The sequence below is a fragment of the Protopterus annectens genome, chromosome 11.part0, assembly GCF_019279795.1.
Source record: "Protopterus annectens isolate FY-2018-M chromosome 11.part0, PAN1.0, whole genome shotgun sequence".
NCBI classification, from domain to species: Eukaryota; Metazoa; Chordata; order Ceratodontiformes; family Protopteridae; genus Protopterus; species Protopterus annectens.
The window spans coordinates 1,292,093,776-1,292,165,864 of NC_056745.1; positions in this window are offsets into that span (position 1 = coordinate 1,292,093,776).

The following is a 72,089-nucleotide window of genomic DNA, read 5'->3' on the forward strand; positions in this document are numbered from 1 at the left end:
TGCTAGCATTCCTTCAAAAACTGTTATAAAAAGTTAAATCTGAATCAGCACTGGCATCTTACAATCAATCCATGAAAAAACAGTTGACCATAATCTATTTTCAAGACATTTGATTGAGCCAGCTATCCATCATAGATGGAAAAATTATCATTTAACCAGTTGTAGAAATATGGATGAATGCCCCCACAACCACTGTAGAAAGAAGTATTCTAGCAATCAAAACTGAAAAAGCTGGAAAGATGACCATGTCACAAACAATAAAAGGTAGGATGACAGACTGCAAAATAGAGAGAATGGATGACCTATGCCATGGAGTTCTCCAGTGATGGATAGATGACCAAAAAGTTTACAACTGAAATGATATCTGAGATGATCTGCAAAGTGCTACCAATAGGTTATAACCATGAAAGATGAACACAGTACAGTTTATGCATATGTAATGATCATTTCAGTTTTTTGTCCCTTTACAAAAAAGTCTTCATATTACTGACATGGAATCCTTGGTAAAGGGCACTATTTAGATTTTATTTTTCTTGATAGATCTCAAAAGGTCACTGACTCAGCTTAAAAATGTTGCTCTAACCATTGGATATTAACTACGGCTCTGCTTAGCTACAACTCCCTTTCTCTGTAGACGTGAACTACCTCTGCTACATTCTAACTGAGGGAAAGAATGAAGCAGAATGTAAGACTTATTACTAAAACTAAAGACATTTATGAATAATGTTTTACATCATTAATAATAAATATGAAATAATATACAGGATGTCATGATTATGTTTTTTCCGAGCAAATGCCTTCACATAATATTAATGAATGTACCTATTCTGTTTACTGCATGATTGCTACATGCATGAAGTAATTAATTTGGAATTATTATAGAAGTATTACAATTATTGTATATGAAAACGCAAACATAGATAGATATATAGATATAGATACATATATTTAGATATAGTTAGATATTATTAGCTATAGATATATGTGTGTACGCACACCCAAGTGCACACATGCCCGTGGTTTCAAACACACACACACACACACACACACACACACACACACACACACACACACACACACACACACACACACACACACACACACACAGAGAGAGAGACACATGTACCAGCTCTACACAGAAGATATCTGATCTTCAAGACCTTTTCAATAGAAAATCATAGCTAGATTTTCAAAATGATATGATGTTCCTTAGTTCTGATATCCTACAATTGATATCAGAATTGTCTTTAAACCAGGTAATACTTATATATAAAGACATGTAACTCTCATGTGAAAAGCTAAGTAGTATATATATTAATATACTTTCTTTTGTAGTAACTGACCATTGATGGATGCCCTCAATCCAGTGTTGTTGTCTTTGAATTTTATTATATTTTTTAACATGCCCACAGTAAAACCCACATGCACCCTCTGCTTGTTCATGCTATGATGTAAGTTGCCAACCCCAAAACCTTCTTGTTAATACTAACAATTTAGTCCCCTAATTATTTTGTCAGCACGTTTCAGTAAATAAATATAAAACAATAAAGAATGCATACACTATACAAGGGTAAATAAATAAATATATACTTGGACAACATCAAGGGAAACCTCTCAGCAGCCACTGCATGGAGCAGTCCTCAGAACAGAGTGAAACAATCTCAGAAGGGTCCCCTCACAGATCAGCTACTGTTTTTAGAACATACCCATTTTATCTGATAATCAAGGACCTTCCTCAGTGGGTTTATGACTGAGAAGAATTCAAACCAGTATTACACTCTCCAGAAATACAGGAAGCCAGAAACAAATAAAATACAATAACTCAAAACACTGAATTATGAAACTTTGGGGTATCAGTGTTTGCTAAATTGCTGGAGTCATAGTTCAAGTGATAGTGCTTTGTAAAGGTGTATCCCAATGACATGGCTAGAACACTGGTGTCTCCTGTGCAGGCATTCCTGAAACTGGTATTGGAAGAAGATATACCTTAATTGAATGGCCTGCATCAGCAGCAATAGCATTTTCCACTGTGCATTTTATTGTGTGATGGCAAAAGGTACTGCACTTGGCAATCCATTTGAGTAAAGTTTTATTAGTAGCTGCCAACTTCTCTTGTCCCGAGTAAAGGAGACACACGTCTGTTACATCTTCCTAAATTTATGATCAGTCTGCTCTGAAAGTGCACAGCCAGAGTTCAAAGTGCTCGTTCTTTTCACGTTTTTGACCCAGAAGTACAACATAGATATTCAGGGACTGGCTTAAGCACAATTCTGAAATCACTTTTGGAAATAAATGTGGGTTTGATCTAAGAAACACCTGCTCATTTTGAAAGACCAACTATTATTCTCTATTGATAAAAGTTGAAGCATATTCTATATGCAGAAGTGATCATTGTCAAGAAAAAGAATCTTCCTAGGGATGGACTTCAGAAGTCACCAAGCATGCAAACTTTTAGAATATATGGAGAAACCTTTTAATCATGAAACTCAAGTGTGAAAGAAACTAGGGGGCTGCTGGTGGAATAGATGGATAAATCCCTGGCTACCTCCTTCCCTGGAAACCTGAGTTCAGTTATTTGCTTAGAAACTTAACAACAAGGCAGGGAGAATGGGCATACCTATCTTTGGTTGGCAGGACAAGCTGTATTTTTCTGTATAATGGAGGTCTGGAGTGAAGACCAAAGCTTAGGCAGATGATTATATGATTTATGGGAGGAATGGAGGGTCAAGGAAGCATGACTGTCCTATAGGCCCTGGGAAGATAGATTTAATCATTGTCACTTCCCATTACTTGCACCATCATAACATGTGGTCTGCATGCTGGGGGAGGGGCTAAAACCTTGCAAAAAGCTGGGTTAGTAGCACATATGATGCTGCTGGTCCTACATGGTTCACCTCACAGAACTCTAATCTTCCAATTCTCCTTCCCATCCTGCTGGTAGTCCCTAAACAGGATAGTACCTGCTGTAGCTCACTCTGCACATTCTTTTCTTCATGATAGACAGCTGGAGCTATAGGACACAGTGCCTGGCAACTGATAGTCAAAGCTGCAACACGGAACCAAAAATGTCTGAAGGAAACAAGGGCTTGTCAAATGGACACAGTGATATAGTAAGGTAAACAGAGTCATCAGCCTAGCTTTTACCATGTTCATTTATTTATTTAAAATGTTCTAACTATGAAATGCCTTACTGAATACAGTTACTGCATTTATGGCCAAAGCACATACAGATCTATGCATGTAGTAAATTAGACTCTAATTTATTTCATGAATAAATTTGTGAATTTTCTTACTGTTTCATCACTGTTAACAGTTGCTGTATGATATAAATGTTTGGGATAATCAAATATGGAATGCATATTACTGGACAAAGGTCAGCAAAATATAAAATTTGAGGCTTCAAGTTTAAAAGTTTGTTCTTGCCACTGACACAAATATTATTAAAACAGAACAAAATCCATCCCAGTAAAAACTAAAAGAAACGTTTAATTAAAGTTTAAAGCATAATTTTCCTTTTTCTTTAAACACAGCTAAGCCTTCATCCTGTGTTAATTCATTCAGACATTCATTTAGAATCAGCTGTATAGGATCTCCTGAGAGTTGAGCCTGTGGTGACAAACAGCGCCCTTAAAAAATGTAACTGACTGACATCCTAACAAACTGATGAAAATTTTCCCTGGTAGATTAACTCCAAAATCCAATATAAAGCTTATTTTTCTATAGTTACTCACGTCACAAGAGGCAATTGTCCATCTGGTGAGCACTGACCACACAGGCTGCATGCACACTGTACCTGCTTGACCCTGGAGATTTTAAGCAGCGTAGATGGAATTTTGAAGCCAGACCAAATCAGATAAAAGTTCTATGCAAGTTTAAACAGCTGATCTGCTGGAAGTACAGTCCTTCAATGATAATCATTCTAATTTTCAATAAACCAGTCATTCCACAGACTCAAAAAAAAAAATCTGAAGCTTTCTTTAATATGCAGTTCCAGTGCAACAGATATAATACATTTTAGTGATGTCATTGTTAAGGGTTGTTGACATCCAGGAGAATGCACTGCAGACAGAAAGCAGCCTTCTTTCTTAAATGTCTGTATTGTATGCATTTTCAGGCATTTCAGATGTGGTATACACAGTTTTCTTTTAATTTCAGAACCAACCAGCTAAATCTAGAATGTAAAACCTCTTCAGTTTTTGCACTACAAAAATGAGATATACCAGGCACATTGGCAACTATGAGTGAAATGGATTTATTGATGTTCAGATTTTTAAATAAACCTTTCATTAATAGTACTCTGCAAGGCAGCCTTGATTGTTGGAAACATTTCATGCTCCATTCTCTGATGTCATATTTTTTTTCATTAAATTAAAATAATTCAGGGAAAATGTACATGATAATATGCACCATGTGCATTGCTTCAGAACTGTCAGTTAAGCTATAAAAGTTTTGTAAAATAATGATTTACAACCATCCTTCATATTTAAGATCATGTGCAAAGACATTTCTTCCAATTGCTTTTTGATGTAATTGTGATCCCATCACTTAAATAAGACTTCCTGATTCTAAAATATGCAGTCTTTACAAACTTCTATTTGCATTTGCTGTATAATGAGTGCTTCTCCAATTTCTTCCTGATTATGTGCCCACTCGACCTACCTTCTGATGATGCAGTTGTGAGCAACAGTCACTTCCAGTGGGCAGCAATATTTTCTCTACTTGACAGCAGGATTCAGCATATAAAGTGGAACAGAATGCAACATAACCAATTGATCATACTATCAGCCAGTCATTCAGAAAATAAATCAATAAATTAATGCAGTTTTATTCAAGTATGCTAAAAATATATCTGCATGTGACCTTTAACAATGGTAAGACTGCATAATTTCTATCATGTAACACTTTTTTGCTCCCTCTCGACCCCACAAAGTAGGTCCATTACAGGGACCCAACTAGTTCCTTCATTTTTTTTTTTGGGGGGGGTGGCAGGAACCAGGTTTTTCCAGGTTAGCCAAGAGCCATATGGCCCATTTGTTCCATCATGGGGATCTCAGTCCTCCATGTAATTCCCTGGAAAATGTCAGGCAGTAAAGTACAAGACAGATTGCTAGCCTTGTGAACATCCTACCCACCTTCCTTGGGAACACTCCTATCCCTTAGCAGCTTTTCTGAACTCTGCCATTGATGGCTTTTTGTCACTGCATCAGTGTTTCTGATTATCTTCCTAGTAACTGTAAGCATTCTTTAATTGACATTTCAAACACTCCGTCATTGAAGCACTACATTTCTCTATTTTTCTACCATAAAGTTATAATTCCTTGGTAGACAAGCGGATACTACAGTGTAACATATTTGCAATTGCATTGCATGCCAAGCACTATACAGATTAATACAAGATATTAGCCTGGTTTGCTTAGATTTGGCTACCTTTGTAGATTGCACATGCCAATTATTACAGAAGTCAGAAATCAGGCATATATAGACTACACTTGCAACCAACTCCTCTGTGTTGAGTTATTGTAATGCTACGATGTTATGCTGTCCATGCTCTATCCCACTGAGAAGGAATTTTCACAGGATTACTTCAGGCAATTTTCTGCTTTCCTCACATTAACACACAACTACAAAAGCTTTCAAATGGCCATGAATCATTTGCACTGCAACTGAGCAGGAAGTTGTCTACCTCACAGTTCCATTGAGTTCAGAATTGATATTTATTCATTGCCTTATAGAGATTTGCATGTTTCCTCGTTTTCTCCATTCCTTTTTGGGCTCTCTGGAGGTACAGCTGTTTCCTTCCATCTCACCAGTCGACTGACTACACTAAATTGTACATATACAGCTTGTAGTTTCTATTACTAGTTTGCACTGGGTCCTGGAAGAAAAGGATTTGAGAAGGACTAGTTCACATAATTAAAAAAGTAATAGGAATATTAAAACAGATCTGATATAGTCCTTAAATTTAAACACTTTGAACTCTTTACTGATTGCAAGCATAAAGAAGATGGAAATAATTTAGAAGTTAAGAATAGTAAGGTACTCAGAAAATCATGCATGATGACAATGATATGTACTCATGTCTGATGACATTGATATGTAACCAAGAAATCTAAGGCATAAAAATCTAGTGCGTCATATGTCCTTTTGCACAGTGAAGAGACGTGCAGCTTTGTAGAAAGATGTGACTATGCACGCCACTAAATAAAGTGACTCACAAAGTACAAAATGGGCAACTGAAAAGTAAATTCTGCCTTCATAACATATCATCTGCATTGAATAGTGGTGGAGCACAGACAAGCTTCCCAGTAAGCCTTGTTCACAATTTGGAATAAGAGAACAAAGCTGTGTAGGAGATAGATGTAACTGCATACATGGCCAACGTTAGGTAAAATGGAGCAGTAGCCAAAATGGTCAGTGGTATCCTTGGTACACTCCAATTTTCTGAAGCTATATATTGGCACACCCCTGCCAGAACTTTCATTAGTAGTGATTTGTATACTTCAACCGGAATGTGTTTTATGTCATCAACTTATATTTTTGAATGTCTCACAAAACTGGTAGAAGTTTACTTATGTGAGGGGCAGTCAGACATACCTTTGCAGAGAACTTTACCTCTTGCACTCACTAAACTGACTTAACTAACATCTTTTTCTTTTCCCAGTTAGGGGTTGCCACAGCAGATCACCTGTTCACTCATGATTGGCAGTAGAATTTTATGGTGTTAAGTTGCCAGCCCGGCATCTAACCTTCCACAGAAGGCACACACACCCAGGGCAAGTTAGAGTATCCAATCCAGCTACAACATATCTTCAGGATGTGGGAGGAAACCAGAGCACCCAGAGAAAACCCACATGACCACAAGGAGGACATGCAGACTCCACACAGAAGGCACTCCAGCCAAGGATTGAACCCGAGAACCTCTTGCTGTGAGGTGGCAACACTGACCACTGCACCAGCACAGCCACTCTAAACTGACAAAACTAACTACAAAGTCAAAAAACTAAGGACTAACTTAATAGAACTTTTGCCAGTCTCCTGTTCAATGAGATGGCCTTGCTTGTCCTAGACTCATTACTGAAAGATACTTGGACACAAACACATAAACTAATACCCTCCTTCCCAGCCACCCTCATGAATTTTGAGTGTTTTGTTTTTTTGTTCTCGAGAACTATCACTCCCATAAAGTTTCCATGATAGGGCTAAGATCAAGTTCTGTCATCATTTGTCATCAAACTTCAATAGCAATGTTAGCAGTGTAGCACAGGTAGGTTTGAGCAACAGGTCACAAAAAAGGTGATTCCAGCAGGCAACAACTTAGATGAGACAAGCAGGCTATTGCATTGCAACAAATCAACAGTGGTTCTCCATATCTCTTTATTTATTCCTTCTATTTTTCATTCTCAAAGGTTATAATTGTCTTGAATGAATGTCACAAATAACTCAAGCATATGCACTATAAATGTTTATTTTTTAATAGCCTCTTACTCATGGAAGAAGGAGAAGGAAAACTGGCATTCATTTGATTTAAGGATAAACTACTGTCAGTTCCCTATCAAGGAGCAAATGTCAGCATGCACTTATCATCCAAGGTTAAGGGGAGTCACAGAGGCTGATGTTTGGAATAATCAAGTCTCCTTTGAGTACCTTCTGTGTGCTATCTCCAGGAGACTCAGCCGTAAGAAAAAAAAAATCACAACAGAAAATCAGCATTCAAATGTTATATATTATGAGGTACATCACTCATTTAACTACTGTAAACCTCTTATTTATAGGCAAATGGAAATTTATTACAGTATCCAATCACATTTTGAATCAGGAAGAATCTGGAATAAATTTTCAATGTAGAAGAAAATGTTTGTCACAATGGTAAAGTTTTCTCCTCATAGACACAATTACAGTGGTTGGTTCTGACCTTGGGCTATTGGCTAGTCTTAAAATGACACTTTATATCACTTAGCCTAGCATTCACCTGTGACCATATTCATATATTTTATATATTTATAATAATTTATTAACCTACAAAAGATACAGATACCCAGACCTCAGTCTTGTTTCACACAGATTTTCATGAGACAGTCCAAAAACAGCAGGAATAAAAAGTACCCAGTAAAATAATTGGGAAGGGCAAATAGTTTGCTACAGAAACTATGCTACCGGATTGTATCATTCCACAACCATTAACACACAGGAGCATGGCAGCAAAGCTTTACATAATATTCACAAGATTCTTTCCCTTAGACTCAGATCACATAACTGCAGAATGTATTTTCAGAAGGCTATACATGTTTTACACCACAGTATATATTTGCAGTAAATTATAGTCCTTCTGATTACCTCCAACATTACAGCTCTTTTCACTAAAAGAAATTACAAAAAATCAAAACATGCAGATGGTAATATAAACACTTACTGGTATTACCCAGCAAAGTACCAATAAACTCTATAACTATATGAAAGATTACAGCAGATTTCTCAAAATAATATGTCATAAACCTTTGTTACAGAATGAAGTGGACTGGAGATTCAGGACAAAAATACACACACATAATATATTTGTTTTTAATTCTTTTTAATTACTTTATTACATGCAAGTGTAAACTGGGGAAGCTTCAAAATTCCACTGGAAAAAACAGTTCCCTATTAAGAAGAAATACATGTCCACCTATTCAGGAAATTTTAGACCTATCAGCCTAACTAGCCTGATCTGCAAGGCCATGGAATGGATTATCATCAACCTCATTAACAAGGACATTAGCAACCTCCAAACACTCAATCCCACACAGTTTGGTTTTGTTAAGGGGAGGTCATGCCTGCTAAATTTGTTTGACTTCTTTGAGGCTGTCACCAAAGTCATGGACGAGAGGAAGATGATGCACACCGCCTACATTGACATGGCCAAAGACTTCTATACTATTCCCCACTCGGGTATAATAGATAAACTCTCTCATCTTGGCATCAGTTCATATCTTATCAGATGTGTAGCAAACTGGCTCACTGATAGAACCTGCATAGCCAAAACAGGGGAAGCCACCTCAAGTAGTAGACCTGTAATGAGCAGTTTACCCCAGGGATTGGTCTTGGGGCCTCTGTTGTTTGTAATATACTTTTCTGAGGTGCAAGACAAAATCAGTGGGCTATGGCTGACCAAGTTTGCATATGACTGCAAGCTGGGCACTGTCATCAATACCCCTAGTGATGTGAACATTCTGCAAGAGGGTCGCATCCAAACAAATGACTGGTGCCAGAAACTTGGCGTCAAACTGAATGCCAAAAAATGCATCATCATCCTCTTTGGGGAGAGTGATGTCCCCACAAATTATCACATTTATTATAACAAGGTCTTAAGCACTCAGTCAGTCATGAGTGACTTGGTCACCCAGGATGATAGCAAACTGACTTTTGACCATCATATTGCCTCCACTGTATGGAAAGCTTTCTACATAGCCCACCTCATTAGAGAGGGCATCTCCTCCAGGCACAAGTAGGTCATAACATCCCTGTATTCTTCCCTTATAAACCCATTATTGAGTACAATGCCCCTTTTAGTATGTACCTCACAAAGCACATGCAGCAGCTGGAGAGGCCACAAACGTTCCTCACCAGGAGAATCCAAGGCCTCAAACATCTACCCTACACAGATAGGCTAAAAGCCATGTCCTTCTACTCAGTCTCATACAGACTCCACAGAAGTGACCTGTGTCTGGCATACAAAGCAATCTCAGACCCTGCCTTGATGGGACTGCTGCATATCCACAAGTCAAGCTCCACTCAAGTAACCTGCATGCGCGACCTCAACCTGGTCTGTGACATCAATAGGACTTGTTGGCATGACAGATCTGTGTCCCACAGACTTTCTCTTCTGTGGAAAAAACTCCCTCTCCATTTCACGCAAAGTACCTCATTAACCCTTTTTAAGCACAACCTGGATAACTGGATGGGGAACAGAAAATACACCCCTAGGATTCCACCTGTGTCCTTGCTGGACAATGGTATTGGGTGCTCACTTTTCAGAACATGGGCTAAATTCTTGGCTAGGCTTGTAAGGGCCTCAGGGATAAAAGCCTAGTAACTTCCTAGGATTCTATGATCATCTCTTTGGAAACTAGGTATAATGCAGAATGTGACAAGAAAAGTGCTCTGAAAGACTACATTTACTACTTGAATATATCTGAGAAAAGTTTTATTCCTTTCAAAAGTTTGGAAATGACCAAAAAGGTCATATATATTTTCTGTTTTTTTATATTGTATACCATTGCAGAGTTTATGCATTGTATCTTGTTTATATATATATATATATATATATATATATATATATATATATATATATATATATATATATAAATCATAAATGCATGCAGCATTTGCAAGAAAATTAGTGAACATCACACCTGGATTCAAACCCACAACCCCCACATACCTGTTCTCACTGAAACACTGAAATATAGTTAAAATCCTCCATCAAAGCTGAATAAATACTCCCACTATGATATAAGATAAAAAGGAAAGGCCAAATAATTAACCTGCTTGGGAGTGGGTGGGTAGTTACCATGTTCCTTAATACCTTAAAAATAACAATACACTCCAACAAACCCCCAAACTTTAACCAGAAAAACTAATAACAACTAATCTTAAATTAAATCCACATAAGCCAATATATTTCATAGCAGAAAACATACCTTCAAATAGAAATAATGTTAATACTACTGAAATATTATTAACTGGATAACTAGCAATGTAAAGCATGGAACCTTTATTTTTGGTGATCTCAGCATAGACTGGTCTGATCAAGATACCAGCACATCTCACTTAAACATCGATCTGTTTAATTTAGCTTCAGTAATGAAATGTCTACCAAGATATGATAAAACATCTGGCAATGATAGCACCCTGGATTGTATTATAAACACTAATCGTAAAAAAATAAATCGGGTTAGAATACTCCATGATACATGGTGTGACCACCATCCGACTTACGTAATTGGCAACTTCATAAAAATCACCAAGGACTAGCACCTAAACTCTGTAAGAAAATGTACCAACTTCAATAAAAACACTCTCATTGACACTGTGAAACATTGCAACTGGAGCCCACTAAAAACACTCCCAGTAGATGATGCTGTGTCATGCTTTAATACCACTCTTCTACAAATTTTAAACCAACAGGTACCATGGCAAGATAAGCAAATCAAAGTGATAAATGGGCCCTGGCTAACATGCAGAACAAAACAATTAATGAAAACTAGGAGTAATGCTTGAAGTGAATGTCAGAAAGACAAAAACTAAAATGAAAACAATTAAACAAATTACTAGCTACTAAGAAATCTTACCAAATATGTTCTTTTAGACAAGAAGAACCATTATACACTAGCACAGGCAGTACACTCTGATAAGGCCTGATTTGATCTACTACAGTCTTCTAAAGTCAAGCACCAAACCCAATCCTAAACCTCTTCTCACTGAAGCTAATACCACCATAGCCTGCAGGTTCAATGAACACTTTATAGTTAATACCTCTCACTCCTGCCAGCAGAATGTAGATGTGCTTCCTCTCAACTATACTAGTAACTGGACAAATAATTTCTTATTTGAACCAGTCCCTAATACTGCAAAATATCATACATTAGGAGCAAATGGAATATGCTACACTGCCTTCATATTAATCAACAGATCCCTACAAGAATCTTATGTTCCCGAAGAATGGAAAATCTCTTACTTTATACCGATATATTAAGGAGGTAGGGCGACTGAACTTTCAAACTATCAACCTATTGTAGACTCTCTCTACTCTCTAAAGTACTGCAAAGATGCATCCATCATTAAACCATAAACGTTCTGCTAGACAAATCACTTACTTTTTCTATCACAACATGACTTCTGGCCCCATCTGAGTTCTGATGAAGTCCCGTATTTAGGGAAGAAAGGTCTTAACTTCTGTATTGTTTAATAAATTATTTAATACTACTTGTTCATGGCAGGTTTTTCAATAAGATTGTTTTTCCTTTTTGGTTTACTTTCATTTACTTGGTGGATACGTTAATGGGCATTTGATAGTGTACTTCACCATCTTCTCCTCAACAAGCTCTTACAACTACTAGGACTAAGCAGCACTGCCATTGGATAGTTTTCTAGGTACCTCAAGAACTGTACACAATCTGTCAAATCAAATAGCAAGACTCATACTTGCTCCCCAGTCAATTGCAACACTAGGATCCCTCTTATTTAATGTATTCAGAAATGAAATATGCACTAGGCAGACAAATATGCAGCAGCCATTCAGTATTCCGATGACTCAACATTTGTGGGCTCAGCCACATCACTAGACCAGAGCCAAACAATCTCCCAAAACTTGCTCTCCTCTATTAAGACCTGACTGGGCCCATCCCAACTACTCTCAAATCCTCCCCCTAAAAGTAAATGAATCACAATTACCTCCAGTAACCTCCCACCAAGTAGTACTGCACTGAATATAGTTCCATCTAACAATATAAAAAATATCAAGTTACTGGGCATCATCCCAGATTGATAAACTTAAATTTGACTAGTGCGTGCATCAGAGCTCTTGTCCAAAACTCTCACTGCAAATTAGGACTACATTACAGGGCCAGTCATTTTTCACTGAGGTAACTAACATCCCTCTTACCTCTTAGCCTGCTGTATGTATCTGCAGTTTTCATAATCTTCAGAGTATATGAACAGTGTTATAATAAAATAAGTACATTTGCATTCAGCCTCCCAAACTAAACACATCATTGTATTCTCTTGCAGAAGCTAAAAGGCTAGAGCTACCATACAACATATTATATGCACAGCTCACAATAGTAGATAAACTATTACACCATCCCTCAAATGGGTCTACTTCAGTTGAGCAAAAACCCTTTTCTCCGAACACCTATTTGTCGAGCCCTAATTGCCAAAAGCTTGCTCCATCAAACAGCCGTTTTAGTGATTTTTTTCCTAGTTGGTTTGGAGTCCTATTTTTTACTGAAGATTGTGTGCTGGCTGTTATGGGTTCATTCTTATATCCTCATAATAATTGCTGTTCCTAAGAACAATGATTTGTTCTCCCTTTCTATTTCAAGAAATATTTCCTCTTATGCACAATAGCTTTCATCCCATTCCTTGCATGCATCTGTTTTTCTGTTACATAATTTTCACTTCTTTCCTTTATTTCCTCATGTTTTCTTTAGCAATTTATTCTGTTAGTTCCTGTCTTTCCTAACACTAGGTTTTCTTTTCTATGATCCTTATTTATCATGTACCAAAACAGCAATGTATTTGTTAGTCTCCTAGACAATTTACCTCTCCACAATAGCTTTCTCTCTAATTTCTCTACTTCCTATTTCCCCTATCAAACACTGTAATTCCTCCCCTCTTTACTGACATCTTCATTGTCACCAATTCTAGCCCACACTGCCATATGATCAGGCAAATTGCCTGCCACATACTTCCTTTTAGTTACTTCATGTTCTCTGAAAATAAAACAATCTATTTTTGCCTTGAGACTCCCTCTCCTGTATGTACACTTTTTCTCTGTATACCCAATATCAATATCCCATGGCATATAACTCCCTCACCATATATATATCTCTTGTATTGCCTTTCTTTTCCCTTTCTTAAAAGTAATATTCAAATCCACTACCAATACAATATTCATAGTTATTATGACATACATTTTAATTTTTACAAGTAAAACTTTTCTCTTTTGCTTGTGTAAATGCATACTATCACTCTTACTGTGTTTTTTTATCTCTACATTACTTGTAAGTAAACATCCTGCTGTACCAACTATACTATCCATAATTGTAATCTTTGAAGCTTTTACCAATGCAGCAGTTGCCCAACACACATTTTGATGTAACATCCATACTATATTATTCCACCATAGTAACTTAAACATTTCTCTTATTTATTTTTCTACAAACCTTATATCTAGCAAATATTATATGTGTAGTATTCAAAACACTCATATCCTAACACTGGTCTTCTTGTTACTTTATAGTCATAGGTATTATGTTGACAATTATTCATTTATCTTTGTTTTTTGGGAGAGTCTGACTGGGAACAAGCCCAGTTTCAGTGTAGGCCTGCAGAGAAAAGCCCCAGAGAAATAAATAAGTTCAGATTGTAAAGTTTTACCATAAAGTCAGAAGGTAGATTAACACAACAGTATTAATACAGATTTCCAAGTTTATACAATATCAGAATTGCTATGTCAACATTTTTTGTGTGTGATTTTTTTTCCTGTAGTATATTTAGTTTTCTTTTTCTATGACTTGGCCTATATGTCCCAACAAAAGAAGCAGAAGAACACACATACTTCCCCCCAGACTGTAAGGGATCTTTGTTTCTTGTAAGTTTAACCCCTTCCTTCTCTGATCCTGTCTCGTTTGATCCTTTTTCTACTCATTCATCTTTCTTTTATTCTGCAAATATACTATCCACAATCATTTCACTTATTTTAATTAGTATATCTTAATGCTTGTCTGTCCCCATCTTCTCCACTCCTATACATCTTCTCCATATTCCCTTCATGAATATTATTGCCTCCAGACTCCTTCACATTTTCTGTCTTTCTTTCGCTTTTAGTTGCTTCATCTACTAATACTGGGACAATCAAATCATAAATGTACTTCTTTACCACGTTTTCTAGGTATTAATTTACAGTTTTAATAGCGTGCTGAACCTCTCCATAGTGTCCACATATTGTTTTGATGCTGTGCTATATTAAGTGAAACCAAACATCAGAAAAAATGCCTTTCCATTGTACTTTATATTTCCCTTCCGTACGCTTACTAAAAAAAAAAAAATATATATATATATATATATATATATATATATATATATATATATATATATATATCATACATATTCTACATTTTGTCTATAACCTACAAAGCAATCCACATTTTTGAGCTCTTGTCCTTAATTTTTTTTTCACCTTCTTAATTTCATACACTTTTAGCACTGTTCCACATGCCCATTTCAAGTCCTTTTCATTAATTTCAGAAGTTTTAAACTGAGCAGGCAATTTTCTTTTTAGCTGCATGCTTAAAGTCTAAATAAAAAAATATATTTTTATTGGCTACTGAAACATTTTCTGTCCCATTCATTCAAGAATATTTAACTACCAAAAAGCCTCAAATGTCTCTTCACAAAATGTTTCAGTTTTTTAAATGAATCAATGCCCTTTTACCTTAAATATTAAACCCCAAGGGCAAAATTGCATTGCTAAAATGCCATACCTTCTCCGTCCTTCCTTTATTTGTTTCTACTATCCTTTTCCTTAAAGCTACTTCTACTGCCTTTTTAATTTCTCCAAGTCTTTTGGGTTTCTAATACAGTGATGGGAATGGACCCCATTCCTAAGTGAAAGTATAATTAAACTTCATGAAATTAGTATTGTTTCAGTCTTTGATGTCAGCCAGTAGTGCTCTTCGCAGCACCCGCAATGTGCCCAGTAATGACTACTTCTGCAATTCGTACGGGGTAACATGGATTGGTAACATATCTGAATACACTACTTCATAATTTTCTATGATGCTTTGTAGCTCGTTTCCAGAGTTTTTCAGCCACTTTGATGCCATAATGTTTGCACAATCCCCAGTGCAACAGTCTTGTCACATTATTATGCCTTTCAGTATACAGTCCTTCTGCCATTAGTGTGTCGCTACCAGCAACAAGGTGTGTGACTGTTTCTGATTCGGTTTTACAAAACCTACATTTGTCTGTTTCTCCCACATGTTCAATGGACTTTGTAAACCAGCGTGTACATGGCCCACTATCTTGGGCTGCCAACATTAACCTTTCATTTCTTGGTTTGAATTCACCTCTCCATAACCATTCCTGCATTCGTTCTTGATCAACATGAGGCTCTTCCAGAAGGTTTCTATATTGCAACTATATTTATGTTTTTTCCACATTTCTTGTCTTCTCATCTGGTCATTCAGCTTAAGTTCTTTCTTTAGTTTTTGGCACATTCAGTTGCTGCCTGTTTTTTATCCACTTCTGGTTTGATTTCCATTCCTGCTTGACATCGATATTCTTCTGTTAGATTAAGTTTCAAAACTTTCAGTACATTTGGATCATGTGAAGTCAGTAGATATGTGGGAAGTTCCATGATTACAGATCTATACATGTGATAAGTTTCAAAGAAAGCCCATCCCTCCTTTGGAATAGACAATATATAATTTTGGTATACACTGATTTTTATGAATCATTTGATGACCATGAAGCATTCATCTTGGTTTAATATCCAATCTATCCAACACTTTTTGGGGGCAGTCAATCACTCCAAAACTGTAGGTTAGGACAGGAAGAGCAAATTAATTTATAGCTTGGATCTTGTTCCTAGATGGCAATGCTGTTTTCAGGATTAATTTAAGTCTTCTTTATTGAGTTTTAGTCACATTTGTTCATGTTTTATTGCTGATCCTTCATCAATTCCCAAGTATTTATACACTCACTCTTGCTCAAGTTCTTTTATATCACATTCTTTTCCCAAACTGATGTTTTCATGGTGCTGCAGTTTTTCTTTTTTAAAGGTTGCTTTTGCACATTTATCAAGACCAAATGACATTCCAATATCATCTGAAAAAGTCTGACAGTCTGCATCTGTGCTTTCAGTTCCTCATCTGATGAGCTATACAGTTTTAAATTATCGACAAAGAGAATATGAGAAGTTATTAGACTTTCTTGTTTTCTCTGAGCTAAATTGTAGCCATGGTCTAAGCTGTTAAACAAACAACTTAATGGATTAATGGCAAGGCAGAATAGCAATGGTGACAGAGATTCACCCTGGAATATCCCCCTTTGAATTGTTATCCCTGGCATAATAATTTGTCCTTTATCATGGCTTAATTGCAAAGTGGTCTGCCATTGTTTCATGGTTACTGTAATGTAGTCAATCAGTGTATCTTATAAATTTTTAAGCACTCTTTTATCCATGAATGTGGGATACTATCAAATACATTTTTGTAGTCAATCCATTCCATACTTAGATTCTTCCCTTTTTACAGTTCTTTACTATGACTTTATTTAACAACAAATGATGCATTGTTCCATATGACTTTCCTTTATTGCCTTTTTGTTCTACTGCCATCATTAAGTTTTCTTCTAAATGACTATAAACTCTGTCAACATCAATTCCCATCTATAGTTTATACGTCATTGGAAGACAAGTTATTGGTCTATAATTTTTAGGGTAGCTTGCAGGTTTACTCTTAAGTAAGAGCATTGTTTTTCCTGTTGTTAGCCAGTGTGGTGTCTGTTTGGGTTATGCATATAGATAGTTCTTACTCATGGCTAAATCCTCGTGCAAAGATGTTGATACTTTCAGCCAAAAGTTAGGTACTGCATCTGGACCTGAGGTTTTCCAATTAGAGACTTTTCTTAACATTGTTTCAATCTCCCTGGCTGTTACTTCATCCCATTTCATATCCTGTACCTTTAATCCTCTTATTCTTTCTTTTACCTCTTCTATCCATTTAGCATCTTTGTTATGTTCAGCAGGATCTTCATAGATACGTCTCCAAAATGTATCTATTTCTTCTGTTTTTGGTGGTCTTTCAATTCCTTTTACCTTATTTCTCAGTTCTCTTTAAGATGTTTATGGATCATCAATAAATTGCTTATTTTGTACTTTTCATTTATATTTATGTTTGTATCTTCTAAGTCTTTCTGCCTCTGCTGAAATTTTTAGTTTGTTATTTTCTTTAGTACATGATAGATCCTGGTCTGTTCTACTACTGCACATTGCTTTTATCACGTCTATCTGTCTTAGTATTTTTGTTGATCTATTCCCTCTTCTATAATCTTCTAACAGTAACACTTCTTGTCTTAATTGCTTTATAGTTTTCTCTTTTCGGTACTTCCATGGTGGTATTTGATTTCTCCCCTTCCTTTCCCTCACTACCCAGTGTTCTTGTGGTAGAACTTTATCTGTTATTAATTTAGCAGCACAGTAATATATTCTGTTTACTTCTTATATATTGCATGGATCTCTATGGACAGTCCAAATTACTGCGTTCATTTGTTTTATCAAACTTCTGACTTTTGGGGTTTTAGTAACCTTCTGCAGTCTATTTCTTTCATTGGTCTTGATATATCTGTCTATGTCTATTAAATCAAGCAACTTTTCTCTTAACTCATTTTCTTCCAAACTGAGGGCACATCTCTTGTTTTGTGTTTCCTGCGGGAATTCTATAGAAGATTCTGTACCATCTTCCTGTGGCATATCCTCTTCAACTTCATCCTGTGCCATCCATTGCTCTATCATATGGGAACTCACTGGCCTATCACTCTTCAACATTGACTGCATCAGAGTTTCCATAGATTCCTGTTCCTTCCCTTGCTGTCTAGCATCTGCATTCTAGATTCTCAGCTGTTCCTGTATTCCAGGACATCAAACAACCACATTATACTATGACCCCCTATTAATATTCCAAAATGTGCACGCTGATTGGCCAGCGTGCACGTTGTAAATCAACTTATACTAATGGAAAAAGGTCCGGTCGCCCGGACTTTTTCCATTAGTATAAGTCTTTTTTTAAAACACTGTCTCGCTATGTTAAAAGAGTTTAACATAGCAATACAGGTTAAAAAAAAGCAACGGAGATCTCCGTTGCTTTTTTTAAAGCTGTCTCGCTATGTTAAACTCCTTTAACATAGTGACACAGTGTGTAAAAAGCAACGGAGATCTTGCTTTCTCCATTGCTTTTTTTTTAAACCTGTCTTGCTATGTTAAATGGGTTTAACGTAGCGAGACAGCTTTAAAATAAGCAATGGAGATCTCCGTTGCTTATTTTAAAGCTGTCTCGCTATGTTAAACCCATTTAACATAGCAAGACATGTTTAAAAAAAAAAGCAATGGAGAAAGCAAGATCTCCGTTGCTTTTTACTGTTTCGCTATGTTAAATGGGTTTAACATAGCGAGACAGCTTTAAAATAAGCAACGGACATCTCCGTTGCTTATTTTAAAGCTGTCTCGCTATGTTAAACCCATTTAACATAGCGAAACAGTAAAAAAGCAATGGAGATCTTGCTTTCCGCGTTGCTTTTGGCCACAGCTCTGATGTACTGTGTAGGCATGCGCAGTACATCAGAACTGCGCGGATGCCAGGCAGCTGCGGAAGGGCAGCAAAGAGGCATTATACAATGCCATTATTTCAGAAAAGTAATTGTTTCTTTTCTTAAATAATGTCATAGTATAATAGCAATAACCCACTTCTGGGTGTGGGTAATGCGGGATTTAACCACGGTTGTCTTTGTTTGGTTCCTCGGGCTTCGCCCTCGGGACCAAACCATGCCAACCGTGGTTAAATCCCGCATTATCCACACCCAGGCGTGGGTTATTGCTATAGTATGAGGCTTTTTATTATCTATATGTTAATTTTTCTGCTTATTAGCTCTTTAATCAGTACTGCAGTCAGCATTTTTCCTATAAGCCCTGTTAAAGTGCATGCCTATAGAATTAGCTACTCTACTAACTGAGCATGTGGCTCCTTAACTGCTGCACTGAGGCCTCCATTCCAGCTCAGCTAATTCCTTTTCTACCGGAAGCACTTCTCACACCATTTACTGTGCTCACTTTCTGTGTTCTGCGGCAGTGGTGCACCACCCCACTCTAAGAAATTTCCTTATAATCTCCCAGTTCTTCAGCTGCCACTGATTCGGTTAAAATTGTTTTATTGAGCTCTATCAGTTATCAACTGCAATCACCTTCATGATTTCAGATCACTCAGCCTCACTACTGGCTTCATCCTTAATTATTCCTTCCCCTCTGGTTCCACCTAGCATTTGAAAAGAGGAGAGGAATTTCCCAGTACCCTAGCCAAATTTACTCCAGACAGTATGGATGCAACCTTGGACCTAAACTGAAAAAGTAGCTGCTGGCCTATAGTATCAATACATACATAAATAAATAAATAATAAAGATATAGGCAGCATGGCTGATTTATCTAGTCCTTACTCCCATCATTGTCTAGCACAGGGCATTAAACTTTTTATGTGAAATATGGTGCTTCCACTTCCCCCTTTAGTTGTATACTCTGCCATCCAAGATAATATTGTATCATAAAACTTGCATGGAAAATGTTTTTGTTCAATTCACCTGGTTTCATTCACTTCTGATATGCTCCTACTGTCCCTTCCCTTTGTGCTCATCCATTTTATTTGCTAGATCCCTACATTGCATGCCATTATAAACTTGTCTGCATCCACTCTGAGTGAGTAACTTTTCCTACTCTTACATTTTTTCACCTTTTTTTCTCCCCCTCCTCCTCTATTTTCACTTCTTCTTCTTCTTCTTCCAGCTTTTCCTGGTTAGGGGTCACCACAGCAGATCACCTATCTGCTCATGATTGGAAATAGAGTTTTTACAGTGTCAAGTTGCCAGCCCAGCACCCAACCTTCCATGGAAGGCACACACACACACTCATGCCTAGGGCCAATTTAGAGTGTCCAATCCACCTTTGGGATGTATGAGGAAACCGGAGCACCCCACAAAACCAGAGAGAGGACATGCAGACTCCACACAGAAGGCAGCCCAGTCGAGAATCGAACTGGAGAACCTCTTGCTGTGAGGCGACAATGCTAACCGCTACACCACCGTGGCTGCCCTCCCTCCTCCTCTATTTTCACTGTTTTGCATTATTTATTTATTTTGCAATAGCTGCTTGAGGGCCTTCCCATTCTTCCCTTTAAAATTCTGTTTAAAAATATTTTTGTTTTTAGGCACAGATCTCAACCAGCCTGTAAAGTAGCTGCTCCATTTGGATTGAGGTGGAGCTTGCCCCTGCAGTACTGATTTTCATATTCTGTTTTAATACTGCATTCCCTTAGTCTAAAATCCCAGTTGTTTCTCTATTCTAAGCAGACATTACATTCCTCAAGCGCATCATTCTTTAACAGACCAACCTTTGACATGAGTAGGATCTCTGTGAATAGCATTATGCTGTCTGCCATGCTATGCTAGTATCTATTTTTCTTTGTTCGTTTGACAGCATCATCTTCTTTTTCATGTGTGACATCACTGGTGCTTTAAGGACCCCAATTACAATCAACTGCATCCAAACTCATAAATCCATGTAAACCAATAACAATTAAGCAACTGTGAGCAAAATTTCAAAGTATAGAATGTACTGCTTCATGTGTTTAGTTATTTGCACTTTTATTGTTTTGTTTATTTATGACATTCACTGTTTAATGCATTAGGAAACACTGCCATTTAAGTAGCAATGAGTGTCTGACAGCTGATTTCTTGATGTCTAACTTACACTAAGCACTGGTTTTGCAATGACCAAACACTGGGTTCCTGTGGCATTATGGGGTAGCGGTTGCTGTTTTCTTGCAAAGTGGAGAAATACTATGTTCAGTTATTTTTTTCTTCTTGTTCTCTAACCACAGCCCAAGGGAACTGAGTACGTGGCATCCATATCAGCCTGTGCCACTGGACTAAATGCAGGTTTACAGCTAGGATAAATCAAAGGTCTGGGAGGGAATTCTGACCTAAGAGTGATGAGATGTTATTTTGAGTTACTTTTCTGCTCAGTCTTTAAGAAAAGGCCATGAATTTTGCTGTTATTTAGTACAGAAGCCAAGTTAGGCTGTGCTATTACTATACTGAGTAAAGATTTCAAATTGTATGTTGTTATGTTTGTTTAAGTCAGCCAAATATATATATTTTAAGCTGGATGTAAAAAAAGTGAGACATAAGTAAGACAAGGATAATACAGTGACATCTCAAGGAATGCTAAAAATAATTAAGATAAGGATTAAAGCATGCTGATTCCTTAAAGTATGCCAAAATAATAAACTATATTGTTCTAACAACCTGGCAAAACATGAGGAGTGACTCAATATATATTGCAGTACAAATGTTTCCAGTAGCTTTTCAAGACAGAAGGAAATAATTCAGATCAAGTACCATGCCAGAAGAGAGAACATGAAAGTGTGAGAACATGATAGGTAAGTTAAATGCATAAATGATAACTAGACAAATGATTGCTATTGCGTTTAAACGTGTACTATGGGTATCTGCAAAAAAATGGTGAAAGAATTCAGTCCTCACAATAAAACTTATGCTAAAAACCAGGATGAACTGTGACAAAAAGCCAAACAGGTCCAGTTACTGGAAATAGTGTTGAAACAAATTCCACTTGGTTCTTAACCAACAGAAACTTTAATTAAGCGCTTTCGTCTCAGTCAGTCACAAGACTTCATAGAATAATAAGACTTCAAGAAGTCACCACATACATAATACACTTAATTACATAATTGAACAATTAATTAAATGAATCAAACATTTTTTAAAAAGATAAGAGCAGGATAAAAATCATACATTATTTAGTCAATGCTCTTAGTTTTAAAACAGCTACTAAAGAAAGAGTTTCATTCAAACAGGTTCATACATAGAATTCAATAAAAATTGCCATTTTAGTTCACATAATTCAATATTAAGTTGCCACCAACAAATCTTAAAGATTTTTGTACAACTTCTAGTATACCAAATCAAAATTGTCTAAAACCAACACATTTAGTAGAATGTCTATACAGGGCATTGTTATGATTTTTGGGGGAAATGGCATAAACGTGTTTATACATGTTTTCTCAACTGTCTTTTGGTTTTATCAATGCAAAAATATTTATAAAAATCACACACTGCAAGGTACACCAGTCCTTTTGTTGCACAATTTCCTTGTTAAAAAACTACTGGTTTCGCCCTATTAGATAAACTAATATACTTTTCTTCCAGAATGGATTTGCTGAAGGAACAACACACACATTTTGTGGTACCTTTTTCAGAGGGATTAGCTACTAATGTGTTATGTTCAAACATGTATTTCAAGTTCTTACCCATCTTGTGAACAAACTTTGGTTCCTCCTCCAAAATTTGTGTATAGTCACTGTTACTCTTAAAAAACACCCAATATTTCTTCATTATTTCTTTCACTTCCTTTGAACCTTCACCAAATGGCAAAACCATACTTCTATTAAATTTCTGTGCTTGTAAATTGATTTTAAAAACTACATTTGTTCTTACAATACCTATAAGGGGTTTAAACATCAAGCCCCAAGCTTGTGCAACTTCATGAATCAAATTAAAAATAAGATCTCTAGGATATCCTCTCTCTAAAAATAATTTTATCATAAATAACATTTCTCTTCTAAAAATAAGCCAATCTGAACACATTCTCATTGCTCTCATTAATTGTCCCTTCAGAATATTCTTCCTGATATTGTAGGGATGCTGGCTATTATAACCTAAGTAACTGTTGGAGAATGTCTCCTTTCTAAAAATAGTTGAACACAACTTCCACTTATTAAGATCTTTACTTATCCTAACATTCAAAAAATCAATGAAAGTATTGGAACTTTTACTGGTAAAATTCAAAAAAGAAGGAAGGCGGCTTAAATAACAAGCAGAGTCTGAGTCAACTGATTTGGGTTCTTTCCACAGGATGAAAATATCATCCAAATAGTCAAGATATAATTTCCATCTTTCTTATTACTCACTCGAAAACACAAATTTTTGCACCCAAGCATACATTACCATATTCATATAAATCTGCATAAAATAGCTGCCCTCAAACATAAAATAAGTGTTGTCCAAAATCATTTCCATAACACTCACAACAAAATTTATCATGGTGCTGTTTAAATCAGTAAGGTCCAATATAGCTTCAAGAAAAAGTTCAAGGCCTTCCTTGTGTGGAATACATTTAAATAAGCCTACGACACCCATGGTAGAAAATGAAACTTCTGAAGTAAATAATTCTTGTCTGAATCTGGACAAAAAGTCCCAAGAGTCCCGTAAAATATAATCAATTGAGAAAAACAGTTGATTTATAAAGTCTATCAATAAAAAATCCCAATGGATATGTAGTACTACCTTGTGATATAATAATAACTCTGTAAGGGGGATAGAGAATATCCTTATGTACTTTTGGGATTCCAAAAGCTTTCAGGATGGTAGGGTGTTCAGTTTTAAGAAAATTGAATAAATCTTCAGAAATTATTCCCTGAAAAAGGGAATCTTCCAAAAACAGTTGTACCTGCCTATGTTCAATCATAACTTCATTGTAGGAGGCTTCCATATATTTATTGGTGTCATAAAAATATCCAGGGTTTTGGCACTATAATGTAAATTTTCTACTAAAGCTATCCCTCCCCCTTTGTCAGGTTTCATAACTCTAATTTAGTCATCTGATCTTATTTCTTTTAATAGTGCTGTTTCTTGTCTGTTGAAGTTAAAAAACTTTTTCCTGTAGGAAGATAATACAGAATAAGTGTCTTTAAGACACAGGTTTTCATAAGTGGAAATGATGGGGTGAGTAGGAGGTTAAAAGTGCTCTTACATCTAAATAAGTCATGTTTATTTGCTACCTCCAAAGGAACCCCTATTTTATCATGAAACCTCAAATGTAAACCTAATTTCCTTTTATATAACTTAATTTCAGTCATAGTCTCTAGCACATCGATTCTGGAACCTGGTATGAATTTGAAACTCTTATGAAAAAGGGAAAGTATTTTTTTATTGATCTCTAAATGGGTATAATTGAAAATATTAAATCCATGTAGACTAACAACCTCCCCTTTATTTGAAACCCTAATTTCTTCACTTTGTCCTTTAGCTTCTCTTTTATCTAATAAATGCACCATTTCAGTCATCAATTCCTGTTTCTCCCTCAATGCTGTCCCCTGAGGTTGTTCCAAGTGCCCTAGCATGCTGGGGTGTACCAAAAAGAATGATTATAGTTGTTACTATTACTATTCCTTTGTTTGTTACAGTTGCCTATCCTCTCTGATCTTCTAAGTGGGGGGATAATTTGTTTGCAACTCTTTATTAGCATGCTGTATTTCTATTTCATAATTATCATCAGTAACTGCTGCTCTTGCCCCCCCCCATCAACATGTAAATGCCTGCCATTTTCAGATGTCACTGTGGTATTGTTGTAGGCTCTGGGCATTGGATAGGCTAAACCCTTTCTGTATTCCTCATTGTCTCTATTTAACTTCTTCCTTTTCCGTTGCATGTTTAAGCCCACCTTTTTTTCAATTCTACTATACATATTGACATATCTTCCAATATTAAATTTAAACAATAAGTCTTCAGTGATCTCTCTATTTAAAACAGAAACATTGTCCAAAAGTTCTTTTATACAAGTATTATTTAAACCGACAACGAACTGAACCAGTTCCAAACCAAAGCAATAGAACATTGCAATAAGTTCTGATTTATCATTTTCTTTTAAAGTAATGCCAGTGGGAAATTTAAAAAGGCATAGGCTTTTAGGCACTTGGTTACATTTTAAATATTCAGTTAAATATGAATTATCACACTGAAGGTTTCTTACCTTCATCAGCCTTTGTTCTAAATCCAAAAGTCATGAAGTTGCACAAGCTTGGGGCTCAAAGTTTAAACCCCTTATAGGCCTATGGAAGAACAAATGTAGTTTTTAAAACCAATTTACAAGCACAGAAATTTAATAGAAATATGGTATTACCATTTGGTGAATGTTCAAAAGAATGAAAGAAATAATGAAAAAATACTGGGTTCTTTTTAAGATTAACAGTGACTATACACAAATTTTGGGAGAGGAACCAAAGTTTGTTAACAAGATGGGTAAGAACCTGAAATACATGTTTGAACATAACACATTAGTAGCTAACCCCTCTGAAAAAGGTACCACAAAATATGGGTGTTCCTTCTGCAAATACATTCTGAAATAAAAGTGTATTAGTTTACCTGATAGGACAAAACCAGTTGTTTATAAACAAGGAAATTGTGCAACAAAAGGACTGGTGTACCTTGCAGTGTGTGTTTTTTTCATAAATATGTTTACATTGGTAAAACCAAAAGACAGTTGAGAAAACGTATGTATGAATATGTTTATGCTATTTCCCAAAAAAATGACAACAATTCCCTGTATAGACATTCTATTAAATGTGTTGGTTTTAGAAGATTTAGATTTGGAATACTAAAAGTTGTACAAAAATCTTTAAGAGTTGGTTGGTGGGAACTTAATGTTGAATTATGTGAACTAAAATTGCATTTTTTATTGAACTGTATGTATGAACCTGGTTTGAATAAAACTCTTTCTTTAGCACCTGTTTTAAAACTAAGAGCATTGACTAGATAATTTATAATTTTTATGCTGCTCTTGTATTTTTAAAAATGTTTGATTCATTTAATTAATTGTTCAATTATGTTATTAAGTGTAGTATTTATGGGGTGACTTCTTGAAGTTTGATTATTCTGATGAAGTTTTGGGATTGACCGAGACAAAAGCGCTTAATTAAAGTTTCTGTTGGTTAAGAACCAAGTGGAATTTGTTTCAACACTATTTCCAGTAATGGAACCTGTTTGGCTTTTTGTCACAGTTAATCCTGTTTTTTAGCATGTGTACTATGGGCATAATATTTTTAAACCATACTTTTCTGCAGTTGTTTTCAACTGGTGCAACAGAGAATCGCTGTTTGTTTTTTGATACAGAATAATGGAGTCTAGTCAGTAAAACAGAAGGCCTTTGTTCATTTAGTAGAATTGGTCCATCTTAGGTCAGCTGTGAGGTTGTGGAAAATGAGTGGCATTTTCTGGCTTACCAATGTAGGGAGGTAGGTAGGAAGAAGATTTCTGACTGTGTCAATATACCATGTGGATTAAGGGGTCACACTCCTGCCACAAATATGTGGAACAAAATGGCAGATCACCCACAGAAACAAGTTGTGACTGACATCATTGCACGTTGAGTGGAGAGTAGGAATATTGGTAGGCGTAACAAAAAGCCCAGTCCAACCATGGATAACAGCTTAGTTCTGCCTTATCTGGGGAATGGATTTAGCTAGTTAGTAGTGTGAGTGAACAGACAGGAGTGGAATGGAACTGATACTGGCCAAGAAAAAAAGTAATAAAAAAATCATTGGATTTTCTTACATGTATGGATAATAATGGGCAATTAATTAATTAATTAATCAATTAATTAATTAATTACTTAATTATAATTAAATAATTCATTTACTGACATTTGATTACTGAGAAAGTCCGACTGGACAAAAGCCCATTTTCAGTGGAGACCTGGGGAGAACAGCTCCAAAGTATTACAAAACCTTTTAAGGACAATAATTTTACAATCTACAAAAATAATGAAAATATAATAATAATAACAATAATAAGTAATGAAACTATAATACTGGCTGACGTCAACATAAATTGGTAAACCCTCACACCTGACTACCCCAACTCTTCTATAAATATTTACAGCTTCACCCATCTCATCACAACTTCTACACACCTAAGCAAACCAACCAACCCTGGCACAATTCTGGACTGGATCCTTGTCTCCAATCCAAACCTATACCATAAACCAAAAATCCTGCCTGATTCTTTCAGTCACCACTCTCTCATTTCCATCCAAAAATGTACCCTACAACACTAAATCATACAAATACAAAGACCATTGCAACCAATGAACTTTGACCCCATGGTATTCAATGGCAGACTCTCCTCCATAAACTGGACTTTTCTTCTCCATTTACCCCTTGATGAAGCTGTGAACAAATTCAACACAATATTCTTGCATATCCTCAACTCCCTAGCTCCCCACAAGAAAATTAGAATAAAGTCCCGCTATGCACCATGGCTTTCAAAGCCCACTTGCTCTCTAATGCTTGAAAGAAACAAAGCTTGGAAAAACTGGCTACAATCTATATCCCTGATATACCTCCAAATATACAAACAACTCCGCAACTGTAACAAAAAGCAGGTCACCAACGACAAGAAAAAACTTTTATCTACAACCTCAATCTTGCCACCATAAGACTCCTAAAAAAATTCTGAAACAGTATTAATAATATTCTCCATCTAGGGACCCCTAGCTCACCTAACCCCTTCCTTAACAGCTCCCCCTTGAAACAACCACCACTTTTAACTCTCACTTCATTGACGCCATCACTAAACTAACCCACAATAGTAACATAACTAACCTCTCCCATCCCCCCTCAACTAATACAATTACCTTCTCACTCAAACTTGTCCCGAAAAACTACATAATAATCTCTTCTCAGCAAACTAAAGACCTGTTCTTCCTCAGTGGATAACCTACTATCTTCCTTCCTAAAGCTTACTGCTTTTTCTATAGCTTACACTGTCTCCATTCTTATCAACCAATCTATACAAGAATCTACTGTCCCCGCTATCTGGAAACAATTCTATACTTTTCCTATCCACAAAGGAGGTCACTCCACTGATTGCTCAAATTTCTGTCTCGTTGTTATACTATCCCCTGGCAATTCCTGGATTACCTCCTGCAAGAAAATCTACTCACACCCTCTCAACATGATTTCCACCCAAATCATAGCAATGCAACCTCTCTCATTTCCTTCACTCACTCTATTGCACAAGCCTGAGACAACAACAAACTAGTCTCCTGTGTATTGCTCTATCTCTAAGGCATTTGACATTGTCTCCCATCCTGAGCTTCTCACCTGACTTTCCGACCTCAACATCTCTAGCACTCCCCTTACTTGGTTTTCTAGCTACTGCTCAAACAGGCAACAGTTAGTTAAATGGCTTTCTTCCTTTTCCCTCTAACTCCTGCTAAATACACGCGTACCACAAGGCTCCATTCTTGTCCACTACTCTTCAACGTTTTCACCAGCTGCCTCCTTACGCCCTGCTCTCACTCCTCACTCATACAATATGCTGATGAATTGACCATCATTTCTGCTTCTGACAAAGTCTTTGACTTCCACATACTAACTCAAAGCTCCTTCCACTCTGCTGGAAATTAGCTTACTAAAAATCAACTTATACTCAATCAAAAAAAAAAAAACTTCTCCTTTTCCTGGCAAAGTCCTTTTCTCATCATAAATCAGTATTCATCATCACTTTACTTAACAACAATATCATATATGCTGATATGGTTCCCCTTCAGAAGACAGAATTACTGAAAACTCGAAATTCATAAGCTTGAAGCCAGAATCTCGAGTTTTCAGTAACTGGAAATTTTGCAGGGGAACAAAAACACCTGGAAAATAATTTTTCTAATTATTTTGCAGGGGGGCAAGCCTCCCTGCACCCCCCCACACCCCCCCTTCTTAAATATTCCAACTCCGAGATCGCACTACAACGGGGATGAGGGAAATCTCCTGTTCCGTGCTGTATGCAGAAGTGCACAAGGGGAGAATTTCCATTCCTCCGCTATAGTGCAGTCACGGAGGTGATATATTTAATCAGAGAGAGTGCAGGGAGACTCATCCCCCTGCAAACATGTCACTAAACTTGTTTTTTTTTCCTTCTCTTCCCTTCACAATTTTGAGTTACCGAAACTCGAGATTCTGGGCTCGAGCTTATGAATTTCAAGCTTTCAGTAACTCAATCTTGTGAAGGGGAAACGTTGAGACACATACTAAATTATTGGGTGCAATCATCAATGACCAAGTTAAAATCAACTTGCACATATCAAACTACATTACGAAGACCCATCAAAAAATAGGATTATTTTATAGAAATAAAAAATACCTCCCAAATGACTCTAGACTTTCTCTTCTCCTCACCCTTTTCTATGCCTCTCCGATCATGACAACTTACAATCCTCACTAAAGACCAACCTCAAGTTCATGTCAACTAAGTTGCCAGGTTTGCAACAAACCAACCCTATAACTCTCACCATTGCCTTTCTTTACTAACCTTGCACTAGCTAGAATTTTCCCATCAACTTTTACTCCCCCAACTGGCTCATATTCACTCCATATTAAACAAACCATCCTCCTGCCCTACCACCTCTTCCTTTATATCTCTATACACCCCCACTCACTCTCTACTGAGCTCCGACCAGTTTCTATTGACAACCCACAAGGCAAACAGAAAATAGACCAACACTTATACAGCTACTTAGTTTTCCTAGTTTGGAAGAAACTCCCACTGAACATTAGAAATCTTCCTCACATTCAAAGCTTCAAAAGAGCATTAAAAGAAACCCTACTTAAATCTTGGAACTGTAAATGCCAAAGCCCTAACTAACTCAACTACTGCCTTTCCCTCCTCTTACCCTTGTACTTCAATTTTTGTCTACTAAATGCTCTTTACTATCCCACTTGTCCTAACTTTTCTTCTTTACTCCACAGCGGCTGCCGTTCTGCACTTCTCTATACTCATCCTCAACCTGCATTCTCTTTTTGTAACTACCATTAATTGCTTCTAGCATCTTCCTCTCTGACTACAGATGTACCACCACAGATTGTACTACATATATCTTATGTCTTTGTCAGTTACTTAATCTAACTATAAGTGAGACTTTCATGTATTTTAATTAACCCTTGTTAATAATATTACCTAGTATTTGTAATTGGTTTTCTCTACAGGACTCCCCACCCCCAGGCCTCAGCTGAAAATAGGCCTTCGCTCAGTCAGGCATACCCAGTTATTAAATCTCAAAATAAATAAATAAAATAAACAAAAACAAAACAAAAAAACATCTGCAGTTTAAATAATTATAACAAATTAAACTTAAAATAAAAACATTGGTTAAAAATTGATAAAAGTAAAATGCTAATCATTTAATATTTAAAGAAATTTTAGACAGTTTATAGAGAAATTAAATGTAAGTTAGTATAATGCAAACAAGAATAGCAATATGAAGTGAGAGAAAAGCAGGCTTGTGTTATATTTAGAGAGAAAGCCAGGGATGAGAATTTGATAGAAGTAAGGAAGTGAGTAAAAAAAGGTGGTAAGGAGGTGTAAGGTATGAATAGGTATTTGTTCACATTTAGTAATATAGTTTATCCTGCTGTTGAGCAAGAAAAGCTTTTGGTTAGGATGGCCTTCAGAATGGTTTTGATGGATGGGAGGGAGGGTATTGGCATGATGGATACAGATAAGGAGTTCCAGGTCTTAGCAACATGGTACAAGTACAGACGATGCCCAACAGATTTGATAGGTTTGTGGACAGACAGGAGCTTTTGGTCATTAGATCATAATGATCGACTGAGAACATAGTTGTGTAGAATGTTATTTAGTGTCAGACAAGCACATGGATTCTGGATAATTTTACAGGTAGTAAGAAGCTGTGTATATGTTAGTTGATGGTCTAGTTTTAACCGATTTAGACTTTTAGTGCTATATAGTGGTGTGTTTTGAAAGGGTTATTGCTGCAAATTTAGCATCTTTGTTATAGCATTGTTCAAGTTTTGATTTTTCTGATGTCTGAAGGTCAGTAAGGATGGGACACTCATAAGGAAGTGTGGGTAGGAGATAAGTAGCGGCAAGTGTAGCTTTAGTTGTACTGGTGAGAACGTTTTTGGATGTCTAAGGCAGCCCTAGTTTTTGATGAGTTTTTCTTATACAATTTTGTCTATGCATGTTGAATTTAAAGGGACAGCCCCAGAAATGTTTTGCTTTGATTCTGGCCTTTATTTACAATTATATGCATCAGTCTGGCTTTCTGAGCAAGTTCTAGCTTTGGCTGCAGGCATTAGGGGGGGAGGGTGCTTACAGGAAGTTTCAGTGGTCTTAGTCAAATTCCATCTCAAATAAGTAGCCTTTCAGGAATTTTATGATTTCACTTGTTGCTACCTTGCATGAAAGCATATGAACAATGCAATGCTAAAACGTTAGTAAACAGAGTTTTTTGTTCACTTTATTTCATATTTTATTTTGTGCAGATTTCTGAATGCTACCTAAGTGCTATGATGTTATAAATGACTGCCATTTGCCCTGTAGAAAGCATCAGAGTGACGCAAGTTTCAAATAGTAGCAGTAGTTTTCTGTTTTTTATGTTTGTTTTTTTGATCTCTGAATATGAGCTATGTGTAATGGTTTTCTGACCTGCTGTAAAAATATACATATGTGTGACGCAAGCAATAGATTCATTTGAAACAATGAAATCCAATACTTACTGTCACAATGGGGGCTGTACAGTATAGCAACCTATGATAGTTATGCATACTAATTCTGAGATTGCTTTACTTCGGATTAAGGGGAATACGTCAATAGACTGCTAAGATTTATTTATTATTTTATTTATTTGACATTAGTTAACCGGGTTAGTCCAACTGAGCCATATGGCCTGTTTTCAGTGGAGACCAGAGGAGAAAAGCTCCAACTTACAGAATAATGAATTATTTATTAGAAAATATATAAACAAAGAATACAAATGTTGACATGCAGTGTTGAAAAAAAATGAAAATAGAGAAACAACAAAGTAAATAAAATATACATCCAGTGGAGAAAAACATGAACTAACTAATGGTTGCAATTTTTAAAAATATAATGTACAATGTGAGGAAGCAGAGTCGGTATAAGCATATCTTTAACATGGTAGCATAATAATAACATAGAATTTTCCACAGACTGAGTGGTTATTCAGGTTGCTATGTACAGGGGGTAGGTATTCAGGGATGAGATAGTGAGTTTGCATATGCTAGAATGGAGAGAACAGGAACAATATAATTCTGTAAAGTAGAAGAGGGCAGAAGAGAATTGGAGTAGAAATGGAAATTAAGCAGAATAATGGCAAGGCCAAAATCTTGAGTTCAGGAAGCAGTTTTTACTTCAGTTTTGAAGCAGTTTGTATCTAATTATGCTACGGATGTTAGGAGCAAGCCTATTCCAAGCTTGGGGACTGAGTTTTTGTAGAGGAGGTTGCCATTTTTTTTGTTTGGTTTATAGATGTCTAGAAAGTTGCTGGGATATAAGGGGATACTATGGATGATAGGGATGTGCTAAGGGGTTATTTAGCAGGGAGTGTGTAAGCTGCAGCTGGGGAAGAAGCAGGAGCTGAGGAAATTCAAGTCACTAAAGCTGTTTCAGGGCAAGGAAATGATGTGATTTATATGGTTGGTTACAGGCAAATCTGGCTATATCATTATAGGTTTGTTCAAGTTTGGTTAGTAGGGATGACTGCAGATGGATAAGGATAGGAGAGGCATAGAGAAGGCATGGAAGGAGGATGGCTTCAGCTAGAGTAGGTTTGGAGTTGGGAGCTAGGGAGTTTTCATTAGTGTAGAGAAGACATAATTTCTGGTTAGTTTTTTAATGCAGTATTGTACATGGATGTCAAATTTTAGCTGGTCATCAATTATAGTACCAAGTAGCCTGGTGTGTTGTTTTGCTTTGATAAGGGTATTATCAAGAGAAGAAATTGTAAAGGTGGATTTATGGTGGGAAATAGACTTGGGAAGGAAAATTAGGAGCTGTCTCTTTTTGGTGTTAAGTATGAGTTGGTGGTCAGTATGTAGGGGTTAAGATGTAGTAGATAGTTTTTTGTAATAACTTTATTTCCAAATGACTGGGGACTGAAAACTTTGACAGGAAATGAATATTGTTAATTGTGTTCACCAGAGGGAATGAAAACAGGGCTGCACAAAGTAAACTGAAACCAGGAGTAGGGTTGATGATGATGTGGTAAGTGGGTGGTGACAACTCGGAGGTATCGGGACAAGTTTCTTTCAGTCAGAATTTTAGACTCTGGGATTGTCCCTTTAAGATTATTATCCACCATTATACCTAACAATTTACAAAGAGAAGTGACTTCAGTGGTTGCATTATCGAGAGAAGACTTTAAATTTTGTTTCTACATGGGAGAGAGATTTGGAAAAAAAAAGTAGTAGCTTGATTTTTTTTAGAGCTGAGCATGAGTTGTTTGTTACAAAGCCATGTTTCAGTTGCTGTTAAAGCTTCCAGAGTATTTTTTCAGAGATGTGCCATGTAATCACATGTGTAATGAGTTTGGAGTCATTTGCATACTGTATTAGAGAGGCCTGTTGTGCAGATGTGTGGAGGGTGTTGATGAGATTGTTAAACAGGAGGGTCCAAGGATAGAGCCTTATGGTAGATCAGTGGTGACTAGGAGGGATGGAAAGAGGGTGAAGTACCATTTTACCAACTGACATACCTCTCAAACTCTTACTGCAAGAAATCTGGAAAAAGCCTGACAAAACAGGGACACATTTTAAATATTGCTCTAATAAACTTAAAAAGTTGCAAGGATAACAGGATTTGTGTTACCATACATTTTTCTGAAGGATATGAAGTCTGAAATTCAAATGACTGTCATTATTTTCTGACTTTAATCCTTAAATCATCATAGTGATCTGTCAAAAAAACACAAATTTTATGAGGAACAGACCAAAAATATGAGGCAAAAATCTGGACATTATGCAAAAATCTGTACAGTTAAGAGATATGCAGCTGATACCTATTGGGTAGATATGTTTTAAACTATAGAAGGGTGGGTGGGCTGAGAAAGCCTTAATGAGGACATTTGAAGTAGAAGTTTTTTTGTGACAAACTGTCGTAGTCTTTAAACAAGTCAGTAAGGCATTTCACAAATAAGATTACAAGGTAGAGGCATATTCAGGCAACAGTCAGAGCTGTATTAGGTCATATGAGGGTTTTACACAGAAAGGAAATGACACATATGGAAAAAGTACAAAAAATGTATCTGAGTTTGAAACTTAATTCAGTAATCCAAGTTTTTACATTAATATCTCATATGCAGTTTCGAAAAAAGCTAACAGATTTTCTAGATTTTTATTTTATTTGCCTGTAACAATGGAAATATCTGCAATAGGATGAGTATCAGATGCTTGTCTGTTTAATGGCTTCTGTGGGCAAAGATCAGCAGATGTTTTGCTGTTGCACTAGATAAAGGGTACCCTCCAGTCTCTTATCAGACAAAAAAGCTGGAGGTAGGTGTTGCCACGCAACTGTTACTAAGCTGAGGAGGTTAGTAAAGTAATTTGTGTGCATTAAGCTTTAATCTCAATACAGATACATTTTGAGTGAGAATAATTAATTTATCACTCTGCTAATCTAGCCTTTTCGCGAGGGAAAATAAACAGATAACCTTTTATTAAAGCAAATATCGCAGGACAGAATATTTATGTTTTATGGCACTTGATTTTACAATTCCTGATCAGTATGCTAAACAAGTGTTAACAATTTTAAACGTGACCCATATTTGTTAGTTCAGCTTTTCTATTTTCCTGTAATACTTAAAAAGGAATCTGCCAATCTCTCCAACCACTTCAGACTGTCCAAGCTTTAATACACACTACTACCTATTAGAACACTTATAAGTAACCTAATGTTTATTTTAATTATTGGCATCAAACTACCAGTATGTATAAAGTACAGATCATTACTCCTAGCTGGGTCCATTTAAGGAAAAGATTGTTAGGACACTCCAGTAATAAACGTTAGCCAATCATTAAGTGAAGTGGACATAAGCATGACACTCGTAGAAAAGTAAAGACTGTGGAAGCTCAGAATGAAGAGGAGTTGCACAAAGAGAGAGAGAGAGAGACACAGAGAGAGAGAGAGAGGTAGTGAAGCAATGTCCATTTAGTATTGCTGTCAAATGAGAATATGTACATTCATTTTCACAGTCAGCTTAATGTATTCAGTTAATCTAAGAGCCTTTATTAAAAATACAGTGAGCTGTCATTTATAAATACCAACCATCAATTATTAGATGCACTTGCATTTGCATAAAGTGATAAACGCTCTTTTAAATAAATAAGATCCTCAGTCAGTTATTAATATTTTAAACAAGTGCGTTACTGGTTCAAGTTTTCAACATTATCTCATCTTTCGGTTGTTAAACTGTAGCTGTAACTTCATGAGGAATTTAAATAAATTGCATTGCTAGAAAATTACATTAGTGTGTTCCTCCATCTATAGTTTTATGTATAATGTTTAAAACTAGTGCATATTTTTTGTTTTAAACCCATTGAACTTAAAAACATACAAAGAAATGCTAAACCACTTTTATAACACATCAAATCAGATAAAGGAAACTAACTGCAAATACTACTAAAACTCAAGCTTTCTGAGAAAACTGTTGAAACTAACATGGCAAAGGTTGGTGGAAGATGAGGCAACACTTTTTTGTTGGGATATGACTGCATTTTTATACAGAAAGAAGAGGGGAGGAGAAAGAGTCAAAGTTAAAGAAGGCAAGGAAAGTGAGAGTATGTCAGTGTACAGGGCCTGATAGACACACACACAGAACAGCACAGACAAGCAGGATAAATGTACATACTAGGATGGCGAGAAATAGGATGAACGAAGACAAAGTGCAAAGTCTGACGGGGCAAGTTGGGCAACACATAGGGTATGAGGTGTGAGGTGTGACACCTGAGGAAGGAGACACCAGGTTAGTGATATGATGAGATAAGAACATCAGCATAATACATGGTATCCCAGATAGGGACAGACATTACTCATCCATTAACAGCTAATGGAACAGGACAGATGGTGAAAATAGCTACATCCTCCGTTGGCAGCCCATTGCCTGGGGGTGACCAGGAGAGTGAATCTGTAATTTGATCTTCGATACTCTCCATTTTTGTCATATGTGCCTACTCATTCCATGACTGCACCCCCCCCCACCTGCACAAGTTGTGACCATGCCACTTTAGACAATGGGACTGGGCTACCTGCTGATGGTATGTGAACTGCCCCCTATCCCCCCACCCCCACCCCCCGTAATACACTTCCAGCTTCATCACATTCTCCAGCTACAGCCTTATTATGAATGGGTTGTTGTTGAGTTGCCTGCTATCCATATCTACTGTATGGATCTACAGAGAAAAACACAATGAGATGTCTGCCAAATGTGACTCTATCCTACCAATAAAATTAATATACTTATAACAAAGATCAGCATTTGTCAGTAAAGCTAATACTACCTGTCTACTAACCTCTTCTGCCCCCTTTGTAAGCAGACATTTCTCATCCTGCTTGTTTTGAAAGACAAATGATCAAATTAGAGAACTGTAGCAAGTATAAAATAAGATGACACAACACCACTTACATCTTGCAGTCTCATATATAAGTCCCAGTAACTGTATCCCAAGCAGCAAGAAGGTGTGTGTCACCTGTGTATAAGTTAACATGCACAAACAGAAATGTAGCCACATTGCACATGGGAACACAATAATTAGAGTGCAGACACCCCAAGATGGTTAAGCATAACCCCATTACATAATAGCAGAACCCCACAATAAATGCAGTTTGCATGTTGCACTAAATGCCACCGCTCCCTGTTCCTGACATGGAGGCACCTACTGTGCTTTTAAAGACAAAGCTCAGCCAGTTGCAGGACCAGCTCCCAAAACACTCACAAAATGCAGCACCATCCATCTGCAATACCATCTGAGGCAATGAGGTTTAACCTCTTCCTTGTAACTTGAAGATCATTGGGTGGCAGCATGGAAGATAAATACCTCATTTTGATCATACTGGACATCAACTTTATGAAATGAGCCAACATATGAACCCAGTAGCTGCTCCCTGAACTGATCATGAAGGAGACAGAGTATGATCCTCAGAAAATGGTAGTATATTCCTAAACAGTAAAATTGTAGTTGTGAACCACATGCATTGTGACTTCTGAATTGTAGGCTGTACAGCTTGTATTTGCACAGAGGTATGATGCACCTAATCACACAGCTTTCCTGCATGAGCATATGACCATGCAATGTCAGAGCTGTGCCTAAGCACCAGACTCATGCCACTGATGCTTAGTAGCAAATAAAGGGATTGATAAGCATTCATGATACTTGGCATCATTTGCCTAGATATTTTGCAAATAGGTATAAATGTCTTGACTTAGACAATGTACTGCCATTTTGCATGCCACCTCATCCATATATTAAAAGTTATTTTGGATATCTTGCAGTGTTTGGGGGAAATAACTATACCTTCAGATGTTTTTAAGCAGCTCTGAGGTGGTACCCAGTAATCTGTAAGCACATGGTAAGCTATCTTCCTGTGCATTCTTAAGGGTATACACCCTTGTACAGGAATTTCAGTTTACACACAGCTAGCAATATGAATATGTGCATCTGTATGTGTTGTGTACATAAGTTGCACTGGTAATAAGGTAGCCCATGATATAAGAACAACTTTTCCCTATACATGCCTGTCATTTCTTATATATGTGGGAAGCCCAGTCTATAATGTATGGTATCCAATGGTGTTGGCTGCAGTATTGTTATGCCTGTGCAGGAGTATATCTCCTACTGTAGTACTGCATAGCTGTGTCACTTGTGCTTCTCTGTATGAAACCATTGCTGGCTCTAGACGTGCCTGCATTTATTTATTGGCATTTGATTATTGGGAGAGTCTAACTGGGTAGACGCCCATTTTCATCAGAGCCCTGGGGAGAAAAGCTCCAAATTATTACAAAGCATTTTAAGAACAATAATTTTATGATCTTCAAAAATAAAACAAAAATATCTGCAGTTTAAATAATTACAACAAATTAGTGATAATATAAAAAATATTGGTTAAGAATTGATACAAGTTATATGACAATTATTTATTATAGAAATTTTACCAGACTTCTGGTATATTTAGATTTCCCTATACATACCTGTAAGCCCTAAAACAGAAGCTGATATCTGCAGGGAGTGCATGTATGAGTGGGAGGTAGCGTATACTAGATACATGTGTTGTCATATCTGTTCCTACAACTATAATAAAACATATCCATATCGCTGTACCTTAAACTAAAACTATAGTACAGTTTACCTAGGTTACCCCTTTGTCTGTAGCTGACCAGTTCAAACAGTAAGTAGTCTGTAACCATGTTGCTTATATTTACATGAGTCTATGTGTACTTGGGATGAGTGGGCTAACAGAGAGTGTATAAGTTCAGCCCAGTAGAAAATGATATCATTCTAAAGGTACTTAGGATTTACTGCCAGGACTGTTTGGAGAGAGGGGATATTGGCTAGTATTTACAGATGTGGGTGTGGCAGACATTGGTAAAATGCATTTGGCATAAGGAGGAAGAATCACATAATACAGCAGTATAATAACAGTCACACCATTGTGCCACTCTATACCAAGAGAAAGGCATGTTCCTTAGTAAATGACAGATTGCCCATTGGGAAAGAAGTGGCATCATGGACTAGTAGGTTAAGGAAGGTGGATGATGTTTTTGTGTCCCTGCAGGGGAACGGTGTTATTGAGATCCCCCTTGGAGGACTGGACACTGGCAAATGATTTACTAATCCCCATTTACCTCAACAGATGATGCTCCAATTTAATAACAGCTACAAGAGCATGATGCATAAAGACAGTAGACAAAGCCGAACAAACAATGATTATGTTTTGTCATAGAAAGATTAGGACTTCTCCTGTGTCAAGATGCAGAACAGGTAGGATGAGATCTATATTGTACTTCTTATCTGGACATCCTTAGTGTGCAAGGCACATGGCCATAGTTGTAGTTTATATACTCCCAATCATTCCACTTTTCCTTTAGGTATATATTCACAGGGATGACTGCTGCTACAATAACATTTGTAATGGCTGGGACAAAACATCAGGTTGATGTTGTCACCCACACATGGTCTGATAATGATGACAACACAAATATGTGAATGACAGGCAGATGACAGAGAGGCATTATTTGTCTCCATCCAAGATGGATATCCATCCACAGTACAGAGTAAAGAAGATTCAAATCAGATTGATTAATCTGAAGCCATACAGCATGAGCACTGAGCATGTCCAGTGGGGCAGCCTCTATTGCTATAAGCACCAAGGATGGTCCTCTGCAGCTGTAGCATCCATTGTGGGAATATCCATCATGGTACATCCTCAAAGGGGTACTTGATGTTGTCAGGTGTCCCAGCTGTCTCCTGGCACATATGTTGAACTATTATCAAGGTACAACATAAAGCTACCCAGTCCAACATAAATCTGATTACTGTGCTGTGCATCATGCATGAGGATGTTAACCAACACTGCCATTACCTCTGTAATAACATGGAGTACAGGGACAATGTAAAGATTAGTTGTATGAGGTGTTTGATGGCACATTCTGCTTCCATCTCCATCTGCATGCTGAGGTTTGCCAGCAGCAACACCATTGTATATAGGTCAGGATAGGTATGTACACAGGATGGTCTTGTCATTAGGTTATGATATGTATAGCATCTGGTGTAGTGCTTATAGCATTTGGTGTAGTGCTTAGCACAGTAGCCTTACAAGAAAAGGTCTCTGGAACTGACTTTACTTCATGGTTGGGGTTAGCATAAGGGTTAAGGTGCTTACTTCATACACACAAGGTACAGGGTTTGATTCTTACCTTTGAGTTCGGAAATCTGGCAAGGCTTAAAATGGCCCACAAGGGGAGATTATCTAGTACTAACATATGAACCATCTATGACAAGGTACAGTCTTCACAGGCATCAGGGGGTGCACAGCACTCAGCCAGATCTCATCATAGAGACACTGGCACCCAGCATCCACTGATAATACACCTCACCAGCAGTTGACATATACGTGTCCTTACCCTTTTGTCTGTAGCTATTGCACACCACCAATATCACAGAGCTCCCAAATCTTCTCACAGCAGAGCACCAAACAGAACCCAGGTTATAGTCACATTTTGACACCCAACCACATCAAAGAAACTGTATTTGACACAGTGCCCATCATCTCCGGCCCTCATCTCTACCTCCCATGATGTGATTGCACCATTCAGTGTGGGTTGACAGCCATGTGTGATCATATTGCTAGTCATCTGTGTACATGACAATGAGTGTGACCCACTCCACCCTCACTCTTTTGTGTAATATGTGGAGATGTCTGATGCACATTGTACCTGACTATGCACTGACCAGCATAGTCTGGTATTAATCCTGTATGCATCATGTTTATCCTATATGACATTTCTGTATCACTGTGAGTTCATCAGGGCAATAGTTCTTGACTAGACATAATTACTCAGATGTGGTGATATGTGTTGTGCCCATCACTGTATTGGATGGTATGTTGCAGCTGATGCTTTCTCCTTTTCCACTTCATTTTTTAATTGCAGTTCTTGTCTTCTGTGCCAGTTGTGTGTATTTACACTCCAACCGTATCCATATTATGGGTCTGACTGGTTGCTTTCGCAAGCTAATATTATGCAGCATGACATATGCATCCTTATGACTGTGGCAGGGCACAGAGAAATACCACCTCACAAACATATCTCTGCAGCAAAAAATGGCTTTGAGCTGATCAAACACATGCCTAAAGATATGAAAGATGTGTATATATATCCTGTCTTATATTGAAGATTGGTAGTATTCTTAGTGTTCTGTAGGGCATCCGTAGACAGTGTTCCAGTGTATATCCGGCATTATCTGTAGAGCAGCAGCAGCAGTAGCAATAGCGGCAGCAGCATATGCAGGGAGTGTGACATTTGGGTGCCCTATATCTATAGCTGTATTAATTTCCATCAGCCACAGTGCCTGCATTTAATATCTTAATTGTCATTTGGAATGTTTCTTTCTATGAAATGGAGATGCAGCTAAGATTTATGCTCTCTCTCTCTCTCTCTATATATATATATATATATATATATCTCTGTGTATATATGGTGAGCATGCATGTGTGTGTTTGTGTGCGAATGTGAATAATGCAAACAGCTTAGGTGCTGTGCTGACACATTGGTTATAACCTCATGTGCATAACATGATACCTGGAGGTTCACAGAATGCTTCCCTTTCTTGTTCATGTACCTCTTTGACTGTGGTTAGTTGGGGCCTGTTTTGCTATGAGTGCACATGACGACCCTCAATATTTTATGAAGATGAGCTAGGAAAGTAGATATGTTCACTGATATGTAGAAGTGAAAATTCAAGGAACTAGTTCAATATGCAAGAGATGAAGGTCTGAAAAATACTTAACTTGTCTCCTGTTGGAACGGTGTCTCTGGCTAGAATAGAAAACATTATACATAGTTGCATAGGCAGAGGAAGGTCATGCACTCCTGCCTATTCTGTATGTTGGCAATATGTGTCAGCTAAGCTCCATACACTGTCTCAGTCTCCACGGACTCCATACAATGTCTCAGTCTCCATGGACTCCATACAATGTCTCAGTCTTTATGGACTCCATACAATGTGTCAGTCTCCATGGACTCCATACAATGTCTCCGTCTCCATGGACTGCATACAATGTCTCAGTCTCTATGGACTCCATACAATGTGTCAGTCTCTATGGACTCCACACAATGTCTTTCTACATGGATTCAATCAATACACTATTGGTCACTAAGTTACAGAATTTGGCCTACTGCCAGTAATGTTTTTATTTCTGTCAGGTATTTCTTTGAACACATGGGTAGGAAGCAGTGCTGCCATTGGCTGCAAGATGCTGCTGTAGACTGCTAGTGTGATCCCAAAGCACACTTGCTACCTCTAACTCCAATACATTCAGTGTGCTTTACAATCTTATAGTCTGGTGCAAATGCTAAGCAATCTCCTGACTTACTGTTATGAATTGTGATAAGTTCACCTAATATACATTTGCATATCAGTATGCCTTTTTGCAATCATTTGTTTGTTTCCTCTGTGGTAGCTTCACCTTGTTGTCAGAGAAGTGTGATGCAAGCAATGCTATATCAAGGACTCGTGCTTCTTAATTTATGGACTACAGCAGGTCTCGACATTTCAAATGGTTACCCAATTTATGTGCATATGGAGCATATTTCTGCATTAAAATAAAGCCAGCAGCCTGATGCATGATATGTAAATTGACATTAGCCTTTCCCTCCTACCTTTACAAAGCTTATTCAGAGTGAAGGCTACTACACAAACCTGGGGTATCTGTATTGCTGTAAAGGACTCTATCTCTCTCTCACTTTGCTATGGAGCCAACTTGCAGGTACTGTGTTAACATGGTGTGCTCTAAATATTTTATTTATTATTTATTTTACATTTGTTGACTGGGTTAGTCCAACTGAGCTTTTGGCTCGTTTTCAGTGGAGACCCGAGGAGAAAAGCTGCACAGTGAGTTTATAAATTTTACAAGCAACAGTTAAGAAATCATATTTGCAGTAAGAAAAACTTATCAAGAAGACATTTACAGCAATTCAATACAGAAAAAGTACTCAGAGACTAGGTCATCAAGGAATAATGCATTTTTGATTCCTGATTAGTTATATACAGTATAAGTAAAATGAATAGTAAGGAGAAAGAGGTGTTAATACAGTGGGACAGAGGGGTAGAAGTTGATTAAGATAGTCAGGGGAGGAGAGGAAGATGAGGAAGAAGGATTGGAAGGGAAACATATAGAGGAAGACGTGGTAAATATAAGAAAGAGACGACTGATAGAGGGGGAAATACAAGCTGATAGTAGGGGGGGTTAAAATAAATAGGGAGCAGAGTAGCTTCAGGGAGGAGGACTACAGTGACAGGACCATTTTTTTAGATAACTGCGAGGGGCTAGCTTGAAATGCTTGGTATGGTCAGGGGACCTAATTTCTTGGGGGAATTGGTTCCAAGATGCAGCAGGGTTATAGCTGTAAACATCCTGTTTTGGTTTTGGGTTTATGTATCTGAAGGAAGTCGTGGTCAGAGCTACATAGTGTCCTGGTTGAGGAATATTTACATATAATAGAAAGAAGGCTAGGACAGAGACATGGTAGATAGAGGATGGAGTAGATAATTTGTAGTTGATTAAGTAGGAGCAAGTGAGGAAATTCAAGCAAGTCCAATTGTTTAAGGGATAAGCAATGGTTTGATTTATAGGTTTGGTTTGCTGCGACTCTGGCTACCTTGTTATAGGTTGTCTCAAGTTTTGTACTGAGTGTGGTATTAAGGTTCATGAATAATTGACAGCTATACAGAAGGGTGGGAAGAATAAATGCATGGGATAGTTATTTTGGTTGTGCTGGTTAAATGTCTCTTGTTGCGATAAAGAAGCCCAAGTTTCTGGTGAGTCTTTTTGATAGAATTGTTGACTTGGAGATCAAATTTAAGCTGATCATCTATTATAACTCCCAGCAGTTTAGTGCAGGGTTCAGCAGTAATGATATCGTTATTGCCTGAATGGATGGAGAAAGTAGTTTTGAGATTGATAAGGTTTTTGGGGAGGAAGAGTAGAAGCTTAGTTTTCTTAGGGTTGAGAATTATTTTTTTATCACAAAGCCATGTCTGTATGGCATTGACTGATGTTTAGGTAGTAGAGTGGAGGTCAGATGGATTGTCTGCAATGGTGATGATAGTTGAATCGTTTGCATATTGTACCAGTGTAAAGCGGGGACAAAAGGTGTATAGTAGGTTAATGAAAATATTAAAGAGCAGTGGCCTAAGTATGTATCCTTGGGGAACTCCAATAGTTACATTAAGGGGTGGAGATAGTGCAGAATTCCATTTAACAGATTGCTGGTGGTTAGAGAGATAGCTAGAAAACCAGGATATGGTGGGGTGGAGACAATTTTAAATGGGAGAGTTTGTCCAAGAGGAGGGGATGGGAGACAGTGTCAAAGGCTTTGGAGAGGTCAAGGAACAGACATGAGACTAGTTTATTGTTGTCATGGGCCAGTGATACAGTATTGATAAAGGATGTCAAAGCAGTGTAGTACTGTGTTTGGGGCTAAACCATGTTGTGTGTGTGTTAGAAGGCACTTTTCTAGAAGGTACTGCATTATCTGCTTGTGAATGCATTTCACTAAAATCTTAGACAGGGGAGAAAGTATAGCTATTGGCCTGAAATTTGACATATCAGAAGAATTTCTGCCTTAGTGTATAGGTAATGTGAAGAATGTTTTCCATATTGCTGGGACATATGATTCAGAGATGGATCAATTAATCAGGATGGAAACAGGATAGGCTAATAGTTCTGCTGCAATCTGTAGGAAATAGGAAGGTAGATTATCAGCTGAGAGGGAGCAAGGTTTGAGTTTGGAGAGTAAGGATTTAATATAGTTAGTTGTAATGGATTCAAGGGAAAAGGGGTTAGAAGGATGGGGGGAAAGATTGGAATGGTGTATTTATTAGCATTTTCCCTGGTGGGAAGAGCATTTATAATGGTAGTCATTGAGTCAATAAAGTGATTTTTAAATGTAGTAGCAGTTTCTTCTGCAGTTTTATTAGGGCATGGATTTGGAGGGTAAGGGTTTCCTGGATGCAGTATATGGTTGATTGTGTTCCAGAATTTTTTGAGGTCTGATTTTTGGTTAGTGGGAGAATTTGCATAGAAGTTAGCCTTGTCATTGTTGATAATTTTATTTTTTTGATTCCTAAGTTATTTGTAGGTTGGAAGGAGAGAAGGGTTCTTAATTTTAGTCCATAATTTCCATATCCTATCAAATTTTTTTCATCAGGGAATGAGTAGATTTGGTTAGCCAAGGAGCTGAGTTAGTTTTGATTCGTATTGTGCGGAGAGGAGCTAAGGGAGTTGAGGTTGTTAAGAAAGGTGGAGTTGAAAGTGTGGACAGCCTCATCTAAGGGAAGAGTGGTGAGATGGCACCGGTTAATTCTAGAGAGTTGGTCTATGAAAGCGCTGGAACTGAAGGATGAAGTTTTATGGGAAGTGACGTATTTGAAAGGTCTGGTGAAATAGGGAGTATATCTGGTTACTGTGATTGGGCAGTGGTCACTAAGATCATTTGGTAGAGGGTGAGGGTTATGGTAGTTTTTGGGGTGAGACACCAGAATCCAGTCCAGAAGAGACTGTGGAAGGTGTAATTTATTTATATGTGTACGGGAAGTGATTATCTGTCAAATCCATGTAGGTTGATACAGGAGGTAGTATTGGGAGTTTGTATTGAGAGCCAATCAATGTTTACATCCCCTAGTATGATGGTTTCATTATGGATGTTCTGAGAGAGGTGGGATAGGATGTTCTCAAGTATGCTAATATTGTCTCTAGGGGGATATAAATTGTTACAACAGTAATGGTGGTAAAGTTGTTAAGTTTGACATTAGCGAGTAGAAGTTCAGCAGGAGAGAAAGAGGGTAGGGGGAGGACTGGACTAGTTATAGAGAGGTAATCAGGGTATAAAATGGCTACTCCCCCTCCTCTTTTCTTTTGCCTGGCAAGTCTAAGGATATTATATCCAGGTGGGGTAATTTCACTATCTTGATTCTGTGGTTTCAGCCATGTTTCAGTTAGGGTGACTGTCTGATGTATAGTTAGCTAGCTAGCCATGGAGGTCCTGAACTTTATTTAATATACTCCTAAGGTGGATACAGCAGAAAGATATTTGTTTTTTGGAGGGAGAGAGGTTGGTTGAGTTTTGTAAAGGAGGATTATTGTTAAAGTTAGGATGGGAGGGGCCTGGATAAGGGTGGTTGTCACCTGATAGAAGTAAAGGTTTGAAGTAGAGTAATTGTCTAAGTGAAGAGACATTTTTTCTGCTTACAGGAGGTAGGGAGAGGGGGAGATACATTTATTTTAGGAAAGAGAGTAGTATTTTTTGGGAAGGAAGGACAGGTGTGGAAAAAGGCTTGGGGCTTAGTATTTGGATTTAGAGTCCAGTTGGTTGAAAGTAGGGTGGGAGTAGATGTGTGTGATAGGAGATAAGGAGGTAAAAAAGCAGAGTATAGGTATCATGAGTAATGTTTGTGGTTTGAAAGGCATGATATAAAGGAAGAGTATGTGTAGATAGTGGGAGGGAGGGGGGAGAGATATGTAGTAGAGTATGGGAGGGTGTTAAAGGGGAAGTAGTGTGTTGGTAAGGAAGTAGTTAGGAGGGGCAGGGGAGGAGTTAGAAGAGGTGTGGTTAAGGTGGATAAGTATAAAGGAAATGATATGGGAGTGCGGGTGGGAATGGGGGTGGGAGGAGAGTGAAGTGAGCCCAAAGATGACTTTGAGAGGAAATGAATGAAAGTGCTGGTCGGTTAAAGAAAATTTGGGGTGTTAAGTACTTTTTTTGTTGACTTTTTATGCAAATGTTTGGTGATACAAAATGTGTTTATGTTATGAAACTGATATAAATATGTTATAGTAAATAGCATAAGAGAGAGTACATGAAATAAATTAGTGCTAGAATAATATTCAGGAAGCAATTACTATGTGGGAAGGTATATATATATATATATATATATATATATATATATATATATATATATATATACATATATATATATATATATATATATATATATATATATGGGTCCCCTACAGAATTTCAAAGCTTAAAGCTTCAAAATTCATATGATCGAAGATCATATAACTGAAGTTTTAAAACTTAAAAATCCTGAACGGAGATTGGCATATGTAATGGGAGATTTCCCTTTTCCTCCCTGTAGTGCGATCATGGAGTTGGTATATTTAAGTAGCGGGGGGTAGGGGGTGCAGAGGGGCTTAGCCCTCTGCAAAAACATGTTTTGTGATGCGTTGACTGTTTTTTTTGGGGGGGGTTTCTTAATTTTGAGATTTCAAAATCTTGAGGTTCTGAATTCAATATTCTGAACCTTGGGATTTTGGTATATCAAAATTAAGAATATATATATATATATATATATATATATATATATATATATATATATATATATATATATATATATATATATATATATATATATATATATATATATATATATATATGATAAGGTCAACAATCTTTATGTATCAGTAGCATTAGGAAATACATGAAGTTTTATTGATATATTTAAAATTGTGTTTGACTGATAACGGTGCAAATATGTACATCTGAATACTTAATGTAACATTATTTGGGAATTTTGTATTTGTTGATGTGCATTTTGGGTGAAATACATTTCTACATTTATTTTTTCCTATATTTTTTTCTGCATAGTTGCCAACACATCTCCCCAGTATGGCGAAACAATTTGTTTCTCCATCTCAGGCTTTTTCCAGTGATGGTGAGTGCTGGTTAGGGAAGCCATGATACAGGCACAATCAGCACTGGACTGTGCTCTTGGTGGAATCTTGGCAAAGAAAGTGTATTTATTATTGGCGTTAGTCACTGCTGTGAGTGGGGGCAAGTGGTTTGCATCACAGTGGATTCCCGACCAACCCCCATGTGAGTACATGGTCCAGTGCTCGTATGAAGAGTTCTATCTTGTTCTTCTTGGCTTTATGGAAAAGTGCCTATCCTTGGGACATCCTTTGCATCACTGCCTTTTCTCTGTATGATTATGACATTTGATGGGACTAGTTTGCCCCTGCCCTTTTTTAGGATACTGCACCTCTTGGCACCACTGGCAAATGCACGAGACTCTAATTTAACTTGGTTCACCCAGGCCATAGTCAGTGCTTTATCCAGCTATGCAAACTTGTAGGATTCACAGAATCTTTGAGAGATTTAAGGCAATTTAGTCTCATGACCATCAACACCTTGCCAATACCCAGCTTAAGGTTGTATCCCTTTTCCAGGGAGGGTTAGGACATGTAGTCCAGTGGTACATTTCTGAGTAACTATCCAGTCTTTCAGGTTCTGTTTAAAGGATAATAATATATTCCACTGTTTAACCTGCAGGGGCTGCCGATTCCAGAGATGGAGAAAGGACTGTGCAATGATTTTCTTTTAAGTTGTGTTTCAAGTATAAATAAGTTAACAAGTTTTCCATAAGCAACTAAAATAACACAATGATGTAGAAAGCAAGTTAATAATCTGGGCACACATAGCATTAAAAGTCAGCTTAGGTCATGCAGCACTTCTTTGTCTCAAAGGTGCTTTTTTAACCATTTATCCAGTTATTAATAAACAGCAGCACACTTAGCTGCTTTCCAAAAACTAGACCTTCATTTGTAGCAATATACCAGTAATGGACAGAAAAGAAGCTACACAGCTGAAGAAATACGCTGATACATGGACACCATCTCTACTTCAGAATTTCAGGCAGTACTATTGATAACACAGGTATAAATAATTTGTACAGAAAAAATGTCATTATGTAAAACACTGTAGTGCTAAAACATAACACTGTTGTCAATTAGAAGGGCAGCACTTCTATAGAGAGTTACAAAAGGAAGTTTCAAAAGTTTAACTGAGGAAGCTATTACTATTTGTGAAAAAATACACATCAGTTTGATATTTTTTTTCAGTTTGTTCATCAAGAGCAAATGACCTTACTCCTCTCTGGAGACATACACCCCAACCCTGGACCACTTCCCAACCTCCTTAAAACTAACTGCACCACCAAACCAGCACCTCACTACCCTAACCCATCAGATAAGCACCTCACCCTATATTCACTCAGCATAAACAGCATCATGAACAAAATCAGTGAATTCCTTTCTTGGATGGTGTACTCCTCCCCTGACATAATTATGATCACTAAAACATGGTTCAAACCCCACAACTCAGACAACACATTCCTTCCTGCTGGTTATAACATTCTTTGTCTTGATCGACCAGACAAAAAAGTGAAGGAGTTACCATAATATACTCTGTTCACCTGAACCTGCCCCCGGTTTCTAACCCACCCCCTCATTTCACCCAGCTGAACTTTTACTTGCTAACTGTAAACTCAACAATCATAAAACCCTAACAATAGCTGCTATATACATACCACCTGGTGACAATGTACCTATACTAGACTAGTCTACTAGCTAAACTCAAAGCCACCTACAACAAAGTAGCCAGATTTGTAGCAAAACAAACATCTCACTCCCATCACTGCAATTCTCTCAAGGCTTTCATTTGGTTAGAGTACACTCATCAACTTCTAGCCTCTCAATTACTTGTCATTCTTACTATTCTTAATAAACAGTATGCCTTCCCTGGCATCTCCTCACTCATCTCTGTGTATACACCATCTAGAAACCTCTGGAGCTTAGACCAACTTCACCTAAACATACACAAACACAAAAAATCATTAGGTAAAACCTTGTATAGCTACTCAACTGCAACAAACTTCCCCTGGCCATCCGTAACATATTCATGCAAAAATCAGTAATACTCCACACCATCGATAAACTTTTAATAAAATGACAAAGCTTTCAGATGCAAACTATCCTTCTTCAGTGTCTTACATAAAACAGCCATAAAGGCAGCATTTTTAAATATCATTCAAACACATCACATGACAGCAACCTATCAGAAACAACGATTAAGAACAGCAATTAAGTTTTTAAAAACGCTAGCAATAGCATACCCATGTATAATACACAGTCACTATTTCTTTACTGTTTGCTCTTTAAATTTCAAAATTGGTTTCAAAGTAGCTTGTTTATTGAGACCGGGACATTTGTCCACTTCCAAATGAATAACCCACTCATATTCTTTCATATCCACATTATTTATTAAGTCTCCACGTCTAACATTTGGGTAAACTACATGTATAGCTCTAAAACAAAACTGATGTGAATCATCAGTTTCACTAATATGTTTAGCCAAGGAGTTAGTTGATATTCCTCTCCGAATCTCAGATCTATGCTGTATTATCCTGTCTTTTAACTTTTTAGTTGATTTTCCAATATAGAAACCCAAGCATTTGTTACAGGTGGAAAGGTATATGACAGATGATTTATTACATATTGCACTACAGCAAAAGACAAACTTTTTGCCATTCACAGGATGTATAAATTCAGTGGACTGATTTATACTTGAACAGCAAGAACAGTTATAGCAGGGGAGAGTGCCCCTTTTATTAAAGACAAATGTTGTATTATTATTTAATGAAAAGTCTTTATAGCATAATAGTTTCTTTAAATTTCTACAGTTACAATAAGTAGGAGGAGTTGGGTGTGACCTCATCCCAGCCCTTAAGATATCTCATGACCTTTCGTATAGCTAGTAAAACAATAGAATATGTTATTAGTAGAAACTGGGATATCCTGAAGACTATACCGGGTCATGAAGGTTGGCTTCAGGATAGACTTAGGTTTACTTATTGTAACTGTAGCAATTTAAAGAAACTATTATGCTATAAAGACTTTTCATTAAATAATACTGCATTTGTCTTTAATAAAAAGGGCACTCTCCCCTGCTATAAGTGTTCCTGCTGTTCAAGTGTAAATTAATCCACTGAATTTATACATCCTGTGAATGGCAAAAGGTTTGTCTTTTGCTGTAGTGCAACATGCAATGCATCATCTATCATATACCTTGCTACCTGTAACAAATGCTTGGGTTTCTATATTGGAAAATCGACTAGAAAGTTAAAAGATAGGATAATAGAGCATAGGTCTGAGATTCAGAGAGGAATATTAACTAACTCCTTGGCTAAACATATTAGTGAAATTGATGATTCACATCAGTTTACTTTTAGAGTTATACATGTAATTTACTCAAATGTTAAACATGGAGACTTAATAAATAATGTGGATATGAAAGAATATGAGTGGATTGTTCGTTTGAAAGTAGACAAATGTCCAGGTCTCAATAAACAAGTTACTTTGAAACCAATCTAATGAAATCTAAACAGCAAAAAGTATAGAAATGGTGACTATGTATTACACATGTGTATGCTATTGCAACTGTGTTTCTAAAAACTTAATTGCTGTTTTTAATTGTTGTTTCTGATAGGTTGCTGTGTCATGTGATGTGTTTGAATGATAGTTCAAAATGCTGCCTTTATGGATGTTTTATGTAAGACACTGAAGAAGGATAGTTTGTATCTGAAAGCTTTGTCATTTTATTAAAAGTTTATTGGTGGTGTGTAGTATTACTTGTTTTTGCTTGAAGCTGTTTGGTTCATATTCTCCACTTTACCACTGGTTCACCTTTTTCTTGTAATTTGTCATCCGTAACATATCTCACACACAAGTATTCTCAAAGAAAACCTTCTTAACAACTGAAGATGCCTTTGGAAAACCCTTCCTTGAAATTCCTCTCCTAAAAACACCACTTTATCGCACTCTAACTTCTACACCTCCATTGCTCCCAAACTGCTCTACTTTACACTTTCTCACTCTTTCTCATCCACTCACTGTTGCTCTCCCTTTCCTATATCCCCCTGACTCCTTCTCACACTACTAAACATTTCCTCCCTCTGAACATGCCTAGACACTTAGTTCCATACCTCTATCATCTCCTCCTACTTTGTATATGTACTTATGAACTTACATATGCTGTAAATACTTTGTTTACTTCTCTCAATAGCTGTTGTATACGGCAAATTGACAGCATAATTTGTATTTCCTACTTGTTAACCTAGTGTATTTCTTACTATATTCTCTTTTTTTTTTCTGTAATGCTTATCATAAATTGTTAACTATTGTAAGCTATGTTTGAACTCTTTCTGGAGATTTTCTCCCTGGGTCTCCTCTGAAAAAGGGCTCTGGCTGAGTTGTACATTCCTGATCAAATAAAATAAAATAAAATAAAAATGAAGAGTCTACTTTAGGATTATCTCAGTACTTACCTCTTTACATTTTCCTAGCAAAACCTATCACTGTTCTTTTAAAATGCATTTCTAAAACAGAGTGAACATTTTATACACATTATGTCTAGTGCTAGTGAAATGGACTTGCATACCATTTGATATTATTTATAGTTGTTGGATTAAATACTCCAGTGGAGGGTATTACAGAATCCCTGCAAGTGATGTTCTTAACTGCGAGCATCTGATGACATATTGCAAGCAATATTCAGCAACCGAGACTGGGCCCTGGCAGACTGAAAAAGCAAAATTACGATTCTAAGCTGGAGTGCGGGGAGTGCCTTCTGTGTGGAGTCTGCATGTCCTCCCCGTGGTTGGATGGGCATTCGAAAGACATGTGTAAATGGGTGTTCCTTTGTTGAGGGTTGGACATCGAGCTGGCTCCTCAGCGTTCATGAAAATCTACTGCCAATCATTAGTGGACCAGAGTTCCCCTGTGGCGACCTCTAACCGGGAAAAGCCGAAAGACAAACAAACAATAATCATCAAAAGATTGTGTTTTACCATGGTTCAGTAGTTATATTTTCATTGCACAACACAATTTATAGTGAGAGTGAAGGAATTAATTACTCAATATCCTTCATTCCTCATGTTCTATGTTTTTTTTCCAGATAGGGTACATACTGCATAGCACACAAACTCGTTTTGGGATGTGGTGCTGTCTTGTAGTTTATAGACTGTTTTGAGGGGGCTTGAGTATTACCATTTTATGTCCTTCACTGTCATTTCATGAAAATCACATAAGTTAAGATATTTTAGTTTCTGTATGTATGGCTTCTAATACAGAACATCCAACATCTGTTGTGATTAATATGGAGAGTCACTACCCAGTCTGTTTCTTTACACTTACAAGGCCTTCAGGACTGCACACATTGCTACAGATTGAGGCCTTAAAACTCTCAGTGATTTGCATTAAAATGTAGTTTCCACTGTAGATGCTTAATCATGTACATCTTGGTACTCTGCACATCTCTCCTGATTATTTACATACTGTTCAGTCATTTGATGCCCTCTTCCTTTATACTTGCATCAATTATCTTAACAGCTCTGTGCTACTTTGCAGATATGATCCTTCCAAGACACTTTATTTTGCATTGTTTTGAAACAAATTAAACTGCTATGTTTTATTTACGCCTTCGGTTATGCAGTAACATTCTTCTCATGCATTCTAAGCCATCTTTTGTTATCTACTCTGTTTCACAAATTTCTGTTAGCAGAAATACAAACTTTATTTTCCGGACTCTATGTAAGTTTACTTATACTGAGCCTGAAAAAGACTAACCAAAGTAATAACAATCGTTAGCACATACTGGTTACCATAATTTCATCTCAGTGACATTTGTTTATTAAAAGTCTTGGTGTTCTTTTTTCAGTCAATATTTTATTCATCCTTTCTTAAGACCTGCTTTTAGGTTCATAGGTTCATAGGTAGGTACTAGGTTATCAGCCCAAGGGCCTATGTAAGCCTAGCCAACAAGGTTCCCTGGCTTATGCCACCCAAGAAAGTTATTTTCCTGTGCCACTGTCGAGCAGAGACACAGAAGTGATCCCCGGGATGTATTTCCTATTTCCCATCCATTCATCAAGATTTTTCTTGAAGAGTGCTAATGAAGAACTTTGCTTGACATAGATGAGTAGCCTGTTCCAGAGTATGGGAAGTCTCTGGGATAGGAATCTATCCCTCCAGCATGTCCTGTTTATTGTGGTGACAAGGTTTAGGTCCCTAGAGCATGTAGCTTGGAGTGATTGGGATTTCTTTAGGTGTAGCATGTCCAACAGCCCTGTGTTTGACACAGCTTTATATGTTAGGCAGAGATCACCTCGGAGTAGGCGATATGCTAAGGAGTAAAGCTGGAGTTTTTTGAGGCGGTCAGTGTAGGGCTTTTGTTTGAGTCCAGTAATCCTCTTTGTGAGGTACTTCTGTAGCCTTTCCAGCTGCAGATGTCTTGTGAGGTACATTCCAAAAGGGGTGCTGTACTCTATAATGGGTCTAATGAGTGTCGAGTAGAGGGGAACGATGACCTCTTTTTTCCTGGAAGAGAACCCTTTTATGATGAGGTGTGCCACGTAGAAGGACTTCCTGACTACTGTGGCGATGTGACTATCAAAGGAGAGACTGCTGTCCACCTGGGTCCCAAGGTCTCTTATCACGCATTCGGTGTTAAGTAGATTGCTGCCTATGTGGTAGCTCATGGGTGCAGAGTTTTTACCAAAGGGGATGACACTGCACTTTTTGGCATTGAGCTTGAGGCCATGGCTTTGACACCTGGCATCTGTCTCAGAGAGGCCCTTCTGTAGGATGTTCACATCATTTGGGGACTTGACTATGGCTTCTAGTTTGCGGTCATCTGCAACTTCATTAGCCAGAGGCCTTCTGTGTTAGCCTGTACTTCAGAGAAGTAGATACCAAACAGGAGCAGTCCCAGGATGGAACTCTGTGGTACTCCACTTGTCACTGGTTTGAGGTCAGATTTGGAGTCTGCAACTTTTACAGTGTGGGTTCTGCCAGTGAGCCAGTTGGCAACCCATCTTGTGATGTAGAGATTTATGCCTAGTTTATTGAGTTTAGCTATAATTCCAGAATGGGGGATGGTGTTGAAAGCCTTGGCAAGGTCAAGATAGGCTGTGTGAACCACCTTACCCTCATCTACGGCTTTGGTGACTGCCTCAAAGAAGTTGATCAGGTTCAGGAGGCATGACCTGCCTTTCACAAACCCAAACTGGGTGGGATCCAGAGTTTGGAGGTTACCAATGTCTTTGTTTATGAGTTCCATGATGATACGTTCCATGGCCTTGCAGACCAGGCTCGTCAGGCTAATAGGTATGTAGTTCCCAGGATCAGTGGTGGCTCCCCCTTTGTGGAGTGGGATAACTGTTACTGTGCACCATTCAGTGGGCAGAAAGCCTGATGCAAGGCTATTATTGAACATGGTGCTTAAGTGGGGAGCCAGTTCATTCTGAAGCTTGTGTATAACGCAGCCTGGGATGTTGTCCGATCCCATGGATGCTGTGTTTTGGCTTTAGAGAGTGCAGCTTTCACCTGCGTAGTTGTGATTACAGGAACTCTGCATTGTTCCTGTATAGATATGGGCCCTTTAGGGGGTGAGGAGGAGGTAAAGTTAGCACTGAACCTATCTGCCAGGGTATTGGCAATATCAGTTGGTTCTGTAATTTTCATGCCTTTGTCCTGTAACTCAGAGCAGATCTGGGTGTTGCCATTGAGATTCTTGACATAGCTATAGAATGCTTTCTGGTTGTCCTTGGAATTAGTGGCAATTTTATTTTCATAGCTAGCTTTGGAGGATCTTATAAGGCTTCTTACTGAGGCTGACCAGGGAGCTCCTCCACTCATGGGATTTTACCCTCTTTTGCAACAGTTTCTTCCTTCTGTTGTACAGTTTGTTTATGACAGGGGCCACCAGATTGGCTTCCTTTTTTGGAGGATAGCGTCTTGGTTCTGTTTGGGATAGCACAATCCATGCACTCATGCAAGTGCTTATAGAGTGCATTTGTGTAGGATTCAGCAGTTGTAACTGTATTGTCCATCTGCATGGGTGTCATGAAGTTCACTACTTCTGTCTTAAGAAGCATGAAGTTGGCTTTGGAGAAATTTTTTACTGTGGTTTCCTTAATGGGGGTGGGGGGGTGGGGGGGGATGTGGATATCAAGGGTGATTAGCTTATGGTTGGATCAGACCAACGAGGATTTGACTTCAGGTGTGGAACACCAGTCACTCATTTTGGTAATTATTAGGTCTAGGATATTTTTGCCCCTGGTGGGGGTGTGGATAAGTTGATCTAGGGCAATGGAGTTTATGAATTCCAGAATGCATTGCACTAAGGAGTTGGTACATGAGTAGTTTTCCCAGTTAATGGTGGGGTAGTTTAAATTTCCCATTATTAGAGTGTTTGGTTGAACCCTAATATTTTCCAGTACATCAAGAAAAGAGGAGTGGGAATCCTGGGGCATGGTGGGGGATCTGTAGCAAGCTACAATTTGGATTGCAGTTTTGCCAAGAGTTAGTTGCACTTGGATAACCTTGGATGCATTATGCTGAGCAACTAGCCTAGAGGTGTGGGTATCCTTAATGAATATGGACACACCCCCACCTTTGGTGTTTCGGTCCAGGTTACATGGCCGAAAGGTGTGGTATGAGTTATAGCCTGGTAGTGCAGGGGTGCTCTCTGGAGCCTTGAACCAGGTCTCAGTCACTGCACAGATATCGATGTTCTCCATTTTAAGGAGTGCCTCAAGTGAGTGCATTTTGAAATTTATAATTCTAGCATTGAGTAGCATTACCCTCAGTTTTTGCTTGCTTGTTCCTGTTATGGTGGTGAATTTGTTACTTGGACCCTGCCTAAAAAAGGCACTATAGGGGCAGCAAGAGCCTTAGCCAGTATCCGGAATCCCAGGGGCGACAGGTGCAGGCCATCTGTGGAAAAGCATCATGGTCTGTTGACCATGTCATCCCAAGCAGACAGATACTGGATCCCCTTAGAATGACACCAGAAGCTTAACCAATTGTTGAAGTCAATCATTTTGTCCTTCTACTGCTGTATCATTCTGGGCGATGGCAGAATGCTACTCAGGGCTAGGGTCATACCTGCCTGGGCTACAAGATCAGAGAGCTCTTCCATGTCTCTTTTCATGTAGTCCAGAGAGGTACGTCTCAGGTCATTCACACCAACATGGACAATGACAGAGTCATAGTTGTACTTGTTGTGGCGTGATATAAGTGTATGGGTTATGTGGCAGATCCTGGCACCTGACAGGCAGCTAACAGTAACCTTCTCCTTGTTTAGCCTGGTGAGTGGGACATCAGTGTGCCTGACTATAGAGTCACCTATGACTAGTGTGTTGGGTATACTGTTTTGCCTTATTGGCTGTGTTTGATTGGCACACTGAGTCTGTGGGCTATGTGTCATTTGGGTTGTGTTGGGGGTGGAGGTTGCTTGTGTTTCTGTTTTGGAGGTCTCTGTTGCTTAGACAGATTATTATTGAGAGCCTCCGCGAATGTTTTTGAGTTTCTATGTGTGGATTTTGGTGTTGTAGACATAGTGAGACTATGTGATGAGTGTGGTGTGGTGCAAATGTTTACCTTCTCCTCATGACTGTCAGATTCAGTCTTGGTTGGAGAGAGCTTTACCTCCAATTTGGCTAGATAAGTGCATCTCTCACAGGTTGTAGTGTTGGGTGGTAGGAGGTGTCTGTGTACATGAGGCAATTTCTACATTGCCTCAAGATGCCTAGATTCATCAGATAGACAGGGGAAAACACTGGGAGCTGACCCTTGGACATGCCTGAATAAAAAAACTATTTTCCTCTAGATAAGTGAGGAAAGCGATTACAAGAGCTGTTTTTCTCAATGCCAGTGAGAAAAGTAAGTACAAAAACTGCTTTCCTCTAGGTAATGAGGAAGATTGAGTGCTATAGGAATTAGCAGCTTATTTAGTGCTTACAAGTTCTGAACAAGTGCTGAGCTTGAATAAGCAAATTTAAGTGCTAAAACTAAGAATCTGTATCTGCACTAGAAGAGTTACAGGACAGAAACAAGTGCAAATGCAGGCTTTCAAATCAGAAAGTTGAGAGAGATGGAAGATTGCCCAAACGGCCAATAACTACAAATTCTGGGCCAGAACCACTCCTTATGTGGTAGACAGGTTACCTAATGCTTACCACTCCCACTGATAAGCTAGAAGGCTTCCCTCCAATGCAGAAAGGCTTGGGGGGCTCAGAAGCTTACAAACAGTCCTGGATACAGCAAATCTGTATCTGGAACACTAGTTACAGGAAAGGTAGGAAACAGGCTTACAGTTTTTTTTTTTTTTTTGTTAACAGAAAAGTAGCAAAACAGTAGTAAAAGCAATTCACATGCAGTGCAAGCTAGCACATCTTGAGTATGTAGCAATATTAGACCACACACAGTTTGAAAAATGCAATTAAATTAAACAGGACTAAAAGCAAGTGCAGAAAGGGTTTATTGGGTAGAATGCGGTAAAGAGAGTAAGTTTGGGTGGGAAGGACTCCCATAGTTTGTGATCGAGAACTGAAAAGTCTGGGTTAGAGGCATAAAGTCTGGAAAGTTAGATTTATGTTAAAGGACCAGTATGATTCAGGTTTCTGAGGTTATATGTGCTATCCTGTCTTATTAGTTTTTAATATAAGTTCATGTGACAGCTTGAACAGTCATGAGGATAGACAAAGCTCTGCCCTTTACTTAACTGAAAACCAGTTTGATTTTTCTAGAGTTATACAGTGGCATTAATTTCTTGGGGAAATAGTTTTTCTTTTCTAGTTTTTGAATGGTAGTGGAGATTTTAGCAGATATGGATTACATACATACATACATACATACATACATGCATACAAATGTTTCAACCACGGGCATTAAAGCCCTTCTAGCTTGCCAATATGCCAAAACACTTGTTCCCATAATAAATGTCCAGGCTGTTCTTAAAAATATCTAAACTAGTACTTTCTTTAATGTAATTTGGTAGTCTGCTCCGAGCATCAGCTACTCTGTCAAAGAACCAGTTAGTACACTATGAACCTATATAGTGTGGGAAGAAATAGCCAGGGAATTGTTATGGCTAGGCTTGTATAGGCCCTAGGGCCGATAGCCTAGTACCAACCTATGAACCTATGAACTTCTCATTCCTATAGAATCTTCTACATAGGTTATCTGATGATTCTCTAGTACTTTTTGATAACCCCAAACATTCCCAGAGGTAGTTGTCCCTAAATGCCCTATATACCTGAATAAGATCGCTTAAATATCTGTAAGAGACACTGTACAAGTTCAGATATTTTAGTATTTCATAATAACTTAGATTTTCACATCCATGGATGCCCTTAGTATATTTCCGCTGTACTCTTTCCAGTTTATTCATGCTTGTTTTCCTATAGGGTTTCCATATTGTCATTCCATACTCAAGTTTGGGTCTAATGTAACTAACAAACAACGACTTCATTATGTTTGATTTCCTAATCTTTATAAATCTTTTTATACAACCTATAGTTCTATAACTATCATTAGCCAATTGGTTGATATGATTAGAAAAACTCATAGCTGAATCTACCCATATACCCAGGTCCTTAAATAAGTCTACAGTTTCAATCATTGTGTGCTGTAATAAATATTCACCTTTCAGTTTGTCTCCCAAATCTCATATGCTTAGTTTTTTTATGTATTTATCAACATATTATTCTCCTGTGCCCAAATGGTCAATTTAGTCAAATTATTTTGCAGACATGCCTTATCTGTAACACTTGTAATCAGTTTACCCAATTTCAAGTCATTAGCATATAGACTGTAGAACACCTCAGATGAAGAAGTAAGGTCTGAAAGATACAATCTAAACAAGTAAGGGCCAAGGACAGAGCCAGTACGGAGCCCTGTGGGACACCTTGACTGTAACCAAGGATTTCACCTGACCAGTTGGTGTGTGATACTTGCCATGTCCTATTTGTAAGCCAGGCAGCTATCCATCTTATCAACACTACATCAATACCTAGTTGTACTAATTTATTGATCGGTGTTTTGTGCATGAACCTGTCAAATGCTGAAGTTAAATCTATATAAATCACATCACAGCACAATTTTTCATTCATAGCTGTTATTATATTGTCATGGAACATCATGTTACAGGTGGTAATAGATCTATTTTCAACATATACATGCTGATATACGGTTTCAAGTACCAATCTATCCTGTTCTGACAATAACTTATCCAGTATTACCTTCTCTATTATTTTTCCACGACATGAAAGTAGACTTAAGGGTTTATATGATTCTAGGTTTTTCCTACCCCCCTTTCCCTTAAAGACAGGTTTAATAAGTGCATGTCTCCAACCTTGAGGAATGTACCCATATTTATATGACCTAGTGAATAATAGATGTAATGGTAGTGTAAGTTCTTGCTTAAGTGTTCTTAGGTCATTGTTGCTTATTCTGTCTCCTCCCTGCACTTTGTTTGGATCCAGTTTGTACAGTTCTTTTTCAATATAATCTAATTTGATTCCAGTATCTGGGGTTACCTGGATGTCACTAGGACAACTTACCACCCCTTTTGTGGAGCCAAACTATTTTGCATAAGATTTTGTAAATATATGTATAATCTGTTGTGTCTGAGAATAACTTTTAGAATCTGCACGCAGTTTATCAATTTGTGTATCTTTACTCCTTCCACATCTTATGCATCTATAAAAAGGTTTCCTATTATGCTCAATAGCTTTATATACATTTTCTTCAAATTTTTCTTGATATTGTCTAACGCTATGCTTAATCTGTTTGTCCAGCTTGTTTATTTCAATTTTCAAAGTTGCAGTTTGACTTCTCTTCCATTTTTTTTGTCTCACCTTAATCAGGTATCTTTTTCTTATGGAAATATACCCCCTGATGTTGTGTGCCTAGATCCTGATGTCCATTTCTTTGACTTTTTGCACTCAAACAATTTCTCTTTCAGAACCTTCCACATCCCATCTGCAGTTTTTCCACTGAACACCTCACTCCAGTTAGTTTATATAGTAACTTTTGTTTTCCTATAACCTGTAATTAACCTTCTGTGCATTGGCTTAGTTTTCAGTTCGGCAGAATTATCTAGCAACAAATTAACCTTTATAACCCCATGATCACTGTACATCAATGATGGTAAAGCTTGACTTGAAGTTACAGTAATTTCTTTGGGAACACAAACAATCTCTAGTATATTCTGTCCCCTGGTAGTTTTTATACAATCTGAAGCATTTGTTGTTCCTGAATATACTCTGTGAATAATTTCTTTACTAATGTTGTTGAATCAATATTATTCCAGTCTGTTACTGGTAAATTTAAGTCTCCAGCTAATATTATTCTTCCCTCCTGTGTTTCACGTAAGAAATGTATGAATTCCTCTAGGTCATCTGCACATGACTTTGGTGGTCTCTATACCCCAATAATTGTTATATGTTCCAGGGATGTCTTTATTGTCACAGTTACACAGTCTATAGTATTGGTGTTATCAATGAACATGTAATAATCACAAGTCTCAAAGTTATCTTTAATCCCTATCATAACACCTCCACCTGATTTTTTGTTAGAATGTCTGTTACAGTAAAAACATTTATACCCTGATAGAACTGGTTTCCAGTCATTGTTTTTTAACCATGATTCACAAAGTATAACAGCATCAATCTTGCGGGAACGTAGCAAATTTGCTAATAAAAAAAAACATTATTATTAATGCTCCTAGCGTTAACAACCATCAGAGATGCAGCAAATGTTGCTATCTGTGAACTGTTACATGTTTGACCTGGCAAAAATCCTGGCTAGTGTTTGTCAAATATTGCAGAATATATGCTGCAGAAATTCTCTTCCCTGATCTAGACAAATGCATCCTGTCTGAACACATGTCCAAAAGAAGGCTTGGATGCTCTACACATTTCCATTTTTTAAAACAGAACATTTTTTCCATGTAGGTGTTTATCCAAAAAAATTTTTATTCACAGTGACCTGGCTATCCTTTCTATAGGTGATTTGTGAAAAATATGTCATAACACCAGTACAAGCTATACTATCGAGGAGGGCTGTCAGTTCCCAAATAACAGTCAGATAACCTTTGTCGGTGACATAATTTGTACCAACATGAATAAAAGATCCATACTTCCTCCCATTAAGGTGGTTAGAGAAGTGGGAGGCAGAATTTGAGTTGTAGAACTAGAATTCCTTTCTCTATTGCAACTCAACTTAGGTATGAAAGAAAAGGTGATATATATTATGTGCCCAGAAGTGAAGGGGATTGATTTTTTACATGTTTTTCCCCTAGATGAATGATGAAATTGAGTGAGAGGTCTAACCAAAGAAGAAGGTAATTCAATTGTTGCTCCAAGAAGAGTTGTGGTCATAGATTGTTAAAGTATTATAGGCTCTGCAGAGCTCCTAATGAGTACCAAACAAAACTGTTTTGCTTTTGATGTGTTAAAAATTAGATTTTTCTTGTTTATCTATTCACTGAGGCAGAGGAAGTCAGGTTGTAGCTCATCTTGTATTCTAGCTAATGAGTGGTTTGACTGGCAGAGGACCACGCCATTAGCACACAAATGAAGGGTAAGGTGAGGAAGGCCCAGTGGATGCCTGTTGATATATATATATATATATATATATATATATATATATATATATATATATATATATATATATATATATATATACTCTATAGGTAGAGAGGAGTAAGGAAGTTACAGGAGTTATAGTTAATTAAGAAATATCTGTTTGTGAGAGGGGCCTGGAACCAAGGAATGACATGAGGGTTAATGCCCAGTTCGATCAGATGACTTATGAAGTAAGAGTGGTTAACTTGGTCAAAGGTCCAGATAAGATCTATGAAAATGGATGCAGCTAGCATGCTCTTGTGAACTGACATGAGAATGTCATCTGTGAGTGTCCATATGGCTGTGGAAGTGTTCCTACCTGGCCTGAATTCATGCTGTTTATGAGACAGACGATGATATTCTGAGATGTAATCTTTAAGTTGGAGGTAGACAGTTTTTCAAAGATCTTAATACAAAGCTGAAAGAATAAAGAGGAGGAAATAATGGGAGGGCAGTATGGAATGATTTTGTTTTTGGAAGCGGTTTTACTATGGCAGTTTTTCAGATATTGGGCATGGTACTGGTAGTGAGATAGAGGTTAAAGATACAGTGTAGAAATATTGCAATGCAGTCTTGACAGCTGCAAATGAACCAAGGATGGAAGCTGTCTTTACCTGGAGGTGCATTCAGTTGTACTTCTTGTAGCAGTGATGTGATATCTTTGGATAAGATCCATCTCAAATGGTGGAGATGAAGATATTCAAGATTGGGTGGATTGCATATCTTGCTGGGAGTATCTGGCACAGTTGCGGATGTAACTAATATACTAGTCATTACATGCCTTTTTATATTTCAGTAAAAAGTCTGAATCAATGCAATAGATACTTCTAGTGCACCATTTATGTAGAAACGGCCACAGACAGTTGTCAGTTTCACTAAAATGGCTTTAGAGGCAACTCTTGCTAATGTTCAAATGTTCAAGAATTACAAATGTATGCACTGCATGGTAAACATCTGTGGTGTCCAGTCTGTACTCTAAGCATGAAACATCAGTCAGAAGCAAAAAATCAAAAGGCAGCAGTCATTAAAGTCAGGAAGGGCATATTATTGTTCATATTTATGGTCAATTTATCAAAGGGCTCTAAAGAAAGAATGAATGCTTATCCATGGTGTGTGCAGCTGGTTTCCCATGCTGTCTGTTAGCCTGAAAAGACTGATATTGCTTGGTTGAATTAAACGGTCATCATATTTCTAGATAAAGCAAGTGTGTCCATATCAGAGCAGACAAATTTGAAAATGCATAATGACATCCACTAAAAAAAGGATTTGGCATCATGTATAGTTCAGTAATTGTGCATATCCACCTGAATTTAAAGCAAGCTAATCCAAAGAGTTTTCCTTTTTTAAGGTATAGAAATATTGCCTATTGTAGCTCTTGTAGCAACTTGCAAATAAACATGTTCTGTATATATAAAACTAACTTTCATTCAAAAGCAAATTGTTAACAGTGATCAAAGTATTCACAAGTATTCATTTTTCTGCTAATATGCTAATATGTAAAAAAATATATATATATATATATACTGGGTGGCTTTTAACTGTAGACCATGACAGGAAAATAGCTGAACAAGAAGATGGTAGCTGTAGTGATTCAGGACTGTTTTGGCATCAAAGTCTAAAGAAGATAGGAATAATAGTTATAGATCGGAACCTTCAAGATTCAGGAAGAAGTATATGTTCTTTTATGCTGTCAAATTTTAAACTAATACATTGTCTATATCAGCAAAATGAATGATGAAGGAGTTCAGGAACAACTCTCAGTGATCAATCCACCCATTAGTAAAAGAAGCCATTGGTTGACTGTAGCAATTCTTTTTGTCAACAACATCAAGCTATTTGATTGCTTAGACTACAGGATGCCGAACTTCTTTCAGGATGTGAATTCATTTTATCATTCTGAGCAAGCTATAAGACAAGAGATAAAGCTGCAAGCTTTTCTGTCCCTAAATCTTTTGCTGGTCAACCCATAATAGGTTGTATCAGAGAACAAAGAATGTTCACTGAGTCTGAAAGTTTACCTCCCATTTTACATATGGCTCCACCTTTAAAGATATTTATATATTTATATCTATATATCTATAGCTATCTATGTATCTCTCTCTCTCCCTCTCTCTCTCTCTCTCTCTCTCTCTCTATATATATATATATATATATATATATATATATATATATATATATATATATATATATATATATATATATATATATATATATATATATGTATATATATTTATATGTACTTCATAGAATCATAGCATGATACTAGGCTACTGGCCCTGAGGTCCTTATAAGCCTAGTAATAAATTGACCCATATTCCCACAAGTCAGCACCCGATGGCCCTGACCAGCAGGGACAAAGGTGGAATCCCAGGGTGTATTTTTTATTTCCCATCTAGTCATCCACATTCCTCTTAAAGAGGGATAATGAAGTACTTTGCTTGACATGGAGATGGAGTATATTCCACAGATTGGGGTGATCTCTAGGAGACAAATATGTCCTGCCAGAAAGTCCTATTGACGTCGCAAACCAAGTTGAGGTTTTGCATACAGGTCGTGCGAGTGGAGTTTGGCTTGCAAATATGCAGCAATTTCATTCAGGTAGGGTCAGAGATTGCTCTGTATGCCAGGCATAGACCACCTCTCAGGAGTCTGTTTGAGATGGAGTAGAGGGACAGGGCTTTTAGCATATCCATTTAGGACAGATTTTTGAAACCCTGTATTCTCCTGATCAGGAACCCCTGTGGTCTCTCCAGCTGCTGCATGTGCTTGCTGAGATACATGCCAAAAGGGGCATTATACTTGATGATGGGCCTGATAAGGGAGGAACACAGGGACATTATGACTTCCTCGTTCATGGAAGAAATGCCCTTACTAATGAGGTGAGCCATGTGGAAATCTCTCTGTGCAATGGAGGCAACATGATGGTCAAAAGTTAGTTTGCTATCAATTTGGGTGCCCATGTCCCTCACAACTGCTTGTGTGTTTAGGACATTGTTTTTAATGTGATCATTTGTGGAGATGTCACTCTCCCCAAAAGGGATAATGATGCATTTTTTTGGCATTTAATTTGAGGCCGTGTTTCTGGCATCCATCATTTGTCTAGGTGAAAGTCTCTTGTAGTATGTCTACATCACTAGGGGAGGTGATGACAGTGCCCAGCTTGCAGTCGTTTGCAAATTTGGTCAGCCATAGACCTCTGGTTTTGACCTGCACCTCAGAGAAATATATCCCAAACAGCAAGGGCCCCAAGTCCAATCCCTGTAGTATGCCGCTCGCTACGAGTCTACTACTTGAGGTAGCTTCTCCTATTTTGACTGTGTGAGTTCTATCAGTGAGACAGTTTGCTACTCATCTGGTGACATATGGATTTACGCCAAGCAGGGATTGTTTATCTATTATGCCTGAGTAGGAATAGTGTCAAAGCCCTTGGCCAGGTCAAAGTAGGTGGTGTGCACTATCTTCCCCTTATCCATGGCTTTGGTGACGGACTCAAAAAAGTCTAGCAAATGTAACAGGCATGAACTCCCATTGACAAAACCAAACTGTGTGGAATCAAGCATTTGGAGGTTGCTGATGTCCTTGTTAAAGTGGTCCATGATAATGCATTCCATGGCCTTGCAAATCAGGCCAGTTAGGCTGATGGGTCTATAATTGCATGGATTGGTGGACACTCCACTTTTGTGCAGAGGGATGACAGTAACCATTCTCTACTTGGCTGGGACAAAACCACTACTCAGACTTAGGTTGAATAGGGTGCCTAATAGTGCTGCGAGTTCCTGCCTGAGTTGATACAGGATGCAGCCCGGGATGTTATCGGGTCCCATGGAAGCTATGTTTAGCCTTTGAGAAGGTGGTACTGACTTTTTCCCTAGAGGTAAGGGATGGGGGTGTAGGTGCTGGGGATATCCTGGACTACTTATGGGGGGACAGAGGGCTAAAGATTTCACTGAACCTGTCTGCCAGCAGGTTGGCTAGATCCACGGTATTTGTGTACATGGTGTCCTTGACCATCAGTTCTGAGCAGATTTTGGGTTTTTCCCTCAGATTGCAGACATATGTGAAGAAGGCCTTATGACTGTCTTTAGTATGTAGCCAATTTGGACTTGAAGGTAGCTATGGAGGACGTCACTAATACCCTCATTTGCCTGTTTATGCCAAGGAGAGATTGCTTCCAGTTTGTTTTTTTCCTTCTTGGTCTTGGACAACATTTTTTTCCCTTTATTGTAGAGTTTCTTTTTTATACCTGGTGTCTATTTGACAGGTTTATTCTTCCTTGAGGAAGAGGCTTTTGTCCTGTCAGGAATTGCTGAATACATGCATTTATATAAATGGTTGTATAGTACGTTGTTGTAGGTTTGGACATCAGTAACAGTTCCTACTATTGAGGAGGAGGTTGTGAAGCTGTTTAGACCTTCCCTCAGGAAGTTGTAATCAGCTTTGGGACATTTTTTTTTGTTTAACCCTAGCTGGGGGGGTAGGGGGTCAGGAGAGATGGTGACTTCGAAGGATTGCTTTGTGGTCTGATCTTACCAGAGATGATGACACTGCAGGGGTGCTGCAGTCTTCTTCTCCTTCTTCTTCTTTCGGCTGCTCCCGTTAGGGGTCACCACAGCAGATCAGCTGTTTCCATTTCTTCCTGTCCTCTGCATCTTGCTCTGTCACACCAACCACCTGCATGTCCTCTCTTACCACATCCATAAACCTTATCTTAGGCCTTCCTCTTTTCCTGTTACCTGGCAGCTTTAGTACATGTCCATATATATCTATATATATATATATATATATATATATATATATATATATATATATATATATATAATATATTCTATTAGGTAGAGCAAATATACACCTGATAAGACTTGCAATGAACATATTCGGAAAAGAATTTAGTGTGCATTTTTTTACTGCTTAAATTTTCTGCATTCTAAAATGTGTTTGGTTAATTTCTTGCCTCACCCCCACACTGTATTTCCAGTTTCATACCTAACTTTAGCCAAACCATCATCCTTGCAGCCATCAGAATGAAGGTGTTTATTTTTATCAGTTCCCCTTACACATGTGACTTTAATAAGCACTAAATGACTGGATGCATTAGGGGTGTACCATGGTGAAGACACTTACTACTGTGAATAGTGTACCCAAAGCAGCCCTGGATCCTTACAAGCATCTGACTTTTTTAAATGACTAGTATGTATAGGGGATCTTTAGACGAATATACCAATTAGAAAAATGTGTTTCTCACATTACTTCCAGGCAGAGGGCTATAGGTGAACTCCCCCATGATTGGTTCATCTTGCACTTAGACAGCTTACTGAATCCAGTTAATCTTAATGAGTTGCTAACAGGTCTCTAATTCTTTCCAGGGGACCCTTTGAAGGATGCAGTTATGTATTTATTTATTTATTTATTTATTTGACATTTGTTTATCAGGATAGTCCATCTTGGTCAACAAACCTATTTTCAGTGTAGGCCCGGGAAGAAAAACACCACATTTATATGTTGTTCCCTAAAACAGAAGAAATGAGGTGAAATCCTCTGATACTTCATCAACGACAAGCGTTTTTGGATAAACCTTCTTCAGATCGTAATGAATGAGGTGGGGAAACACTTAATAAAGTCACTGGTGACCAATCAAAAGGTAGCATTGGGCCACCGCCCTCTTCTCAGATCGAATTAAAAGTAAACCAATGAAAATGTATGGATATGCATGCTACTTCTATTTTAACCAATAACCATTAGTGACCAATCAAAAGATAACATTGGGCCAACACCCTCTTCTCAGATCGAATCGAAAAGTGAGCCAATGAAAATGTATGGATGTGCATGCTCCTTCTATTCTAACCAATATTAGGTCTTCTGTTTTTCAGTATAGGGCGTAGTGGAACAACTGCATTTAAACCTGGAGGCTTGTCCGCTCTCAGATTTATAATCCGTTTAATTTCATTCCTTTCCATAGCATTAGTAATGTCACCTTATCTCATTCCAACATGGGTGTTTTCCAAAACTTTGAAATAAAACTGATGAGCTGGAAACTGCTTGATGTGAACTGTGAGACAGTTTTTCAGTCACAGTTCTGAAAATCACAGAGATGCCTCAGAACTCTGTTTTTAAAACATTGATCAGTTTTGCCCACATAATATGCGGGACATTCTGAACACGTAGCTAAGTATACTACATAAGAGGTGTTACAATCTGCTGTGTAAGAAAATTTGTAACTAATTTTACTAATGGGGGTGGATGAAAGTGTTGCAAGTATCTATACTGTTGCAAGCCGAACATCTACCACAGCGAAAGGTCCCTTTCTTCTTATAGGGACATTTTTCATGCCATCTTTCAAGCATAAAAGACGTTTTAAATTCTTTTTGTTTTTAAAGGTGAATCTAAGCGTCTCACCAACAATCTCATGAATTTTGGCATCTTGGGTTAAAATAGGCCAAAATTTCTTAATGACTTCACAGACTTCCTGGCAATCATTGATGTATGTTAAAGTAAAGTTTAGAGGGCCTTTGCCAAATCCTTCATTCGATCTTTTATTTGAAGCATTATCGGTCCTAGACATTATTGGAGCCCCTTCATACTTTCTTCACTTCATTCATTATGATCTGAGGAAGGTTTATCCGAAAGCGCTTATCGTTGACAAAGTATCAGGGGATTTCACCTCGTTTCTTTTGTTTTTAGGGTTCTACCCATTTTACATGTGCATTTTGTAATTAAAGAACGTCGCAGTCCATGGTGGTTTTTGTGGTTGTTTCACAAAGTTTGGCTTTTTACCTTATTCACCTTTGGCAGCTACCAGCCATTTTATTTCTAACGTTTATATGTTGCTCACATATTATATAAAGCTTACATATATTATGCAATAGATTACTTATAGGAGAAACATCCAGATGAATGTTTCTAGGCATTCACATGTAGTTGTTTATATAGTACTATAGTAGATAAATTTAGAGATTACACTCATAAATAAATTTCATACATCTTCTTTGGGATAATTGTACTAGCAAGGATTGTGTTTGGTTGTCATGACATAGTTATGTGTAGGTCAGTTCTAGTGTTAGACTTGTGGTGAGTGAGTAATGCAAGTTTTTCAAAAGTGTCCCTAAGTAGGTGTACTCCACTGTTTTGCCCTATGGTTAGCTCATCCGGTATTCAGGTGATACTCAGGATTCCAATCTGTGCAGATGATCCTTGGAAGGATGCACCTCTCAGAAACATGTCCTTCACCCTCCACCCAGGCAGGGTCAAGAACGTGAACCACTATCTTTCCTCCTCCATAATTCTTTTATCCAGCACTTACACTAAATAATCCCAGATATGATTTGGGTCAAAGTTAGGGCTCTTAATAAGCCTGTCACTTTTCTTTAGATCTTGAATATCACCTTGAAAATTCAATAATCCTTTATGTTTATTATATATGAGTCACCCAGTTATGGTTAGAAAGGGTCCTTCAGGCAGATTCATTTACACGGTTATTGAATGAAATAAATAAGTCAAATAAAAAACAGCTGTGTTTGCATCTATTTCTTTAGTTCCGATCCATTCACAACTGATGTCATTTTTGGTGATGGAAGCAACAGATGTTATTTTAGAATACAGTATAGAAATAAGCATGAGAGAGAGGGATGGTAAAAAATTACATCAACATTTTGCTCTTTATCCTAAGATTTAATAGTACATTCATAAAATTGTTATTGCCCAATACTACAGTACCAAGGAAAACGTCTGTTACAGAAATCAGTTTCATCAAAGGGGAAACCCTGAATCCCAAGTTAGTTAACATCTTGAGTAGGCGAAGAATGTTAACTAATCTCAGTGTTTGCATTTTCTAATAGATGCTACTCTCTCTCCACTGACTTAATTGTATAAGAAAAGCAATACAGAGATGTCTTTGCTACCAGATATTAGTAGAGAACCAGGATGGCTAAGAAACCCCCACAGCATCTGTATATAAAGAATTTGTAGTTAACTTAAGGGCAATAAAAAGGAAGCTTGGAGTTAAGTCATAAATTAGAAATCAACAATAAATGCGGAGAGAAGCGCACGCTGGTGCTGATTCATAGTTACATCTTGTAGCCCAGTGCAGCAAGAATAAAATCATAATGGAAGATATATGTAAATGTAATGACAACAAAATGAAAGAATAGTAAAGCGAGGGCCGGATGTGAACATAGTCATGCTTTTCTGACAGTTTAAACCAAGTCTCAAAAGAGCAAGTCCCACAATAATGGGACTGAATGTGAGAAAATGGGTATATTATATACTAGATCCAAGATCAATATGTCTCGGTGTTCTCCCCAGTGGACATGGAGTTAGCATATATATGTAGTAACTTTAAAGAAGAACAGCAGTTGTTGATATATGGTCTTCCCCTGTAATTTCACGTTTCTTTTTTTCTAATTCCACAACTCAGTTAATTATTGGACTTGGGATTACAATTGGGACCCCATTTTTAATAGAGATCTACAGGGGAAACAGCAAAGCTTTCTATGCCTGTTTATACAAGGGCAAAGCACACCAAAAATGTCTCACGTGGTCAGTTTCATTTAGCAAATAGCAGATTCACTCGAACAGCAGGATCCTACAACTGAGCAAGCAAGGGAGAGTGTGAACCACAGACTGGTCACCCTCATTTATACCATGGAGTTTGATCACTGTGATGTTGGTTTAGGCTGGGTTGGGGATTATACAGCAGCTGAGTGCCTCTTAACCTATCCCTGCTTGTGTGTGATCCCTTATCTTTGTGTTCTACTTCCCATCCTGTGCATTATCTAACACCAGCCGTCACCATTCGTCCTCCCTCTGTTTCTGTACCTCCTGTGTTGGTCCATCCTGTTGTGTGCAGTTTCACAAATTAATGTGTTCTACATTGCTATCACTGCCCTTTGCCACCATCCAATCCCCATGGCTAACTCCATTCTTGTGTTTTTATGCTTCCTTCTCTTCCCTTCTTTCTAAAACTGAAAGCATTCTATCACAGAAAAAAGATTGTCTCTTGCCTTAGTCCTGAGAAATCCTATATGTTTTCCTTTTGTGTGACAATCTGCTTTTTATTCAACTCCATCTATATTCCTGCACACCCCTTTGCATTTATTTTTGAATCAAACTGGGTATCCACACATCTAGACCAGAAAGCAAAGCAGTTGCAAATAGCATAGATCTGCTTACCAGTGAACATCATGTGGCACCGTCCTGCTGATAGACATAGCAAAACATACAACCTAGCTGCTTCTGCAAGTATACCCATCATATACATGTATATATATATATATATATATATATATATATATATATATATATATATATATATATATACAGAGAGAGATTATATTTTGCTCTGTATATATATATATATATATATATATATATATATATATATATTATTTATCCATCTCTCTATGCATCTGTCTAACTACGTGTGTATGTGTGTGTGTGTGTGTGCATATATACCAACATATATGTATATATGGGAGTGCTACAGAATCCTGAAAGCCCAAAATCCTGAGACCAAAATCCTGAAAGTTCAAAATCCTGTAAACTCAAAATACTGAAAACTCAAAATCCTGAAAACACACAGGATACTTATTCCAGCAGAAGTACATACAGAAAGAAATAAAACACAAACTATATTACTGTTCTACAAGTATCAGGAGGGGGGCAAGCCCCCTGCACCCCCCATGTGGGGGGCTGCACCCCACACACCCCCTGCTACTTAAATATATTAACTCCAAGATTGCACATAGTGTAGTGAAGTGCAATCTCGGAGTTAATATATTTAAGTAGCAGGGGGTGTGGGGGGCTTGCTCCCCTGCATATAGTTGAAGGGTAATATGTTTCTGTATGTACTTGTAGTGGAATATAGTAATTGTTGGTAT